This window comes from Scyliorhinus torazame, chromosome 14 (genome assembly GCF_047496885.1).
Source record: "Scyliorhinus torazame isolate Kashiwa2021f chromosome 14, sScyTor2.1, whole genome shotgun sequence".
Lineage (NCBI taxonomy): Eukaryota > Metazoa > Chordata > Chondrichthyes > Carcharhiniformes > Scyliorhinidae > Scyliorhinus > Scyliorhinus torazame.
Genome location: NC_092720.1, coordinates 221,835,530 through 221,906,780, shown reverse-complemented (window position 1 = coordinate 221,906,780; position 71,251 = coordinate 221,835,530). Strand labels below are relative to the sequence as shown.

General features: G+C 47.9%; 4 protein-coding genes across 4 annotated transcripts; 2 read left to right on the top strand and 2 right to left on the bottom strand.

Moving 5' to 3' along the window:
- Positions 1-12,375: 12,375 nt before the first annotated feature.
- LOC140390556 (heat shock 70 kDa protein 1A-like) lies at positions 12,376-20,981 on the bottom strand. The gene has a single exon (XM_072475731.1). It carries the CDS (start codon positions 14,604-14,606, stop codon positions 12,678-12,680), a length of 1,929 nt encoding a protein of 642 aa, XP_072331832.1. The 5' UTR covers positions 14,607-20,981; the 3' UTR covers positions 12,376-12,677.
- Positions 20,982-22,366: 1,385 nt separating this feature from the next.
- On the top strand, positions 22,367-43,320 carry LOC140390557 (zinc-binding protein A33-like). The gene is made up of 7 exons (XM_072475732.1): positions 22,367-22,730; positions 26,787-27,090; positions 30,901-30,996; positions 33,245-33,478; positions 34,852-34,874; positions 36,896-37,011; positions 39,355-43,320. The coding sequence occupies exons 1-7, from the start codon at positions 22,618-22,620 to the stop codon at positions 39,891-39,893; spliced, it is 1,425 nt and encodes a 474-aa protein (XP_072331833.1). The 5' UTR covers positions 22,367-22,617; the 3' UTR covers positions 39,894-43,320.
- An 8,170-nt stretch (positions 43,321-51,490) lies between these two features.
- On the top strand, positions 51,491-54,357 carry LOC140390553 (heat shock 70 kDa protein 1A-like). Its single transcript, XM_072475729.1, has one exon. The coding sequence runs from the start codon at positions 52,025-52,027 to the stop codon at positions 53,951-53,953; it is 1,929 nt and encodes a 642-aa protein (XP_072331830.1). The 5' UTR covers positions 51,491-52,024; the 3' UTR covers positions 53,954-54,357.
- A 1,525-nt stretch (positions 54,358-55,882) lies between these two features.
- On the bottom strand, positions 55,883-59,959 carry LOC140390554 (uncharacterized). Its single transcript, XM_072475730.1, has 2 exons — positions 56,541-59,959; positions 55,883-56,497 (listed from the first exon to the last, which is right to left on the bottom strand). The coding sequence occupies exon 1, from the start codon at positions 59,301-59,303 to the stop codon at positions 57,945-57,947; it is 1,359 nt and encodes a 452-aa protein (XP_072331831.1). The 5' UTR covers positions 59,304-59,959; the 3' UTR covers positions 55,883-56,497; positions 56,541-57,944.
- Between the last annotated feature and the right edge of the window lie 11,292 nt (positions 59,960-71,251).

Sequence of the window (71,251 nt, the reverse complement as noted above, 5' to 3'; positions counted from 1 at the left end):
GCTTTAGTGTCTGTCCGTAAGGTACCGAGTGTGACAGTCTCCACCCCCAAAAACTGAAAGAGCCATTGTCCACAACACACTTAAACTAAAATATCACACCGGAAAAGCAACAATCCTTCACTGTCTTTAAGTTCACAAAAGCCAATCCAAGAGATAGACTTTTATCCCCCTCGAGCCCCCAATTGTTATGGGAAAGGCATTTTCAGAACCCCAAAATGTATTTGTTGCTTTTCCGAGCACACGGCTTGTTCTCCAGGTGTGATATTACAATTATGGACACGTGGGTTTTTGAAAAATGAAATGAAAATGAAAAATGAAATGAAAATCGCTTATTGTCACGAGTAGACTTCAATGAAGTTACTGTGAAAAGCCCCTAGTCGCCACATTCCGGCGCCTGTTCGGGGAGGCTGGTATGGGCTGGTACGTTTTTTAAACACAAAACAATGTTTATTCCATGAACTCAACTTAACACTTTTTTAAAAACATTTGATCTCTTAACACCCCCTTACTTCAAAGATAACCCCGAAAATATTATAACACTAAATAATCCTTCAGTTATTCCTTTCAACATCCAAGAGACTTAACACCGTTAAACAGGAACACATCAGGTTAAAGGCTTCACTATTATGAGTTTAAATCAGCCAAATGATCCAGAGATAGTCTTTCATGGCAGAGATCACAGCAGATCCAGCTCACTGCAAACACAGACACTCCCAAGCTCTTTTCAAACTGAAACTAAAAACTCAGAACTAACTTCAAAATGGCCGAACTGAGCTCATCTCCACCCACTCTCTGACATCAATGCATTTCTTAAAGGTACATTGCTTAAACATCCATTTCTTAAAGGCACTCTCACATGACAGTGTACAAAAGAACTTTAAGATGTAACCTGATAAAAGTTACTGAACTAAAGCATGTATTTTTGCCTCAGGATTCCAATTAATTCCCCTTTAATATTTTTTTAATTCTTTCATGGGATATCAGCATATCCTTAATTGATCTCGAACTGAATGTCTCACTCAGTCATTTCAGAGAGAGGCAGTTAAGAGTCAACCCACAGTGGGTCTGGAGTCACATGTGGACCAGACTGGGAAAGGGAGACAGATTTCCTTCCTTAAAGGGCATTAGGAAACCAGATGGGTTTTTATGACAATTGACAATCGTTTCATGTTTATCATGTTAAGATACCGACAGGCCAGGCCACAACATTTGTTAGGAAACCAGACAAGAACCCCAAACAATTTTTTTTGAATTTATAAAAGTGTGAGGAAAGCATACTTCACCCCAGGAATGATGATTCCGATCAATAGGTATCTTTTCGTTAAAACAAACTAATTTAAACACAGAATTAACAACATTAACATCAAATAAATAGCTTTACAATAATCAGTTAAACCGTTCTTGAACAAAAGGAAAGCTTGAACATACAACCTATGGTCCCAGGTTCGATTCCGGCTTGGGTCACTGTCTGTGCGGAGTCTGCACATCCTCCCCGTGTGTGCGTGGGTTTCCTCCGGGTGATCCGGTTTCCTCCCACAATCCAAAGATGTGCAGGTTAGGTGGATTGGCCATGATAAATTGTCCTTAGTGTCCAAATTTGCCCTTAGTGTTGGGTGGGGTTACTGGGTTATGGGGATAGGGTGGAGGTGCTCTTTCCAAGAGTCGGTGCAGACTCGATGGGCCGAATGGCCTCCTTCTGTTTTGTAAATTCTATGAAAACCTATACCTTCTACTTCAATTAAACAACCGATGCAGTTCAAATGCCATTTATAAATAAAGTTAACAAAAACAGGTTTACCTGCTTGGCTGTGTAGAGACCTTTGAAGAGAGTTCCTTTCAATCGCAGATCCAATACATGTCTGCTCAACTTAAGCAGACATGTGATCAGCACGCTGCCTCACAGCGCTGAGGACCCGGGTTCGATCCCGGCCTGGGTCACTGTCCGTTTGGAGATTGCACATTTCTCCCCCTGTCTGTGGGTCTCACCCCCACAACCCAAAGATGTGCAGGGTAGGTAGATTGGCCACGCTAAATTGCCCATTAATTCGTAGAAAAAAACTTTAAATCCTATAACAGACTGTAAAGCTACAGACAGCCCCGGCTCCTCCCATGAATTACATCGTCCTTATCCCACTAAGCTCCATGACGTGCTTAGCTTGGTCTAAACACCATTCCCTCATAAATTATCTACACACCAGGGAATCTCCAGAAATCAAAACCATTATCCATTAAACCAAAATCCATTAACCCTTCATCTGTAACCAAGTAAATAGTTAAAATCAAGCATAACTAATTATTTCATGACTCCTTAATCACAGCTTTAGCAGACACAGTCTGGGTACCTGAACCTAGGTTCTTTAAAGTATTACGACAACTAATATATACCTTGACCCAAGCTTTTAAAATCATTACTGCGGCAATTATGAAATATATTATAAAATAATTTATACGTTTATCATTATCATTACATCATTAATTCCAGATTTTAAAAAAAATATTGAATTCAAATTTCACAATCTGTCATGGTGGGATTTGAACGCTCTACCAGGTAACAAGGATCCTCGGAACATTACCCTGGACCTCGAGATTAGTGGTCCAGTGACAATACCACTACGCCACCACCTCCCACAACTACCCAAGTGGAACTTCTGAATTTTATTAAATTTTGAAAAAAATTGACAGAGGGAAAGACAAGAGTCAGCAGTAGGATTAATGTTTAGGATGTTCCTGTTGCTACCCAGACTGTGTGTGGCGGGAGAAAGAGACATATCTTGGATTTTCCTTTACTCATTTATGGGATGTTGGTATCACTGACATGGCCAGAGTTTGTTGCCCACCCTGAATTGCCCTTTGAACTGCTGCAGTACACCTGGTGAAGGTAATTCCACAGTGCTGTTTCACCCCATTCAAAGTTACCAGTCCACAAGCTAACACAAATGCTCTCCCATCCGTTGGTCAGTTTCACTTTCTTTGATCAAACGTTAGAGTCATTACAGCACAGAAGGAAGCCATTCAGCCCATTGAGTCCATGCTGGGTCTCTGTGGAGCATTCAGACATAAGCAGAGGTTTATTTGTAAAGATTCAGCCGGCAGTGAGTTCCAGGTCAGAGAATCACAGAATTCCTATGGTACAGGAGGCCATGTGGCCCTTTGTTTCTACACCAGCTCTCTGACTGAGCAACTCACCTGGTTCTATTCTCCCACCTTCTGCCCGTAACCCTTGTCAAGAAACAGAGGTGGGTTTGAGTAATAGACATACAATCATAGACATAGAATTTACAGTGCAGAAGGAGGTCATATAGTCCATCGAGTCTGCACTGGCCCTTGGAAAGAGCACCCCACTTAGTCCTACATCTCTGCCCCATACCGTAAGCCAGCAACCCCACCCAACTCCTTTGGACACTGAGGCAATTTATCATGGCCGATCCACCTAACCTGCACGTCTTTGGACTGTGGGAGAAAACCGGAGCACCCGGAGGAAACCCACACAGACACGGAGAATGTGTAGGCTCCACACAGACAGTGACCCAAGCCAGGAATCGAACCTGGGACCCTGGAGCTGTGAAGTGACAGTGCTAACCACTGTGCTACCGTGCCGGCCTAATCACTGTTGGATATTAGAAATACGGTATAGATTTAAGTAAGTTTAATTTAGTTAGATTCATGCTGAAGAAAGGTGTTTGGATGAGTGGGGTTTTGGTTACTCTGTGTCTGTATTATGCTTTGAGAGTTTACAACATGAAAAGCAAACAGAGCTCAGAGAAGGACTGTGCTGTTGCTTAGCAACCAGGGGCCACCTGAAGTGACAAAGACCTTTTGAGGTTAGTTTTAACCAAGACAGTAGAAACTTAACAGCTAGAGAGGAAACAGCATTCATTGCTCTTCCAGACGCTGAAACAGAACATTGGAACAAGGGGAAGAAAGTAAATCCCAGAAATTAAAGAACAGATAGGTCTAGAAACCAGGGAACTTAATCTGCCACCAATCCTCGAGTGCTCATAGAGGCATGGAGTTTTACAACACAGGAAGAGGCCCATCAGCCCATCGCATCTGTGCTGGCCACCAAGCACCTATCCACTCCAATCCCATTTCCAGCACTCGCTCCGTAGTGTTCGCTACGGAGTTTCAAACGCTCATCTAAAAGCTTCTTAAATGTTGTGAGGGTTCCCGCCTCTCCCACCCTCTCAGGCAGCGAGTTCCAGATTCCCAACACCCTCTGGGTGAAAAAGCATTTCCTCAAATCCCTTCTAAAGCTCTTACCGTAAATCTATATCCCCTGGTTATTGACCCCTGTACTAAGGTTAAAGGTTACATCCTATCTACCCAATCTATGGCCCTCATACTTTGCACGCCTCAATGGGGTCTACCTCAGCCTTCATTAGAAATTCTTCCTCACAATTCCCCTGCTCCCCCCCACCCCACCCCCCCCCAAAAAAAAAGCTTCAATTCGTGCCTCACTAGCCCTTGGACCAACAACTAAACAGAACAGCCTTAGTCCACCTTATCTGAATTTTTCCAAATGTTCGGAATTCTACCGGTAGTATTCTATCCTGCACCAAGCCCTCCCCGCCATCCATCCCTGTTCACTAACCAGCATTGGCTTCGGCCCCTCAACACCGAGTGTTTAAACCCCCACTTGCAAGACACATTGGCGGCCATTTTGTTCCCAATTCTGCCCCCCCCACCGTTAAACCTCACTCTTTTCGAATTCCCGCCGGGCCCCTTGTTATTTGAGCTCCTCCTTCATAGCTTTGACGAAAGTGAAAGTTTGGGACAGGTGCAATATGAACGATATCATATTTGTCCCAGAAACCATAAAAGAGTGTTTGAAATAGCAGGAGGCGACCATTCAACCCTTCGCACCTGCTCTGCCATTGACCGAGATCACGGCTGATATTTTCCTGCACTGTCCCCTTACCCGTTGATGTTTTCAATCTGTAGAACTCTTCTCGATTTCAGTCTTGAACATATTCAATTCAATGACTGAGCCTCCAGAGCAGGAAATTCCAAAGACTCACTGTCCTCGGAGTGAAGAAATTTCTCCTCAACCCAGTCTTAAATGGCCATTCCCTTATTCCAAGTCTATGTCCCCGGGTTCTAGCCAGAGGAAATCATCCTTCCTGCATTTACTCTGGCGAGCCCAGTAAGGATATTGTATGTTTGAATGAGATGATTTCTCATTTTTACTCATCAAGACAATCCATCCGTCTCAGGAAATTATTTGCTGAATATTCGATGCACTCCCTCTATGGCAGGTATATTTCCTCAGGTAAGGAGTCAGACCAATACCGCACATGATACTCCAGGTGTGGTCTCAGCAAGGCTCTGCGAATTTAGTGAAACATCATTTCTCCTATGCTCAAATCATGTAATAAAGGCCAACATACTATTGGCCTTTTTAAACCAGTACAAATTTTGTTCCTCTTAAATGATTGTGATCTGTTAATACACATAGCACAGAGGTTAGCACTGTTGCTTCACAGCTCCAGGGACCCGTGTTCAATTCCCGGCTTGCGTCGCTGTCTGTGCGGAGTCTGCACGTTCTCCGCGTGTCTGCGTGGGTATCCTCCGGGTGCTCCCATTTCCTCCCACAAGTCCCGAAAGACGTGCTTGTCAGGTGAATTGGACATTCTGAATTCTCCCTTAAGTGCACCCGAGTGAGGCAACTGGGGTATTTTCACAGTAACTTCATTGCAGTGTTAATGTAAGCCGACTTGTGACAATAATAAAAACTATTATTATTACACAGACCCTCTACCCACTGTAGGTGGATCCCATGCATCACGACCTCAGGGGACAGGAGAGTGCTCTTCACATGTCCCAGTCAACACCATCCGATCAACAGCAAAAATAAGATTCGGCATCAGTAATCAGAGAACTGCTGTTTGTATTTTTTATTTATTAAATATTTTATTGAAAATTTTTGGTCAACCAACACAGTACATTGTGCATCCTTTACACAATATTATAACAACACAAATAACAATGACCTATTTTATAAACAAAAATGAATAAATAATAAATAACAAAAATGAAAACTAGCCCTAATTGGCAACTGCCTTGTCACAAGTAACACTCTCCAAAAATATAATTTAACAGTCCAATATATAATTATCTGTAGCAACGACCTATACATACTATACAGTATATATTAACAACCCTGAGAGTCCTTCTGGTTCCTCCCCCCCCCCCCCCCCCCACCCCTCCCGATCCTGGGCTGCTGCTGCTGCCTTCTTTTTCCCATTCCGTCTATCTTTCTGCGAGGTATTCGACGAACGGTTGCCACCGCCTGGTGAACCCTTGAGCCGACCCCCTTAGGACGAACTTAATCCGCTCTAGCTTTATAAACCCCGCCATGTCATTTATCCAGGTCTCCACCCCCGGGGGCTTGGCTTCTTTCCACATTAGCAATATCCTGCGCCGGGCTACTAAGGACGCAAAGGCCAAAACATCGGCCTCTCTCGCCTCCTGCACTCCCGGCTCTTGTGCAACCCCAAATATAGCCAACCCCCAGCTTGGTTCAACCCGGACTCCTACTACTTTTGAAAGCACCTTTGTCACCCCCATCCAAAACCCCTGTAGTGCCGGGCATGACCAAAACATATGGGTATGATTCGCTGGGCTTCTCGAGCACCTCGCACACCTATCCTCCACCCCAAAAAATTTACTGAGCCGTGCTCCAGTCATATGTGCCCTGTGTAATACCTTAAACTGAATCAGGCTTAGCCTGGCACACGAGGACGATGAGTTTACCCTGCTTAGGGCATCTGCCCACAGCCCCTCCTCGATCTCCTCCCCCAGCTCTTCTTCCCATTTCCCTTTTAGTTCATCTACCATAGTCTCCCCTTCGTCCCTCATTTCCCTATATATATCTGACACCTTACCATCCCCCACCCATGTCTTTGAGATCACTCTGTCCTGCACCTCTTGTGTCGGGAGCTGCGGGAATTCCCTCACCTGTTGCCTCGCAAAAGCCCTCAGTTGCATATACCTGAATGCATTCCCTTGGGGCAACCCATATTTCTCGGTCAGCGCTCCCAGACTCGCGAACTTCCCATCCACAAACAGATCTTTCAGTTGCGTTATTCCTGCTCTTTGCCACATTCCATATCCCCCATCCATTCCCCCCGGGGCAAACCTATGGTTGTTTCTTATCGGGGACCCCCCCAAGGCTCCAGTCTTTCCCCTATGCCGTCTCCACTGTCCCCAAATCTTCAGTGTAGCCACCACCACCGGGCTTTTGGTGTAGTTCCTCGGTGAGAACGGCAATGGGGCTGTCACCATAGCCTGTAGGCTAGTCCCCCTACAGGACGCCCTCTCTAATCTCTTCCACGCCGCTCCCTCCTCCTCTCCCATCCACTTACTCACCATTGAAATATTAGCGGCCCAATAATACTCACTTAGGCTCGGTAGTGCCAGCCCCCCGCTATCCCTGCTACGCTGTAAGAATCCCTTCCTCACTCTCGGGGTCTTCCCGGCCCACACAAAACCCATGATGCTCTTTTCAATCCTTTTAAAAAAAGCCTTCGTGATCACCACCGGGAGGCACTGAAACACAAAGAGGAATCTCGGGAGGACCACCATCTTAACCGCCTGCACCCTCCCTGCCATTGACAGGGATACCATATCCCATCTCTTGAAATCCTCCTCCATCTGTTCCACCAACCGCGTTAAATTTAACCTATGCAATGTGCCCCAATTCTTAGCTATCTGGATCCCCAGGTAATGAAAGTCCCTTGTTACCTTCCTCAACGGAAGGTCCTCTATTTCTCTACTCTGCTCCCCTGGATGCACCACAAACAACTCACTTTTCCCCATGTTCAATTTATACCCTGAAAAATCCCCAAACTCCCCAAGTATCCGCATTATTTCTGGCATCCCCTCCGCCGGGTCCGCCACGTATAGTAGCAAATCGTCCGCATACAAAGATACCCGGTGCTCTTCTCCTCCCCCAAGTACTCCCCTCCACTTCTTGGAACCCCTCAACGCTATCGCCAGGGGCTCAATCGCCAGTGCAAACAATAATGGGGACAGAGGGCATCCCTGCCTTGTCCCTCTATGGAGCCGAAAATATGCAGATCCCCGTCCATTCGTGACCACGCTCGCCACTGGGGCCCTATACAACAGCTGCACCCATCTAACATACCCCTCTCCAAAACCAAATCTCCTCAACACCTCCCACAAATAATCTCACTCCACTCTATCAAATGCTTTCTCGGCATCCATCGCCACTACTATCTCCGTTTCTCCCTCTGGTGGGGCCATCATCATTACCCCTAACAACCTCCGTATATTCGTGTTCAGCTGTCTCCCCTTCACAAACCCAGTTTGGTCCTCGTGGACCACCCCCGGGACACATTCCTCTATTCTCATTGCCATTACCTTGGCCAGGACCTTGGCATCTACATTTAGGAGGGAAATAGGTCTATAGGACCCGCATTGTAGCGGGTCCTTTTCCTTCTTTAAGAGAAGTGATATCGTTGCTTCAGACATAGTCGGGGGCAGTTGTCCCCTTTCCTTTGCCTCATTAAAGGTCCTCGTCAGTACCGGGGCGAGCAAGTCCACATATTTTCTATAGAATTCGACTGGGAATCCATCCGGTCCCGGGGCCTTTCCCGCCTGCATGCTCCTAATTCCTTTCACCACTTCTTCTACCTCGATCTGTGCTCCCAGTCCCACCCTTTCCTGCTCTTCCACCTTGGGAAATTCCAGCCGATCCAAGAAGCCCATCATTCTCTCCCTCCCATCCGGGGGTTGAGCTTCATATATTTTTTTATAAAATGTCTTGAACACTCCATTCACTCTCTCCGCTCCCCGCTCCATCTCTCCTTCCTCATCCCTCACTCCCCCTATTTCCCTCGCTGCTCCCCTTTTCCTCAATTGGTGTGCCAGCAACCTGCTCGCCTTCTCCCCATATTCGTACTGTACACCCTGTGCCTTCCTCCATTGTGCCTCTGCAGGGCCTGTAGTCAGCAAGTCAAATTCTACATGTAGCCTTTGCCTTTCCCTGTACAGTCCCTCCTCCGGTGCTTCCGCATATTGTCTGTCCGCCCTCAAAAGTTCTTGCAGCAACCGCTCCCGTTCCTTACTCTCCTGCTTCCCTTTATGTGCCCTTATTGATATCAGCTCCCCTCTAACCACCGCCTTCAACGCCTCCCAGACCACTCCCACCTGGACCTCCCCATTATCATTGAGTTCCAAGTACTTTTCAATGCACCCCCTCACCCTTAGACACACCCCCTCATCTGCCATTAGTCCCATGTCCATTCTCCAGGGTGGGCGCCCTCCTGTTTCCTCCCCTATCTCCAAGTCCACCCAGTGTGGAGCGTGATCCGATATGGCTATAGCCGTATACTCCGTTCCCCTCACCTTCGGGATCAATGCCCTACCCAGCACAAAAAAGTCTATTCGCGAGTAGACTTTATGGACATAGGAGAAAAACGAGAACTCCTTACTCCTAGGTCTGCTAAATCTCCACGGGTCTACACCTCCCATCTGCTCCATAAAATTTTTAAGTACCTTGGCTGCTGCCGGACTCCTTCCAGTCCTGGACTTCGACCTATCCAGCCCTGGTTCCAACACCGTATTAAAATCTCCCCCCATTATCAGCTTTCCCATCTCTAGGTCCGGAATGCGTCCTAGCATCCGCCTCATAAAATTGGCATCATCCCAGTTCGGGGCATATACGTTTACCAAAACCACCGTCTCCCCCTGTAGTTTGCCACTCACCATCACGTATCTGCCCCCGTTATCCGCCACTATAGTCTTTGCCTCGAACATTACCCGCTTCCCCACTAATATAGCCACCCCCCTGTTTTTCGCATCTAGCCCCGAATGGAACACCTGCCCCACCCATCCTTTGCGTAGCCTAACCTGGTCTATCAGTTTCAGGTGCGTTTCCTGTAACATAACCACACCTGCCTTAAGTTTCTTAAGGTGTGCGAGTACCCGTGCCCTCTTTATCGGCCCGTTCAGCCCTCTCACGTTCCACGTGATCAGCCGAGTTGGGGGGGCTTCCTACCCCCCCCCCCCCCTTGTCGATTAGCCATCACCTTTTTCCAGCTCCTCACCTGGTTCCCACGCAGCTGTATCTCCCCCAGGCGGTGCCCCCCCGCCCATCCTCTCCCATACCAGCTCCCCCCTCTCCCCAGCAGCAGCAACCCAGTAATTCCCCCCTCCCACCCCCCCCCGCTAGATCCCCCGCTAGCGTAATTACTCCCCCCATGTTGCTCCCAGAAGTCAGCAAACTCTGGCTGACCTCGGCTTCCCCCCGTGACCTCGGCTCGCACCGTGCGACGCCCCCTCCTTCCTGCTTCTCTATTCCCGCCATGATTATCATAGCGCGGGAACCAAGCCCGCGCTTCTCCCTTGGCCCCGCCCCCAATGGCCAACGCCCCATCTCCTCCACCTCCCCTCCTCCCCCCATCACCACCTGTGGGAGAGAGAAAAGTTACCACATCGCAGGATTAGTACATAAAACCCCTCTTTGCCCCCCACATTCGCCCCACCACTTTGTTCGAACGTTCTTTTTAATAACCCGCTCATTCCAGTTTTTCTTCCACAATAAAAGTCCACGCTTCATCCGCCGTCTCAAAGTAGTGGTGCCTCCCTCGATATGTGACCCACAGTCTTGCCGGTTGCAGCATTCCAAATTTTATCTTCTTTTTATGAAGCACCGCCTTGGCCCGATTAAAGCTCGCCCTCCTTCTCGCCACCTCCGCACTCCAGTCTTGATAAACGCGGATCACCGCGTTCTCCCATTTACTGCTCCGAGTTTTCTTCGCCCATCTAAGGACCATTTCTCTATCCTTAAAACGGAGGAATCTCACCACTATGGCTCTGGGAATTTCTCCTGCTCTCGGTCCTCGCGCCATCACTCGGTATGCTCCCTCCACCTCCAACGGACCCGCCGGGGCCTCCGCTCCCATTAACGAGTGCAGCATCGTGCTCACATATGCCCTGACGTCCGCTCCCTCCACACCTTCAGGAAGACCAAGAATCCTCAGGTTGTTCCTCCTTGCGTTGTTTTCCAGTGCCTCCAACCTTTCCACACATCGTTTCTGATGTGCCTCCTGCATCTCCGTCTTCACCACCAGGCCCTGTATATCGTCCTCATTCTCGGCTGCCTTTGCCTTCACGACCCGAAGCTCCCGCTCCTGGGTCTTTTGTTCCTCCTTTAGCCCTTCGATCGCCTGTAGTATCGGGGCCAACAGCTCTTTCTTCATTTCCTTTTTGATCTCTTCCACACAGCATTTCAAGAACTCTTGTTGTTCAGGGCCCCATGTTAAACTGCCACCTTCCGACGCCATCTTGGTTTTTGCTTGCCTTCCTTGCCGCTGTTCTAAAGGATCCACTGCAATCTGGCCACTCTCTCCTCCTTTTTCCATCCGTATCCAGGGGGGATTCCCTTCTGGTTTACCGCACAGTGTTTTTAGCCGTCAAAATTGCCGTTGGGGCTCCTATCAAGAGCCCAAAAGTCCGTTTCACAGGGAGCTGCCGAAACGTGCGACTCAGCTGGTCATCGCCGCACCCGGAAGACGAGAACTGCTGTTTGTAAATTGGACGCTGTCTTTGCCCACATAGCAGGTATTGTCACTGGAATAGTAATCCAGTGACCCACAGTAGTGCCCCAGCTGATGGTGAAATTTGAATTCAATAGAAGATCTGGAAATACAACTCGAATGATTACCATGAAACCATTGTCGGTTGTCGCAAAAACCCATCTGGTTCACTAATGTCCTTTCGGGAAGGAAATCTGCCGTCCTTACCCGATCTAGCCTCCATGTTACCCCAGATCCACAGCAATGTGGTTGGCTCTGAATGGTGCCTCTGAAATGACAGAGCAAACCACACAGTTCAAAGGCAATAAACGTTGGCCCAGCCAGCAATTACACATCCCATGAACAAATTAGAAAGCAATAAACCATCATAGAATCTACAGTGCAAAAAGAGGCTATTCGGCCCATCACGTCTGCACCGGCCCTTGGAAAGAGCACCCTACTTAAGCCCACACCTCCACCCTATCCCCGTAACACAGTAACCCCACCTATCCTTTTTGGACACTAAGGGCAATGGATCATGGCCAATCCACCTAACCCGCACATCTTTGGACTGTGGGAGGAAAGCCACGCAGACACGGGGAGAACGTGCAGACTCCGCACAGACAGTGACCCAAGCCGGGAATCGAACCTGGGACCCTGGAGCTGTGAAGCAACAGTGCTAACCACTGTGCTACCGTGCCGCCCTGGGAGGAACTTTTGTTGGCTGTTGCAACAGTAATAATGGTTGACAAATTAAGGTGGGCTGAATTGTTAATCTGTGCAACTAAACTCGAATGTACCACAAAGAAACAAAACAGAATGAGTATAAAAGAAATTAATTGAAAATTTCAGATTTAATTTCAGACAATTAAATAGTGGCACAAACAACATTCATTTATGGAAAATTGACAGAGAGTTAAAAATATGTCCAGGCAACGCATAGTAACTAACAACTATAACAAATATGCATAATATACATAAAAAACATTTCCTTTCTTTCCAACTTAATGGAACAAAGGCACAGAAAGATGTTAAGTAAGAACCTCACTTGTCCAACATTTTAGGAAAAATCAATGTCAATGTAACCATTTGTGCAATGTTAAATTCAAGGCATTAAACAAAGTTAATACCGGCCTTTCAATCCACCTCCTCCACAGTGGGTCCTGTGGAATAGGCATTCCCAGTCTGGGATCGGCAAGAGCTCCCAGTTGCTGATGCTCCTCCTTGGTATAGGTCGGCAATGATGGGATTGCAGAGTTTTTCCAGCTCTTTCAGCTGGAACGCAAACTCCTCCTTCTCTGCCATCTGATTGTTCTCCAGCCACTGGATTGCCTGCTTACACTGCTCAATGATATTCTTCTTCTCTGCCTCACTGATCTTATTCTTCACACTCACGTCCTCCACCCAGCTCTTCACGTTGAAGGCGTATGACTCCAGGGAGTTCTTGGCTGCGATTCTCTGTCGCTGGACTTCATCCTGGCTTTTGTACCTTTCTGCTTCCTGCACCATCCTCTCAATCTCCTCCTTGCTCAGCCGACCCTTGTCGTTGCTGATGGTGATTTTGTTGGTTTTGCCGGTGCTCTTGTCAACAGCAGAAACATTGAGGATGCCGTTGGCATCAATGTCAAAGGTGACCTCGATCTGTGGCACCCCACGGGGGGCAGGGGCAATGCCACTCAACTCAAATTTGCCCAGGAGGTTGTTGTCCTTGGTCATGGCTCTCTCTCCTTCGTACACCTGAATGAGGACCCCGGGCTGGTTCTCAGAGTAAGTGCTGAAGGTCTGGCTCTGCTTGGTGGGAATGGTGGTGTTACGCTTGATGAGTGCGGTCATCACCCCTCCTGCGGTCTCAAGACCCAGAGACAGGGCAGCGACATCCAGGAGAAGTAAATCCTGGACATTCTCCGACTGATCCCCCATCAGAACAGCCGCTTGGACAGCCGCTCCATAGGCCACGGCTTCATCAGGATTGATGCTCTTGTTCAGCGCTTTGCCGTTAAAGAAATCTTGCAGCAGTTTCTGGATCTTGGGGATGCGAGTGGAGCCCCCGACCAAGACCACATCGTGGATCTGTGATTTGTCCATCTTGGCGTCTCTCAGAGCTTTCTCCACTGGTTCCAGAGTGCCTCTGAACAGGTCAGAATTCAGCTCCTCAAACCGAGCCCTGGTGATGGACGTGTAAAAGTCTATGCCTTCAAACAGAGAGTCAATCTCAATACTGGCTTGGGTGCTTGAAGACAGGGTTCTCTTGGCTCTCTCGCAGGCTGTCCTCAGTCTCCTGACCGCCCTCTTGTTCTGACTGATGTCCTTCTTGTATTTACGCTTGAACTCCTCAATGAAGTGATTGACCATGCGGTTATCAAAGTCCTCTCCTCCCAAGTGGGTGTCGCCCGCTGTGGATTTCACTTCAAAGATCCCGCCATCAATGGAGAGAACAGACACGTCGAAGGTGCCACCTCCCAAGTCAAAGATGAGAACATTGTGTTCCCCTCTGCCCTTCTTGTCCAGGCCGTAGGCAATGGCAGCTGCTGTTGGCTCATTGATGACACGGAGGACATTGAGGCCAGCGATCACCCCGGCGTCCTTGGTTGCCTGGCGCTGGGAGTCATTGAAGTAAGCAGGCACAGTGACAACAGCGTTGGTGACGGTGTGTCCCAGGTAGCCCTCAGCCATCTCCTTCATCTTAGTCAGCACCATGGAGGAGATCTCCTCAGGGTTAAAGGTTTTCTCCTCCCCCTTGTACTCAACCTTCACCTTGGGCTTCCCCGCGTGATTTACCACCTGGAAGGGCCAGTGCTTCATGTCAGACTGGACCAGCGGGTCGTCGAACCTCCTCCCGATGAGCCTCTTGGCATCAAAGATGGTGTTGGGTGGGTTGAGAGCCACCTGGTTCTTAGCGGCGTCTCCGATGAGCCTCTCGGTGTCGTTGAAGGCCACGTAACTGGGGGTGGTGCGGTTGCCCTGGTCATTGGCGATGATCTCCACCTTGCCGTGCTGGAAGACCCCCACGCAGGAGTAGGTGGTGCCCAGGTCAATGCCAATGGCTGTTCCTTTAGCTGGTGGCATCTTGAGTCCTGATCCAAGCCGAGTGAATTCAGTCTCCTCTGCTGCTGCTGCGAGGTTTTCGTGAGGCAGTGATCCAGTTGCCAACTACTCTGTGTTCCCGGGCGGGAGGGTGATTGTGACTGGGAGCCGCTCAGCTCTTGTCCTTTATATCGGCTGAGAGCGGCCGAGTGGGCGGCGCCCGGAGGATGATTGACGGCGGCGCGGACCAATGAGGGCGGGGCGGTGATGTCATCGCCGAATGTTGGCCAATGAGAGCGCGGTGGGCGGGCGGGAGGCCGAGAGTTGGAGAGTTTTGTGGAAGGTTCGAGTCCCGGGAAGAAAGTTGTGGAAAGTTCCGGGAGTCGGGGACGGGAGACTGTGAGCAGCGGGAAGCGGCTGGAGGCGGCAAGGAGGAGCGGGACAAAGAGGATATTGTTGGTCAGCGTCGGCCAGGGAGATGCCAACCCTCCCGGACTGGCCGGGAGTCTCCCGGAATTGGCGCGAGATCTTGAGAGCAAATCCTGGAGAGAGGGAAGGAAACATGGAGCATTGAACAAGTTGATCTTTTTCATCTTTCAACACATTCTAAATTCATTTTTAAAAAAGAATGCCTATGTGCAGGATGAGGGCATTAGGCCCATCCGATCTGCACCTTCCCTTTGGAAAAGCACCTTATGTAGGACCCCGCCGTAACCCCACTAACCGGCACATCTTTGGACACTAAGGGGCAACTTAGCATGGCCAGTACACCCAGCCTGAACATCTTTCGACTGTGGGAGAAAAGCGGGGCACCCGGAGGAATCCCACAGACACGGGGAGAACGTGCAAACTCCGCACAGACATTCACTGACACTGGCTCCCGGTCCAGCAATGCCTCGATTTTACGATTCTCATCCATGTGACGTGTGTCGCCGAGCAAGGCCCCGGCCTGGAAAGTTTTCCTTCCGACCCACATGATGCTGAGGATGAGTCAGCTCATCCAAAACGCTCGCTGCCCACTCCTTTACTCGCACTAAGTCCCAATGTGTATGCGCCAATTGGATTAAACTCAACCCTTTAAGACGCAAAAGTCTAGAAAGACAAAATCTGTCTACATTATGTATAATTATACCTTCTCAAGGGCAATTGAGAATAATAATCTTTATTATTGTCACAAGTAGGCTTACATAAACACTGCAATGAAGTTACTGTGAAAATCCCCTTGTCGCCACATTCCAGCACCTGTTCGGGTACACTGAGAGACAATTCAGAATGTCCAATTCACCTACAGGCACGTCTTTCGGGACTTGTGGGAGGAAACACACACAGACAGGGGGAGAAAGTGCAGACTCCGCAGAAATAGTGATCCAAGCGGGAATCAAACATGGAACCCTGGCGCTGTGAAGCAACCACTATGCTACCATGCCGCGCTTTACAACCGGGCCTGGAAAATCTCTGCTTCCTGCCATCACAGTGCTGATTGATGCCACCCCTGGCTAGATCGAGAATATCCCTTGGTTAATCTCTTAGCAATTAAAGTAATGATTCCCTACTGTATTTCCCTCCGCTATACATATGTGTCACTCTCAATACATTTTTTTAAAGCATATCGTCTCACACGCACACTCACTTTTCCGTTGTGGCAAAGCGTGGTAGGATACCCGAGCTGATTATTAGCCCGTTGAACGGCCATGTTATGAGCACTGTATCGTGGCCAATATGTCCTGGCACTGGACTTCAACACAGAGTTTCTGGGCCAGTGGCAGGGACACTACCACCACACCACAAGACCTCTTCTCACTGCATGATATATACACATGATACAAATGAGGAACCTTGCAGTCAAATGCATCTTTTATTCGAGTGCAAATTATTCTATTTCCAGTTACATACTACCAGAATACCTGTAGGCAATTTAAGGTGTGAAATAATCATTGAAGGCAAGTCTTCAAATCCAAAATAATGTGATGTCAGCAACCACCAGAACTGAATTTTCTCATTCCACAGCCCGTATAGACTCCCACGTGAAAATGACCTCTACCTACTTAATCCCACTGATTTGGAACATAACAGAACCAATTATGGGCCAATAATGTGGAATACCCCTTCAGTTAAATTGATAAAGCATTGAAGGTAGGATTTTGCACGCATGCTGTGGTTATTCCCACCTTAAAATAATTCCAAAGTGTAGGCATTACTTTTCAACGCCTTTGGGGAATGAAAAAACTTGCATTAAAATGGCACCTTTCACAACCTCAGGATATGCACCACTGCTTTACAATCAATGTTATACATTTTACAATGTTATACAAGGGTGGCGTGGTGGCACAATAGTTATCACTGCTACCTCACAGTGCCAGGGACCTGGGTTCAATTCCGGCCTTGGGTACGTTTGTGGAGTGGACGCGTTTTCCCCATGTCTGCGTGGTTTTCCTCCGGGTGCTGCAGTTTCCTCCCACAGTCCAAAAATGCACAGGTTAGGTGGATTGGCCATGATCAATTGCCCCATGGTGTCCAAAGGTGTGCCGGCTGGGTGGGAGACTGGACCTAGGTAGGGTGCTCTTTGAGAGGGTTGGTGCAGACTTGATGGGCGAAATGGCCTCCTTCTGCACTGTAAGGTTCCTATTGATTTGGATTGTGGCTCTTGTGGTAATATCGGAAAGGCAACAGTGAGTTTGCACTTAAAGAACAATGAGATAATAATCAGATGACCTGTTAAAAGCAAATTACTGCAGATGCTGGAATCTGAAACCAAAAAGAAAATGCTGGAAAATCCCTCCCCACCTACATCCGGGATTCCTCTGATGCCCTGCGTCATATTGACAGCTTCCTGTCCGCGGGCCCTAACCACATTCTATTCACCATGGATGTGCAATCTCTCTACAACTCCATCCCACACCAGGATGGCCTGAGAGCTCTTCGCTTCTTTCTCAAAAAGAGGCCCGGACAATTTCCATCCATCACCACTCTCATCCGCCTGGCTGAACTCGTTCTATCTCTCAACAACTTCTCCTTTAACTCATCCCACTTTCTCCAAATCAAAGGTGTAGCAATGGGTACCCGCATGGGTCCTAGCTACGCTTGCCTTTTTATGGAGTATGTGGAACTTTCCTCTTCCAGGCCTACCCGGGTCCCCTCCCACAACTCCTTTACCGATGGATTGATGACTATTTTGATGCCGCTTCATGTTCTTGTCCGGACCTGGAAAATTCATCAACTTTGCTTCCAGTTTCCACCCCTCCCATGCAATCGCAGAAGGTGTAACACCTACCCCTTTACCTCTTCCATGCTTAACATCCCAGGCCCAAAACACTCATTCCAGGTTAAGCAGCGTTTCACTTGCATCTCTCCCAATGTGGTCTCCTCTATATCGGAGAGACCAAACGCAGACTGGGTGATCGCTTTGCTGAGCATCTCCAGTCAGTGCGCATTCAAGATCCTGACCTTCCCGTTGCTTGCCATTTTAACACAAGACCCTGCTCCCAGGCCCACATGTCTGTCCTTGGCCTACTGCAGTGTTCCAGTGAAGCTCAACGCAAACTGGAGGAACAACATCTCATCTTCCGGTTAGGCACGCTACAGCCTTCCAGTCTCAACATCGAATTCAACAACTTCAGATGATTAGCTCCACCCCACCTCCACCCATTTGTTTTCATCCCATTTCATTTTCACTGTCTTTTACCATTTCTTTCTTTCTTAATATTAAACCCCACCCCCTTTCCTTCCCCTTTCTCCACTTTGCTTCCCACTTCCCCTCCTCCCACATCTACATCTGTCACAGTTCACCCTCTGATGTCAGTTTCTCTGCTGTTTGGCCTTTCACATCTTTTGTCCTCTCTGGGGACTGCCATTAACACTCTTTCCCCTTGGTTTCTGTGGCCATTAGCTTCTGTGGCTATGACTCATCTTTCATTCTCACTCCACAGTATAAATATTTCCCACTTTCTCTGTCTGTTAGTTTTGACAGTCATTGGACTCGAAACATTAGCTCTTTTTTCTCCCTACAGATGGAGCCAGACCTGCTGAGATTTTCCATCAGATGACCTGTTTTTAGTCTCAAGTGTTCTTCTTCAATCTTGTGTCATTGGATCTTATATGTCAGCCATCATCTTATTGATTGGTGGAAGACTTAAGGGCTCCTAATTTGCATGTTCATATCTACTCCAGAGGGAGAAGGGGTCTTGATTTAACAGCACATCCAGGATGACTATCAGCCTGAATTGTCTGTCCAAACTTTCTGCCAACACTTACAATTTTATTTGTTTACCTGGATTGGATTGGATTTGTTTATTGTCACATGTACCGAGGTACAGTGAAAAGTATTTTTCTGCGAGCAGTTCAAACTGATCATTTAGTACATGAAAATAAAAGAAAATACGTATTAGGGCAACACAAGGTCCACAATGTAAATACATAGACACCAGCGTCGGGTGAAGCATACAGAGGTGCAGTATTAATCAGATCAGTCCGTAAGAGGGTCATTTAGGAATCTGGGTAACAGCGGGGAAGAAGCTGTTTTTGAATCTGTTCGTGCATGTTCTCAGACTTTTGTATCTCCTGCCCGATGGAAGTTGGAAGACGAATAAGCCTGCTTAAAAATTATAAACCAGTTCTTTAGAATAGCAATTATTTTTGTTGAAAGTAACCTTGTGAACAAGAAATCCTAATTATTGCATGTGTTTATTAAATTAAAAATGTGTTCCCAAAAGAGATCATTTTTCTCTACCAGTCAGAATCGCAGAATGGTTACGGAGGGAGGCCATTTTGTGCTTTCACTCTTAATGACTCTCTGCAGGAGAAATTTAACAAACACCACTGTCCTGCTCTTTTCTTGTAGCTTTGTAAACTTCCCATTATTGAACTTTTCATGTTGAGCATTCAGGATCATTATCACTCGCTGTATAAACGTTTATCCTCATGTTCCCTTTGGTGCTATTTTCATTCAGCTCCCTGACACTCATTAATCAGAAAGGTTTCTCCCTACCTTCTACATCACAACCCCTCATGATTTGAAAAACGCGAACAAGTCCCCTCAAACTTTATTTTCACTCTTTAGGAGTACAGCCCCAGCTTCTCCAATCTATCCAGGTAACCCAATATCTTTTATCCCAGGAACCATTCTCATGAATCTTTTCTGTGCCTCCTCGAAGGCTTTTACATTCATTTTATAGTACAGCATCCAGAATTGGACACAATTCTCCAGTTACAGCCTTACTAGCCTTTTACAAAGGCTCATCGTAACTTCCTTTCATTTGTACTGTGTCGTTATTTATAAACCCCAGGACCCAATTTGTTTTTAATCGCTTTCTCAACCTTCCCTGCCACCTTCAGTAATTTGTACATATATACCTCCACACACCGTACCGGCCTCCCCGAACAGGCGTCGGAATGTGGTGAATAGGGGCTTTTCACAGTAACTTCATTGAAGCCTACTTTTGACAATAAGCGATTATTATTATATCTCTGTTCCTGCACTGTCCTTTAGTTTATACTGCCTTCCTCTTACCAAAGTGTATCACTTTGTGCTCTGCTGTATTGTATTATATCTGCTTTCCTGAAGTCCATGTATACAACATCCACTGCTCTCCTCTCATCAATGATCTTTGTCACCTCCTCAAACTCAATCGTTAGTGAGGTACGACCTCCCCTTCACAAAACTACGCTGTCTCTCGCTCAGGTGTCCATTTGTTTCCAAATGGGTATAACCCTGTCCCTGAGAATTCTCTCCAATAATTTACCTATTACCGACGTGCGGCTCACCGGCCTATAGTTTCCAGGATTATTCCTACCTTTCTTAAGCAGCGGTACCACATTAGCTATTCTCCAGTCCTCTCACCTATAGCCAACGAGGGATACAAAGATGTCAGTCAAGGCCCCAGCAATTCCCTCAGTATTCTAGGGTAAATCCCATCTGGCCCAGGAGACATATCTACCTTAATATCTTAACTATCAGGAGACTTATCTATCTTGCTACTGTGCCGTCCATCTTATGGACTGACTTGATTAATACTAAACTCCTCTATGCTCCACGCGATGCCGGTGTCTAGATATTTACTTTGTGTATTTGGTGTTGCCCTATTATGTATTTTCTTTTCTTTTCATGTACCAAATGATCTGCTTGAGCTGCACAGCAAAATACTTTTCACTGTACCTCGGTACACGTGACAATAAACAAATCAAAACGGATCTGAAAATCCTCAACTTCCCTTTCCCGCATTAACCCCAAACCCCTTGATTCCCTTACTGATTAAAAGTCTGTCACCACATTGTGAGTCTGGAGTCACACGCAGGCCAAACTGGGTAAGGACGGTAGCTTTCCTTCCCAAAAGGGACATTAGGGAACTAGATGGGTGTTTACGATTGACAATGGTTTCATGGTCACCATTAAGATAAATTCCAGATTTTTGTTGAATTCGAATCTCAATCATTTGCCGTGGTGGGGATTCGAACCCGGGTCCACAGACCATTACCCTGGGTCTCTGGATAACATGTGCAGCAACAATGTCACTACGCGTTTTGCCTCGTCATCCCCTCTCAATCTTCTAAATTCAGTGAATAAGGCCTTGGCGATCCAATCTCTCCTCACATGACAATGCTGCCATCCCAGGAATCAGCCTGGCGAACCTTCCCTCATCCCCACTATGGTGGTCCAGGTGGCACCTCATCACGCGCATCCATTAAAGAGGCCGAACAAAGTTGCGAAAGGCAAATAATTCACCCCACGGGGGGGGGCCGGGGGGTGTCAGGCGAGAAAAGAGCTAACGTTTCGAGTCCAGATAACCCTTTGTCATAGTTACGGTGAAGGAAGAGGCCATTCAGCCCATCGTGTCTGTGCCAGCCAAAGAACAACCAGCCGCTCATTTTAGTTCCCACTTTCAGGCCCTAAGTCCTTCACAATAACAATGAAGCAACATGTTTTTCCCCACCCCCTCAGGCATAGCTGTAGGGTGCAATTTTTGCGCAGTTCAGAGGAATTTGCCAAGAGCTGTTTGTTTCCCCCAATTTATTGACTTTATCAAGGTAGACAGGTGATCAGATGCAAATAATTCCGAGTGGCTTCACAGGTGGGTCACAGGAGGGACTTCCGGTCTGCCAATCAGCCGACGGAGTTCTGCGATAGGGTGGTCCGCTTCACGTGACGGTTGACGCCCCTCCCCCACTTCCGCTTCGGCCGGCTGCTCCCGCACTTCGGCCGGCCCCTCCTTCCGGCCCCGCCTCCTCCCGGCTTCCTCCGCTCCCCCGCTCTGTGGTCGCCGATTGGCTGCACGACCACATGGCAGGACAAGGCATCCCAGTCGATGTCCTGATGGGCCAACCGGGGCCTTTTGCGCGCCGGCCGCCGAGCCTTGCGGCGCCTCTTGCGACGGCTGGCCAACGACGCGGTGAGCCCGATGGGGCAGTGGCCGCTGGGCCAGAACCTGTGGATGGCTGTTGAGGCCTTGATCAGAGAGCGCAGCGGGGCTTTCGAGGACGGCGGGGTGACAACCATGATGCGAGGGCTTGGCTTGTGAGATTGTGGCGATTGGCTTCTCTCCTCTGCGCCCTGGCTGTCCCATTGGCCCGACGTCATTCCCGGCCCTCGGGCTCTGATTGGCTGCACGTCGTCTGTGACGTCTAGTTGCCGTTTATGTGCCTATGATTGGCTGCTGCCGCGTATGTCCCGCCGTGTGGGCCCTGATTGGCCGACGCCCTTTCCCCGTCCTCCACTCGCCTGGCTTAGTTTCACGTGGGTCTGTGACGTTGGGTCTCCGTCCGTATCGCTGATTGGGGATGCCTTTTCTCCATCCTCCAATCGCCATGCTTGGGCCCCCGTCTGGATCACTGATTGGCCGACGCCTTTTCTCCAATCGTCTTGCTTGGTTGCACTTGTGCCCTCCCCTGCCACCCGTGACGTTGGGTCACTATCGCTGATTGGTCGACGACTTCCCTATCTTGCAATCGCCACGTTCGGTTGCGTATGGCCCCTCCCCCCTGCTGCCCGTGACGTTGGGCTCCCATCGCGATCGCTGGTTGGCCGCCGCTGTCGGTGACGTCGCTGCGGGCTGGGGCCAAGATGGCGGCGATGGTGGAGGGCCTCTCAAAGCTGGTGCTGGACCTGACCTGCCCTCTTTGTCTTGCCATCTTCACCGACCCGGTGGAGCTCCAGTGCGAACATTACTTCTGCAGGTGCTTAGCTGGCAGTCTCTGAGGGAGTGTCTGGGCCCGGGCGAGCGGCGGGCAGTGACAGCACGCAGAGGGGCCGTTTGGCCCATTGAATCCCTGTCACCTCACTGCAGGCCCCATCCCTTCGCCCTGTCCCCCTGCAATTCTTCGTCCTTTCAGCGCCTAACTAGTTCCATTTTTCTTTGAAAGCCACCACTGCACCTTCCTCTGCCCTCTCCCCTCAAGCCTTGCAGTCTCGATTGCAATCACTTGCTGGGTTGTTGGTCCTGGATGGATTGGGGGGTGGGCGGCGTCAGTGGTCTTAGATGCGGGGAGGGGGGGGGGGAGGAGAGGAGATGGGCGCCGGTGGCCTTGGATGGGTGGGAGGGGAGGGGTCACTGGAGGCTGGCGCCGGTGACCTTGGATAGATGGGGTACTGCTGGAGGGTGTGGCATCGATATTTATTGGGCCTGGGTGAGGTTTGTGGTCTGAAGCTATCGGCAGGGATTTGGTCCTGGATTAGCAACACGGCGGTGAGTTCGAATTCCACTTTGGAAAATTGTGAAACTGAGATCAACAAAGCTATTATGCAATTTGGGCTTGCGCCAGAGAGTGATCACAGCAGCTGCCAGGTTATTGCAAAATCAAAGATTGGCTTGCATTTATGCTGCTTTTCCACAACCTGAGTCTAGCCACTGTTGTACCGGGAGAAATGTAGCTGCGAATTTGCTCGCAGCAAGGTCTCACGTGCGATAATATTTGTTGATGGGTAAATAGACGCCCAGAAATGGGGAGAACTCTTCTTCAAAACCATAGGATCTTTTTTAGTCTATCTGGATGAGCTGGCAGGGCCTGTGTCAGTTTAATGTCTCATTTGGAACACTTCCTCAAAACTGTAGCCCTTCCATACTGTGAACTTCAGAGTTTATTTTGGTACAAATGAGCAAGTGGGGAACATGTTATATATCCAACGTTCAGATGATACTTTTGGTGGCATTGTAGACCGTGTAGATGACATTGGAAAATTATAAAGGGTTATTGATAGATGGGCAAAACTTTGGAAATGGATTTTTAAATAAGCACACATGAGGTTATCCATTTTGGACCAAAAAGAGGATATATGGTATGAAACTAAATTCAATGGATTACCCAAAGCGACCTGGGGATTCAGGTGCATTGATCTTTAAAATGCCTCGAACAAATGCAGAAATTAATCAAAAAGGCTAATGGAATGCTGGCCTTTATATCTAGAGGATTGGGCAATAAAGCCACAGGGGTTATGCTGCAGCTATACAAAACCCTGGTTAGACCCCACTTGGAGTCACTTGTGAACAGTTTTGGCACCACACCTGAGGAAGGATGTTTTGACCTTGGTGGGAGTGCAACATAGGTTTACAAAAATGATACCTGGACTACAGGGGTTAAGTTATGAGGAGAGATTACACGAATTAGACCTGTTTTTGCTAGAATTTAGAAGGAGGGTTGATCTGATCAAAGTCTTCCATGATATTAACAGGGAAAGACAGGGTAGATCGAGATGAACTGTTTCCACGAGTTGGAGATTCGAGCATAGTCTAAAAATTAGGGCCAAACCATTCAAGAGAGATGTTAGGAAGAACTTCTTCATTCAAGGGGTGGTAGAGGTTTGGAACTCTCTCCCACAAACAGCAGTTGATTCTCGATCAGTTCATTTTATAGCTGAGATAGATAAATGTTTTTGTTAAGCAAAGGTATTGAGGAATCAAAACCAGCCTGGGTGTAGTCATGTAGTGGTTACATTACTGAGCTGATAATGCAGAGAATGAGGGATGACTTGCCACCATGGCAGTTTTGAGGTTTTGCATTCGGCTTTAGAAAAGAAAACTGAAAATAAGAACCTTTTTAAAACAGTGGCCCAGTAACCGTGATCGCAACATTTTTGGATTGTAGAACTGGTCCTCCTAACAAATTTGAAAGCTATTAGTGAAGTTTAAGGTGCTGTTTTCATTTGCTCATTGATGTACAAAGTATATCTGTGGAAACTAACTTGGTGTTGAACATTAATTAAAAATTTGAAAATCGCTTATTGTCACAAGTAGGCTTCAAATGAAGTTACTGTGAAATGCCCCTAGTCGCCACATTCCAGCACCTGTTCGGGGAGGCTGATACTGGAATACCTTAATGAAGGTATTTGGAAGCCTAAATGTTAACAGTGGGAGAGGCGGCATTGATGATGCATAACCTCAGCATCCTAGTAGTATTAGGCAACTGTTGCAAGGCTACCTCATCAAGTCTGTGGTGTCTAAACTGCAGGCTGTGGTTTACATGTGGCCCCTAGCAGCTGGCTCATTACCCCTTGTACTTCTTCCCTGACCCTGTGGGAATTGTGCTTGCCTGGGAATTTGGAGTGGCCATTTCTTTATATGGTTCCCTTATTCAGTGTCAGTCAGGACTCAGTTGCTGTCACATTCAGCCGCACTCGCATCCCAAAAGTGCCGTCTTTTTGATCCGGTTTTGGATCGAGAACCCATCTGCCCTCTTGGGTTAACATACAGGCCGTAGAATGTTAATTAAGATCATAATATGTAGTAGCAGAATTAGGCCATTTGGCCCATCGAGTACATTCTGTCATTCAATGAAAGAAGATCTGATGTGATAATCCTCAACTCCACTTTCCCGCCTTATTCCCATAACCCTTGATTCCCTGACTGATTAACAATCTGTCTATCTCAGTCTTGCACGTGGTTTAAAAAAAAAAATTAGAGTACCCAATTAATTTTTATTCTTCCAATTCAAGGGCGATTTAGTGTGGCCAATCCACCTGCCCGGCACATCTTTGGGTTGTGGGGGTGAGATGCACACAGACACGGGGAGAATGTGCAAACTCCACACGGAGAGTGACCTAGGGCCGGGATCGATCCTCGCTGCCGTGAGGCAGCAGTGCCAACCACTGCGCCACCCTGCTGTCCTGCCTTGAACATACTTAACGACCCAGCCCCTACAGCTTTCTGCAGTAAAGAATTCCACACATTCGTTGCCCTCTCAGAGAAGAAATTCCTCCTTGTCGCTCTCTTAAATAGACAATCCCCTTACTCTTGGGATTATGCCCTCTAGTCCTAGACTCTCCCATGCGGTAGCACAGTGGTGAGCACTGTTGCTTCACAGCGCCAGGGTCTCGGGTTCGATTCCCGGCTTGGGTCACTGTCTGTGCGGAGTCTGCACGTTCTCCCCATATCTGCGTGGGTTTCCTCCGGGTGCTCCAGTTTCCTCCCACAAGTCCCGAATGACGTGCTTGTTAGGTGAATTGGACATCCTGAATTCTCCCTCTGTGTACCCGAACAGGCGGCGGATTGTGATGATGAGGGGATTTTCACAGTAACTTCATTGCAGCGTTTATGTAAGCCTACTTGTGACAATAATAAACATTATTAAAAGGGCAACAACCTCTCCACATTGACCCTGTCAAACCCCCTGAGAATCCGATATGTCTCAATAAGGTCGCCTCTCATTCTTCTAAACCCCAATGAGTACAGACCCAACCTACTCAACCTCTCATAAGAAAATCCCCCCATACCCGAGATCAACCTAGTGAACCTTCTCTGCACTGCCTCCAATGCCAGTATATCTTCGCTAACAGGACCAAAACTATTGACAGTATTCCAGGTGTGGTCTGTATAGTTTTAGCAAACCTTCCCTAATTCTACACTCCATTCCCTTTGGAATAAAGGCCAACACTCTATTGGGGAGCACATCTTGTTGTCCTGGGACAATATTTATTTCTCAGCATCACTAAAACATTGGCAATGCTGTTTGTGAGAGCTTGCTGTCTGCAAACTGGCCGTTTGGTGTCGCACATTTCCAGAATTGCGTCATTGTCTGTGAAGAGCTTTGGAAGTCCTGAATTTGTGAAAGATCCTGTATAAATGTGGGTCTGTCTTTTAACAAGGTTCCTTGGGATGTGCTTCACCAGCTCCACAAACGTGAAAGATTTTCAATTCTTGTCCCCATTGACCTAGCACTATAGACATCTTAGTTTTTTTCCCCAAATAAAATAGACCCTGACAACTGAATTATTGTTCATGTGATTATCTCTATTCACAGAGGCTGCATCACCAAACATTGGGAGCAGCAGGGTGAGTTAAGCTGCGCGATTTGCTCCGATGTCTCTCTGTCGAGTACCTTGAAGAGTAACCGCAAGCTGTCAAATGTGGTGGCGACGGTGTGCAAAGAGCACGCCCGGCTGGAGGAGAATGTACCCAGCCAGCACACCTGTCCAGAACACCAGCGGAAGATGGAGCGTTTCTGCGTCACTGACTGTGAGGTTATCTGCCTGGACTGCCGGGACTCGAGGAAACACTTGCATCACGATGTCCTCAATGTGCAGGAGGCTGCTGAAGAGTTCAAGGTACCAAGTATGACCTCTCCACCCCCCCTCCCAGTTAGCAACTTGTATCAAGTTCTCCCCTCCCTCACCCCAGGCACCCAAAGGTGCTGGCTCACATTGGTACACATTTGGTCCACACCAATGGTTGTTAACTAAAGTGGGTTAAAATAGCTTTATCTCTCTCTGCTGTGCCTTCCCTGCCCCCCCCCCCCCCCCCTGCCCGCGTCTGTCCGTAATGGGGTCAGGAGCCAACTGGCCCTGACAGATCTCAAACTACGTCACGAAGCAGGATTTGCTGTACGAATGCCACTTGATAGCTTTATCAGTGGCACCTTTTGTCCTTTTTCTTATGTTCGAGAGTAGACTGATGGGGCTATAAATAGCCAGTTGGATTTGTCCTGCCTTTCGTGTACTGTACATAACCTGTGCTATTTTCCACATTGCCAGGTAGATGCCAGTGTGGTAGCTGTACTGGAACAGCTTGGTGAGGGGCATGGCTAGTTCTAGAGCACAAGTCTTCGGTACGATTGAAGGGATTTATTTCTTATTGCCTTTGCAGTAGCTAGTGCCTTCAGCCCTTTCTTGACGTCAGCTGGAGCGAATTGGATTGGCTGAAGTCTGATGCTGGGGACCTCCACAGGAGGTTGAGTTCCATTTGGCATTTCTGTCCAAAGTTGGTTGCAAATGCTTCAGGCTTGTCTTTTGCACTGATGTGCTGGCCTCCTCCATTATTGAGGCTGGGTATATTAGTGCAGCTTCCTCCGCTGTTAAATGGTGGAATGGGGGATATTCTGGGCCACGAAGGTTGTTAAAGATTGTTGTCTCAAATTCTGCTGCTGTTGATGGTCCACGGTGCCTTGCGTATGCCCAGTCTGGATCTGTTCGAAATATATCCCATTTAGCACAGTGGTAGTGCCAGGCAACACGCTGCAAGATGTAACGGTGGGACTTTGTCTTCACAAGGACTGTGCAGTGGTCACTCTCATCTGTTCTGCCATGGACAGATGCACCTGCAACAGGTAGATTAATGACACCCTAGTCTCGTAGGTTTTCCCTCTTGTCGGTTCCCTCATCACACGCTGCGGACCCCCACCCCCCTCCCCCACCACCTCAGTCAAAGAACAATACAGCACAGGAACAGGCCCTTCCGCCCTCCAAGCCTGTACCGGTCATGATATCAACCTTTGCCAAAACCCTCAGCACTTCCTTGTGCCGTATTCCTCTATCCCCATCCTATCCATGTGTTTGTCAAGATGCCTTTTAAACGTCGTTAATGTATCTGCTTCCACAACCTCCCCTGGCAACGCGTTCCAGGCACTCACCACCCTCTGTGTAAAAAAACCTGCCTCGCACATCTCCTCTAAACTTTGCCCCACGGACCTTAAACCTCTGCCCCCTGGTGACTGAACCCTCCACCCTGGGAAAGAGTGCCTGCCCATCCACTCTATCCATGCCCCTCATAATCTTGTGGTTTTTTTTGAAAATATATTTATTAAAGTTTTTTTAACACCATTTTTCGCCCTTACAAACAATAACCCACCCCCCTCATAACAAAATATCAAGAAATCGCACAGAGCAAGATATATACATGGTAAAATGATATGTTACATAGCTTTGTACACTGGCTCTCCCCCACACGTGCCAGTTTCCCCAATCCTTCATGTTATCTCTTGCTCATCCATCCTCCCAGGACGTGCCCCCCCCAGGTTGCTGCTGCTGCTGACTGACCTTCCTCTAACGATCCGCGAAATAGTCTAGGAACGGTTGCCACCACCTGTAGAACCCCTGCGCAGACCCTCTCAAGGCAAACTTAATCCTCTCCAGCTTTATGAACCCAGCCATGTCGTTTATCCAGACCTCCACGCTGGGGGCTTAGCCTCCTTCCACATTAGCAAGATCCTTCGCCGGGCTACGAGGGACGCAAAGGCCAGAATGCCGGCCTCTTTCGCCTCCTGCACTCCCGGCTCGTCCGCTACTACAAATATTGCTAGCCCCCAGCTTGGCTTGACCCGGACTTTCACCACCTGAGATATTGCTCCCGCCACTCCTCTACAGAACTCCTCCAGTGCCAGGCATGACCAGAACATATGGACATGGTTCGCCAGGCTCCCTGAGCACCTTCCACATCTGTCCTCTACCCCAAAGAACCTACTCAACCTCGCCCCCGTCAAGTGCGCTCTGTGGACCACCTTAAATTGTATCAGGCTGAGCCTGGCACACGAGGAGGAGGAAATAACCCTACCTAGGGCATCAGCTGACCGACCTTCCTCAATCTCCTCCCCCAGCTCCTCCTCCCATTTTCCCTTCAGCTCCTCTACCAGCGCTATCCCCTCTTCCTTCATCTCCTGGTATATTGCCGACACCTTGCCCTCCCCGACCCATGCACCCGAGATCACCCTGTCTTGAATTTCTTGTGCCGGGAGCAACGGGAATTCCCTCACCTGTCGCCTCACAAACGCCCTTACCTGCATATATCTAAAAGCATTTCCCGGGGGTAACTCAAATTTCTCCTCCAGTGCCCCTAGGCTCGCAAACGTCCCGTCAATGAACAGGTCCCCCATTCTTCTAATCCCCGCCCAATGCCAGCTCTGAAACCCCCCGGCCATCCTCCCCGGGACAAACCGGTGGTTACCCCTGATCGGGGACCACACCGAGGCTCCCATTGCACCCCGGTGCCGTCTCCACTGACCCCAGATCCTTAGAGTTGCCGCCACCACCGGGCTCGTGGTATACTTTGACGGCGACTCGTAATCTTGTTGACCTCTATCAGGTCACCCCTCAACCTCCGTCTTTCTAATGAAAACAGTCCGAGTCTATTTAGCCTCTCCACATAGCTAACACCCTCCAGACCAGGCAACATCCTGGTAAACCCCCTCTGCACCCTCTCCAAAACCTCCACATCCTTCTGGTAGTGCGGCGACCAGAATTGTGCGCAATATTCCAAGTGCGGCCGTACCAAGGTTCTATACAACTGCAGCATGACTTGCCAGTTTTTATACTCGATGCCCCGTCCAATGAAGGCGAGCATTCCGTATGCTTTCTTGTCCACTTGTGTTGCCACCTTCAAATATCTGTGGACCTGCACACCCAGATCTCTCTGACTTTCTATATTCCTAATTTTGCCATTTACGGTATATGTCCCCTCTATGTTAGACCTACCAAAATGCATTACCTCACATTTGTCTGGATTAAACCCCATTTGCCATTTCTCTGCCCAAGTCTCCAACCTATCTCTGTCCTGCTGTATCCTCTGAAAATCCTCAACACTATCCGCCACTCCACCAACCTTGGTGTCATCCGCGAACTTATTAATCGGACCAGCTACATTTTCCTCCGGATCATTTATGTACACTACAAACAACAGAGGCCCCAGCACCGATCCCTGTGGGACACCACTAGTCACAACCTTCCATTCAGAAAAACACCCTTCTACTGCTACTCTCTGCCTTCTGTGACCGAGCCAGGTCTGTATCCATCTTACCACCACATCTCTGATCATTAGTGCTACTGCGCCACCCTTGGTGATGGACATTGAAGTCCCCCACCTAGAGCACAATTCTGCCCTTGTCACCTTCAGTGCTTCCTCCAAGTGATGTGCAACATGGGAGGAGTATTGATTCATCAGCTATGGGGGGACGGTACATGCTAATCAGTATCCTTGCCCACATTTCACATAGTGACGCAAGACTTCATGGGGTCCGGAGTAGATGTTGAGGACTCCCAGGGCAACCCCCCCCCCCCCCCCGACATTTTTAATAGCTCCTGCTGTAATACCACTATCTCCATTGTTCCTTCTTGCCCTCAGTAAACTGATTTAATCCTTTCGCTTAGGCACAACTTCAAAAGTCCGTGACCAAACTGCAGACCTTGATTGAAAAGCGCAACGTAGCAAAGAGCAAATACGAGGGCCTGTTGGAGGAGATCTTGGTAAGTGAGTTTGCTTTGTAGAGATCGTATCCAGCGTTTTCACTCTGCATCTCTGTAAGCGTTGTTTTAGAATCGTAGAACCTTACCGCGTAGGAGGTGTCCATTGTGTGACCCTCTGGTTATCCACCCTTGGGGCCAAGTTTCCCTTTATTGGCTCGATCTAAACCCTGTGTAACGTTTAGGCTTTAAAACATCATCTGAACAAACCGAAGCACAAGTTGAAACAACGGAGACCTGATGTATGAGAATTGCTGGGTGCGCAAAAAAACCCATCGAGCTCCACCGCGGAGTGCAGTAAGCAAGTTGATAGCAATCAATTTTTGGCAATTAGCCTATAGCAGACCTAGACACAAGGAGGAAATATCCGGAATGATGACGCTCTTTGAAAACCATCAGTCAAAGTAGCCTTTTCCTTCTCGAGGATGCAACACTTGTCCAATGTCTTGTCTCAAATTGCTCCTATGCTCCAAAACAATATTCTCAGTAAAGCAAAATCTATTCTTTCATTGAGATAGATCTGGGCAGCACGGTGGCGCAGTGGGTTAGCCCTGCTGCCTCACGGCGCCGAGGTCCCAGGTTCGATCCCGGCTCTGGATCACTGTCCGTGTGGAGTTTGCACATTCTCCCCGTGTCTGCGTGGGTTTCACCCCACAACCCAAAGATGTGCGAGGTGGGTGGATTGGCCACGCTAAATTGCCCCTTAATTGGGAAAAATGAATTGGGTATTCTAAATTTATTTTAAAAAATGATTGAGATAGATGCTTATGAAGAAAGATTGGCTTCCTCCATCCAAAAATAGCCCACGTTGACTTCGTGATAGCATCCCATCGCGTTCATAAATTAGTTCAGCTTTTTTTGCTTCCACTGTTCTTAGTGGCTATCTTTTTTTTGGAGTACCCTATTAATTTTTTCCAAACCTGGGACCTCAGCGCCGTGAGGCAACAGTGCTAACCCACTGTGCCACCGTGCTGCCCAAGTGGCCATTAATCTTAATCTTTCTTTATTATTATTGCTGTCACAAGTAGGTTTTCGTTAACATCGCAATGAAGTGACTGTGAAAATGAGTGTCATGAGGAAGGAGCATTTTAGCCACGTGAAATCCTGGTCTTTTCCAACCTGCATTTAGATAGTGTCCTCAATGTAGCAGAACGGCCCAAGATATTACACCGAGGTGTTGCCAGACAAATTTGCATTGAAAGGAGGAGGCAGGCCACCCAGTGTCTGGTCAAAGAAGTAGAGGCGAAATAAAGGCCAGAGGTTTGGGAGGCTAGAGTCGGAGGAATGCCGAGTTACTTGGCGGTGTTGGCCTGGAGGAGGTGACGGTGGAGGTATTAGGGCACGAGGATGGGAATTTTTCAGCGGTGGTTTTTTGGGGACTGGAAGCCAACTGATGGGCGAACGAGCACCCGGTTAAGATGTGGACATCGAGAGTTTTCAATGAGCTCCACACTTACGGAGGTTGGAAGATGGGAGTTCCGCCAGGAAAGAATTCAGTGTCAGCTAGTCTCTCGTTTTAACAAAATGGTGGGTTTCGGCCGCAGACGAGCAGAGCGGGCGAGAGATGGCTGATTATTACAGAGGTGTGCGTTTACATCCTTGGTAATTGAAGGGTAATATGCTTGGAAGCTCAGCTTGGGGGCCACATGGACAACAAGGTTGCAAACAGGCCCGTTCAGCCTCTTGACTGTTCCCGGGGAGCGGAATGGAGTCGGTAGCTAGGGAAAGGAGTTTGTGGATGGGACCGAGGACAATAGAAAATACAGTGCAGAAGGAGGCCATTCGGCCCATCGAGTCTGCACCGACCCACTTAAGCCCTCACTTCCACCCTATCCCCGTAACCCAATAACCCCCTCCTAATCTTTTTGGACACTAAGGGCAATTTATCATGGCCAATCTACCGAACCTGCACGTCTTTGGACTGTGGGAGGAAACCGGAGCACCCGGAGGAAACCCACGCAGACACTGGGAGAACGTGCATACTCCGCACAGACAGTGACCCAGCGGGGAATCGAACCTGAGACCCTGGCGCTGTGAAGCCACAGTGCTAACCACTGTGCTACCCAATAGGTTTGATCGTCCTATTGTAGGCAACTGATAAACCAGCTTTGGGGGAGTCGATCACAGCTAGAAGTACTTTAGAAATAAACTGCAGGTGATGTTTTTGGCTCCGAATTCTGTGCGTGTGCGGGCGTGGGTCTTTGTTTTTGAAGATGAAACTTGCTGACTGCGTTTATTTGCTTGGGCCTAGAATTCGACCCAGAATATAGTGGACAGCATCAAGAAAAGCTTTGAGGAACTGCACAGTTTCCTTTACAAGGAAGAGTCGGCTCTGCTCCAGCAGCTGAAGGAGGAGGTGAACCAACAGAGCTCGCAGTTACAGCGGCAGATTGACCAGATCCCCAGGGATTTGTCTTCGCTGGATGCCAGTATCAAGGCCATGGAGGAGGAGATAAGCCAGGAAGACTGCATTTCCTTTCTACTGGTAAATCAGTCGCCATTTTGTCACCCGCTCTGTGGGAGATTGTATCTCACTGGGTGTCATTGACCATTGCAAGCTGTCACCACAGCCGATGTGCAACGTGCTCTCAGAGTGGCCCCACGTTGTACTTAAGTGCTATTCCATCAGCGGCAGCCATTTCCTCTCCCGTCTCACACAAGGGGCCATTTTGTTTTCGGTGTGATGCTTGTGGGAAAATTTTAAACGAGAGGCGAGCAATGTAGAAGGGTCACTGTAGAATCCAGTCAAGGAATTCAGAGGGACCTCTTTACCTGTTTTATGTGCTGTGTATTCCAAATGATTCTTTGGCTGGATATTCAATTGTGAGGGGCATTGCAGTGGAATCCAGTCCGCTCGTCGGCGTGGTGAGCAGGAGAGTGGACACAGTGTCCGGTGCATCCTCCCCCACCCGCACCTCCAACACCGTGCGTTTCTTTGCTGTCCCCCAGGTCCTTCTACAGCTTGGCTGATGTTGCCAAACTCTGGGCCAACTAAGAGGTCAAACCTCCGACCTTCCTGCCATGATTGTATGCCCCTTACCTGACGAGATGCCACTGGTAGAAGCTTCTCTTGGCTTCATTAAACGCAACCCTGCCGCTTTTGAGGTTAAACCCATTAGGAAAAATTGGGAACTGGCTGTGTCATTTTTGTTTTTACCCAGGGGTCACTGGGGTCGGGTGGGGATTGGATCTGGGTACGGTGCAGACTCGATGGGCCGAATGGCCTTCTGTGCTGTTGGGATTCTATGAAAAGAGCAGACTTGGGGAATAACTTTTAAGATTATGGAGATGATTCCACTTCCGCGGCGATACCAGAACTAGGGGCCATAAATGTAAAGATAGACATTAATAAATAAATCCAGTAGGGAATGGTTAGAATATGGAAATTGTCACTGCCAGGGTGTCTACAACCTGCATATCTGTGATGAGTTTAAGGGGTTGGTAGACAAGTCGGTGGGGCAGGGGGAACTGGTAGGATGAAGTGAATGTTGGGAGTGGTGTCACATGGAGCATTAACACTGGCACGGTCCTGTTTTTGTGGTAAATACTGTGGGACCAGCCTGCAGGTGGGAGCTTGTAAAGTGCCGGAACGCACATCCGTTACGAATGCCGAGGCAGGAAGCAGGAGCACGAGTAAAGATTTCACCAGGGAAGCTGGGGAAATTTGGATTTTCTAAAAAAAAAAAAACTAGAATGGGTAATGGAAACGACTGGATTGTCTTGAACAAAAAAAAACAACAGCTTGTTTCAGCATCCATTAGGGAAGCAAATTCCTCCACATTGGACTTGACTTTAGCCTTGTGCAAAATAATTGGGTCCTGTGTATTAATATTCTAATCTACATTTTTGTTTTCGCAGAATCTGAAAGAAACACAGAAAAGGTATTGAATTCTCGCTCGTTATTACTGCCTGTTAAATCGTTGCAAAGCAGTGAGGTTCTCGATTTTTATTAGTGTTCGGTTAGATAGTTTTACTGCTTTGCTCTTTGGCTGTTTGTGCAGATACTTCGTAAAAGCTACCGGGGGGTGGGGGGGACAGGATTGTGCAATGAAGGGGAATCCATAATCGGTGGGGCCGTTTTAAGCTGTTACAGGTCACACACATAAGCAGATCAATGTTTGGGTAAAGAGCTTTTACCTCCGTTTGCAGGCTTCTCGGATATGCAATAAATCCTTACGGTCTCTGAATTTTAGAAAAGGTGGGGGAAATTGGAAAATGATCCTGGGCTTTGCCACCTTCCTGTCGCTTGCCATTTTAACTCCGCATATTGCTGTCAAGCCCACGTGTCCATATTCGGCCTGCTGCAGTGTTCCAGTGAACCCGGCGCAGCACCTCATCTTCCGATTCAGCACGTTACAGCACTTGACATTGAGTTGTGCAACTTAAGACGGCGAACTTTCTCCTCCATTTTGACCCCTTTTTTAATCCAATCTGCCCAACCATCTCAGCCTTGTTCTTAAGTCTTGCTTTCCTATAGTATCCACCCTTGCTCTGCTATTAACACGTTCTTCTACCTTACCTTTATGCCGCTATCAGCACCTACTCTAGTCTTTAACACTCCCTTTGTCTTGTGTCCACTGCATCCTTGTTAAAGCACTCCTGAATTCTCCCCTTTTCCCTGCCTTATTTTGCTGCAGCCCCTCTTAAACTGTATTCAATTTCTCCCTTTGGCTCAAAAGAAGTCATATGGGCTCGAAACGTTTGCTCTGTTTTATGCAGTTTGGTTCACCTTATCTAAGAAAGGGTATACTTGGCGTATGAGGGGAGATTGTGTCGACTGGACCCATTTTCACTGGAGGTTCGAAGAATGAGAGGGATCTCTGAAACGTATAAAATTCTGTCGGTGGTGGCGGGGGGTGGGGTCGCAGACTGGATGCAGGGATGGTCTTTCCTGTGGCTGGGGGGGGGGGCAGACTGGATGCAGGGATGGTCTTTCCTTTGGCTGGGGGGGTCTAGAACAAGAGGGTCACAGTCTCCGGATATACGGGGTGGAGAGATGAGGCGAAATCTATTCACTCAGAGTGGTGAGCCTGTGGAATTCGCGAACACAGAAGGCCGCTGAGGCAAAGTCGCAGTGGCTAGCACTGTGGCGTCACAGCACCAGGGTCCCGGGTTCGATTCACAGCTTGGGTCACTGTCTGTGAGGAGTCTGCACGTTCTCCCCGTGTCTGCGTGGGTTTCCGCCAGGTGCTCCGGTTTCCTCCCACAGTCCAAAGACGTGCAGGTTAGGTGGATTGGCCGCGCTAAATTGCCCTTAGTGTCCAAAAGTGTTAGGTTGGGTTATGGGGAAGTAAGGGCTTAAGTGGGTCGGGGCAGATTCGATGGGCCGAATTACCTTCTCCTGCACTGTATGTTCTAATGTACTCCGGCAGGAAATAGATTTCTACCTCTAAAGGTGTCGCGTGGGGAGAGCGCGCGCGGGGAATATGGTGTTGAGATAAAGGATCAGCCATGAGATTGAATGACAGAACAGGCTCGAAGGGCCGAATGACCTCCTCCTACTCCTGGTGTCTATGCTTTGCGGTCATTGAGGATCAATGAATTGTAATCCAAAAATATTTCTCCCTACCCGGCTCTATGGATCCTTTCCTGATTATTTTACACCTGCCTCTGCTTATTGGCCCACTTGCCGGGGGGAATCATGTTTCTTTACGCAGTCGATCCACCTCTCTCGACATCTTGAAATCCTCCATTCCCTGTCCCAAGGAGTACAGTCCCCTAACATTCCCGACCTCTCCTCATAACCCCAGTCCTTCATCCCTGTTCACTTCATGGTTGAGCCAACCCGACCAGCTCAACGTACTTTCTGCCGAGTTGGTGGAGTTTTGGGTCATCGCAACTGTCGAACCGGAAAAGAAGTGACTCTTAACTTTTTCCGTTCTTTCACTTTTTTTAACTGCAGGGCGAAGATTTGCGTGCCTCCCCTGGAGAACATATCCGTGAAGGTAAAGCCAGAGAATTACCTGGGTCCACTGCAGTACTGGACTTGGAAAAATATGTTCAAGATCTTAGACCCAGGTAACTCAACGAGATAGATTTTGTCTTGACTGTACGGGAGGTCACCTTTGGGCGGGAAGTGCAGCTTTGGGGGCGGTGGGGGAACATGGTCTTGATAAAAACCCTCTTGATTTTAATTATCTCGAAATTAACATCCGAAAATATTGGCGAGTGATCTTGCCCTGATGGCTGTGCGGCGACCTCTGAGTCATAGCATTTACAGTTCAGAACGAAGCCATTCGGCCCATTGAGTCTGCACCAGCCCTTGGAAAGAGCACCCTACTTAAGCCCACGCCTCCACCCTATCCCAGTAACCCTACCTAACCTTTCTGGACACGTATGGGGCAATTGATCTTGGCCAATCCACCTAACCACATCTTTGGACTTGTGGGAAGAAACCGGAGCACCTGGAGGAAACCCACGCACGACACTGGGAGAACGTGCAGACTCCGCGCAGACAGTCACCCAAGCCCAGAATCGAACCTGTGACCCTGGAGCTGTGAAGCAACTGCGCTGACCACTGTGCTACCGTGCCGGAGCACCCGGAGGAAACCCAGGCAAACGCGGGGAGAATGTACAAACTCCCATGTTTCCCCTAGCGGAGCTGCTCCGAGCCAGAGGCTGGGTGCATGGCCTTAAAATTAGAGCTAGGTCGTCGAGGAGGTGCTGTCAGGAAGCACTTCATCACACAAAGGATGAAGGGAAAACAAAATTCTATCTCCGCTAAAGCCGTTGAGGTGGTTGCAACTGAAGATTTCCAAAACTCCGACTGATGGATTTTTATTAAGCAAGGCCAGACTATTCGTTGTGGAACCAAGACGGGATAGACAACGTTACGGTGATCAGACACGATCCAATTGATTGGCAGAACTGGCTCGAGGAGCTGAACGGCCTCCTCCTGACCCAGTGCAAGTTTAGTGAGACTGGCCTGTGAATTTGTATGTCCTGCCCCCCCCAGTTTGGCGAATCTCCTGAAGGGTGGGTGAGGTTAGGTTTGTGGAACTGCACTCCAGCAAGAGCGGCTTCCTGTCCACTGTGGGCAGCACCTTTGTTCAATTCAAGTCTGCTACGGTCTGAGGTTGAACTACAGCTGTGCCCTTGTGTGGCCTTTCGGAGGGGCTATGGTTAATCCGCGGTACTGTTTAGAAGAGGCTAGTGTCCTGGGCTATGTTTCTCTTTCAATCAATATAGAAAAGAGAAATCTGGTGATTGTTACGTTGCTGTTTGCTGGAGCTTGAATGGGTACATGTTCATGACGACACTGCTTCGTGACATGGAATGGCTATAGCGCAGAACGCGGCCGAGCGAGCAGTTCACAGACTGCCGCTCCGTGGCCCGACAAACCTTTTTTGTCTTCAAGGGATGATCCAGTTGCCTATTGAGAGCCAGAATTAAATTTGCCTCTACTCGGGTCTCAGATAGTGCAATCCAGTCCCTAATCACGCAGTGCATTTTTTTTTTTTTAAGTTCTCTTCATGGCACCTTACAATAATAATCCTTTATTATTGTCACAAGCAGGCTTACATTAACGCTGCAATGAAGTTACTGTGAAAAGCCCCTAGTCGCCACACTCTGGCGCCTGTTCAGATACACAGAGGGAGAATTCAGAATGTCCAATTCACCGAACAAGCACGTCTTTCGGGCTATTTTGTGAATGACAGTGACATGGAGAAAGTATTTAATTGGCTAAAAAGCAGCTTGCATTTATCCCAAGTTTGTGAAAGGTGCTGCATAAATCTCTCTTCTTTTTCGATATATAAACATAGACCTGGAAATATATCGGCCATTCCTTCACTGTCACTGGAGCCAAATCGCGAAACTTCCTCCCGACCAGCACTATAGGCGTGTCTACATATCTGGGACTGCAGCAGGCGCGGGGGGGGGGGGTCAAGAAGGCAGCTCACCACCACCTTGTCAAGGGGCAATTGGGAATGGACAAATGCTGGTTTAGTTTGTGACCCCCACATCCCGTGAATGAATAAAAGGTCCATACTGTTAATAATCTTTAGTGTCACAAGTAGGCTTACATTAACACCGCAATGAAGTTAGTGAAAATCCCTAGTCTCCACACTCCGGCGCCTGTTCGGGTACACCGAGGGAGAATTCAGAATGTGCAATTCACCTAACAAGCACGTCTTTCAGGACATGTGGGAGGAAACCGGAGCACCCGGAGGAAACGCACGCAGACACGGGGAGAACTCCACAAGCCGAGAATCAGATCCGGGTCCCTGGCGCTGCGAAGCAACAGTGCTAACCACTGTGCTGCTTGAAGCTTACAGCAGAAATCAACTGATTTTGTTCAATGATTTTTGTTCGTGTTTGTCTAACTTTAACTGTTCTAATGTTGAATAATCTCTTTAACAGGCCTTTCAAACCTGACCTTCAACCCCGCCACCGCGTGTTCTCACCTCTCCCTCTGTGGTCCGACCAGAGTGAGGTACAGCGAGAAGGTCAAGGTGGTCCCCGACAGCCCGGAGAGGTTCAACGTGGCCGCCTTCATCCTGGGCTCGGACGGCTTCACGTCGGGGAAGCACTACTGGCAAGTGGACGTGGGGGATGGCAAAGATTGGAGCCTGGGCGTCGCCAAGGAGTCCATCAACCGCAAGGGTGACCTGCGGCAGTCCCCCAAGCACGGCTACTGGACCATATACCGGGAGAAGGACAGCTTTGGGGCTTTTCTTTTCCATCCCAAAACAATCGAGGTGAGGGGCAGTCCCACCCGGATCGGCGTCTACCTGGACTACGACGGCGGAAGAGTCTCCTTCTATGACGCGGATCTCTTTTCTCACCTCTTCACTTTCCATGCCACCTTCTCCGAGAAGGTCTATCCTTTCTTTTACCCGGGCTTGAAGGTGACCAAGAGCAATAACGGGATGCTGAGGATACAGCACCTGTACCTGTGAATCCATTGGGCCAGTTGCATGTCGGGGACCAGTTCAACCTGCAGCTTCTTAGGTGGGTTATTCAGTGGGTTATTTCTCTCTCTCTCTCTCTCTCTCTCTTTCCCCACATCCCCCCCCCCCCCCCAACCTGGCACCACATCTCGCCATCCCATAAAAATTCTCTCCTGAAGGTGCTGATTCTCCCTGGGAGGTGGACCCACAAGCGGCCGGCGAACTGGCCCAATTGCGGGTCCTTTCTTTGTGTGTCATTCCAGAGTGGTTATTGGCCGGGCTGTTCGACCAGGTTGTAGCGAAGCACTGGCACAAACCCGCCGGGCATTAGAAGGCCTCCTCCGTTCGGCAAAACCGGCGAGCAATGAGGGGTAAGAAGCACAGTTCATATTTATCTTGACTGCGTCGAACTTTACAATACAGGAACTCGAACCTCCTGGTTTGTGCTGGTGCTAATGCTGAACGCAAGCCTGCTCCTGTACTAGGCGGTCTCGCCCCATCAGTGTAACCTTCCCGTCAGTTATCCCTGATGTCCTTAAATAACTTTCCCTCTGAAATGCTCATTTGCCGTTCAGGTTAATCACTGGTAGCTGTGGTGCACACAGAGTGGGGGGAAACACATCCACTGAGTTTGTATTTTGTTCATGGAGATATCGCACAAATTAACAGCGTTTGAACTCTGTTCTGGGTGCGAACTTGCACAGAGAAAAGGATTTATGAACCGCGCCCAAGTGTTTATGGCAGGTGTGCCCGCAGCAACTCCAATTCGCTGCTGTACAAGATAGCCAGTGTAAACATGGCAGCACCACTCCTGAACGCTACAAGACAAGCCCTTTGAATCGCTTTCCCAATTGTCTTGTTAACCCGCTCAATACAAACTAACCTGCACCCGTTTCGCGAGGCGAAGGCTTTAAGTACACGCGAGATGATTGAACATAAACAAAACGTTATTTACTTTGCTTTGTTTGCATTCCGAGCACACGGACCAGCTGCAAAGTAGCGGCGGAAAACAGCCCCCAAAATAAATGGAGCCCTCGAGCTGGGTGTCACCTGGCAGCTTCGCAAATCGATCGTGTAAACGGTTCCAGTTGAATGCTGTTTGCTCATTCTTTTTCCAAATTTAGAGTACCCAATTCATTTTTTTCCAATTAAGGGGCAAGTTAGCGTGGCCAATCCACCTACCCTGCGCATCTTTGAGTTGTGGGGGTGAAACCCACGCAAACACTGGGAGAATGTGCAAACTCCACACACACTGCCCCAGGGCCGGGATCGAACCTGGGATCTCAGCGCCGTGAGGTAACAGTGCTAACCACTGCGCCACCGTGCTGCCCACTGTTTGCTCAGTATAACCGACTGCTCGACCCAAATGATAGAATATGGCAACTGCATCAGATGTCCTTGGACGTTGCTTCACAGTTCCAGGGTCCCAGGTTCAATTCCCGGCTGTGGGTCACTGCTCGTTCTCCCCGTGTCTGCGTGGGTTTCCTCCCGGTACTCTGGTTTCCTCCCACAAGTCCCGAAAGACGTGCTTGTTAGGCGAATTGGACATTCTGAATTCTCCCTCTGTGACCCGAACAGGCGCCAGAATGTGGCGACGAGGGGATTTTCACAGTAACTTCATTACAGTGTTAATGTAAGCTCACTTGTGACAATAATAAAGAGTATTATGTGCTATCAGGATACCAGGCGGACATCCAAATTGCACCCTGTGAGGTTTGTAGCGTGCTGCCTGGTCCCGAGACGGGGCTCCACTTGCAATTACCCGGTTTGTTTGAAACGGGTAAACCTGCAGCATTTTGAATTCGGTTGTCGGTACGGTTACTGAATTAGTTGTGCTAATCCTAAATCGGGTTCCCGCGCTCTCTTGGTTTCAGCAGTGTGAATCCAAACCCACTCTGCGTACCTATGAAAAGCTTGAGTATCCCTAAATTGCTGGTCCATCGTAGTTACATGGCGAGTGAAATTGACACACCGTCTTCGGAGGGCAGCAGCGGCATTATTTGCCAACCCTGGGTAATCATGTGGATGGAGCAGTGGATTTTGACTCCTGTCATTTTTAACCACAATGCCCTGGGCCTTTAACCCAGCCTGGGATTATTGGATGTTCCTTCTCTCCCAGCTGCAACAATTCCAGGCCAAATTAAAAACAGAAACAGAAAATACGAGAAAAGCTCAGCACGGATGGCAGCATCTGTGGAGAGAGAAACAGTTCACGTTTCGAGCCTGTGTGTGTGACTCTTCCAAGCTAAAGAGAGAAAGAAAAGTGATGGATTATAGACTGGATAAGAGGGGGAGGCGGTGGAAGGTCTGTGATAAGTGAGAGCGAGGAGAGATTGGAAAACGGTATTCCGGACACAAGCCAGGGTGTAAATGGTAGTGTTAAAGACTAAAATGGATGCAGATAGTGGCTTAAAGGCAAGATACCTTTTTTTGTGTGTTGTGCATTTCAGATGACCACACACTGCATTTGGAGGGGGGGAGAGAAAATTCTCCTCGCACACCACTCAGTAATATTTCCCAATTATCTCAATGCTGTGTCCTCTTGTTACTGATCCTCCTACCTGTCGATACATTTTCACCCTAAATACTCCATCCGAACCTCCAGTAATTCTGACCATCTCGGTTATATCTTCCCTCATCCTTCCATGAACCGAGTGGAGTTTTAGAACACAGAACATACTGTGCAGGAGGAGGCCATTCGACCCATCGAGTCTGCACCAACCCACTTAAGCCCTCACTTCCACCCTATCCCCCTAACCTAATACCCCCTCCTAGCCTTTTTTGGTCACTAAGGGCAATTATCATGGCCAATCCACCTAACCTGCACGTCTTTGGACTGTGGGAGGAAACCGGAGCTCCCGGAGGAAACCAACGCAGACACTGGGAGGACGTGCAGACTCCGCACAGACAGTGACCCACAGTGGGGAATCGAACCTGGGACCCTGGCGCTGTGAAGCAACAGTGCTAATCACTTGTGCTGCTCCTTTTGAGACACTGTATTGAATGTCATGCAAAATATACTTTAACGTTCAGGTGATAAAGGAGATGCAGATTGTCCCGATTGTTTTATTACTTAGCCAGTAACAGAATTATGACACAAATTGAATGATATGCTAGCTCTCTAACCTGTGCGTAAACTCATTTAGATAATTTTCCTAGATTTCCCACTTTAAATTTGTAAACGTGTTTCAATGGAATGGATTGGTGATCACAGCACGCCAAAAGTTTCTATGTCCATGTGTGACAGAGTTAATTAACGCAGTCAGTCAGCCAACTTGGAAGCAATTGATTGTGTGGCTTCTAACGTTTTTTTTAAATGAAGGCTATTTAATTTTGAGGGGAAAGTATCTTTTTATTAAAAAGCAAATTACGGCGGATGCTGGAATCTGAAACGAAAGAGAAAATGCTGGAAAATCTCAGCAAGTTTGGCAGCATCTGTAGGGAGAGAAAAGAGCGAACGTTTCGAGTCCGATGACAGCTTTGACGAAAAGTCATCGGACTCGGAACGTTCGCTCTTTTCTCTCTCGACAGATGCTGCCAGACCTGCTGAGATTTTCCAGCATTTTCTCTTTCGTATCTTTTCAAAATCTTGTTTAAGATGCTGTTTCTTCCGCATTGAATGAATGATTTTGTGTCCTAATATTAAAACAGCCCTAAACTGGTTGGTTCCAGTATCAGGGTTGTCGCTGAGGTTATTTTAGCGATGTTGCTAAGACTGAGTGAGGTCAGGGAGGGGATCGCATTGAAGGCAGCATACTGCAATCTTGTGCAATATCTGTGGGTTGCCACGGAGGATGGGGTGGAGTGCATACCTGTAAGGAGTGTGCCTAGCTGCCTTTCTGAGCTGGCACTCTCCAAACTGTTAAAGGATGTTGTTTCAACTTTATGGAAGTCCCCAGTGTAACCCAGCTGACGCCACATCAGGAGTTATATGTTGGTCCGTAAGGAATTCGGGTGAAACAAGAGAATGTGGATCTTGCTTCTACATGGGACTAAATATTGTTTTTAATAAATTGAGTACCCAATTATTTTTTTTCCAATGAAGGGGCAATTTAACGTGGCCAATCCACCTACCCTGCACATCTTTTGGGCTGTGAGGGTCAGACCCACGCGGACGGGGGGGAGAATGTGCAAACTCCACACGGACAGTGACCCGGGGCCGGGATCGAACCGGGGTCCTCGGTACCGTGAGGCAGCAGTGCTAACCACTGCACCACCACGCCGCCCCTACATGGGACTAAATAGCATGGATGCATGTAAGGGAAAGGTAGAGAACATGCCTTTCTCTCGGGGGTTGGTTATGTTGATCGAGTGAAATGTAGTAAGGTGGAAGAGGTTCATAGGACCACTAGCATTTCCCTGGACCAGGTGAGCCCAAGAGCCTGTTTGTGTGCTGTAAGACGTTTTAGTTAACTGTTACTGTGTGCAGCCAAAAGAATAGGCAGGCCATATTTGGACATGGTACAGAAGTTTCCCAATCCTCTTAACCTGGATCCTAGTGAGCGCATTCCATGCCCTTTTAGTCATTGTGCTCCCCAGTTTGAGGAGAATTATTTTGTCTCGAGGGTTGACAGCCTTTGGAACTCATTCCCCCCCAGAGACTGCGGCAGAGGCAGTGCCTTTGACTATTTTCAGGCAGAGGTAGATAATTCTTGACCAACAAGAGGGTCAAAGGTTATCGGGGGGGGGAAGGTGGAATATGGAGTTGAGACCATGGTCAGATCGGCAGTGGCCTTATTGAACGGTGGCGCAGGTTTGCGGGCCCGAGTGGGGCCTGATTTCTTTTTTTCATAAATTCGGCACTTTTTCTCTTGACCGTTGTTGCTCTTTTTACTTTTTGAACCCTCTTGAAATGAAATGAATGAAAATCGCTTATTGTCACAAGTAGGCTTCAAATGAAGTTACTGTGAAAAGCCCCTAGTCGCCACATTCCGGCGCCTGTTCGGGGAGGCTGTTACGGGAATTGAACCCGCGCTGCTGGCCTGCCTTGGTCTGCTTTCAAAGCCAGCGATTTAGCCCTGTGCTAAACAGCCCTAGCGTCTCCGTTCGTTCAGTACCCGGTTGTTGTCCCCATTGTTCTCAAGTGCTTTATGTCGTACTTTCTGATCCCAAGCTATCTGAACTGGGTTCCCTCCCTGTCAGGTTCTGACCTCTCTTCTGCCCCCCCCCCCCCGCCATGCTTGGCCTTATCCAAAGCTCCTATCCATTATCCTAGCTAGCATTCACCTGCCATCAGCATGCTCGCTGATCTGCATCCTGCATCCCCCCCCACCCCCACCCCACCATCCCCCTCAGTCCAGCACTGCAGCCATTTTAAATGTTTTACAATCTGCCATTATGCCTCCCCTATCTCAGTAACCTGCCTCCCGCATTATAACCCTCAGATTCTATTGCTGGCCACTTGTAAGCTGCTAATTCCCATTCCATCGCAATTGGTGACCATTCCTTCAGCCAACTAGACTCTCCGCTCTGGAGTGTCCTCCCTAAACCCTTGAGCGTCTCTGTCTCTCTCTCTCTCTCCTATGGCTGGCTGTAAATGTTGGTTGATGGTCACTCCTGGGACAGCTTACTGGATTAAAGTTGCCAGTGAACACAATTTGATTCTGCACCGAATCAACAGCAGGCCTGACTGTCCTGCGGCCGAGTGCATTTCAAAGTCACAGGTGAGCGGCAATAAAGCACGGACGACCTTCCATTTACCTTCCTCGATTTGACAAAAGTTGAGACCAATCGTATGAGGTCGTCAGCAACCAAGGATCAATCAGGCCTTGGACCTTTCGTTATCGAATGAAGCTTCATCGGGTGTTTGTTAAATGTTCTGGTCGGTGTTGCCAAGCATGCTCAGTGTAAAAAAAGAAATACTTAGATTTTTATAGCAACTATCACAAACGCAGAACATCCCCAAAGGGCTTTGCAATGTCATACTTTGAAGAATAGCCATTATTGTACTGCACCATAGTGAACGCAGCAGATAATTTGTGCACAGCATGTTTCCAAAACAGCTACGCGTGCATCCTGTTAGGTAATGGTTTTCTTTTGCTGCTGTTGATCGAGGGAAGGATTATTGACAGGGTGCCAGGACTAACTCACCTGCTCTTCAGAAAAGTGTCACGGGAACTTCTCCATCGGGAGAGGATGGGGACAGTCAGAGCCTTGGTTCTAATGTCTCATCTGAACACCTAATGTAAAGTGCAGCTGGTTACCAGACCTGGGAGGTTATGCTGCAACTATAAGATGTTAGTGAGGCCACACCTGGAGTATTGTGTTCAGTTTTGGTTTCCTTACCTGAGAAAGGACGTACTGGCACTGGAGGGTGTGCAGAGGAGATTCACTAGGTTAATCCCAGAGCTGATGGGGTTGGATTAAGAGGAGACTGGGACTGTACTCGTTGGAATTTAGAAGGATGAGGGGGGATCTTATAGAAACATATAAAATTATGAAGGGAATATATAGGATAGATGCGGGCAGGTTGTTTCCACTGGCGGGTGAAAGCAGAACTAGGGGGCATAGCCTCACAATAAGGGGAAGTAGATTTAGGACTGAGCTTAGAAAGAACTTCTTCACCCAAAGGGTTGTGAATCTAGGAATTCCCTGCCCAGTGAAGCAGTTGAGGCTCCTTCATTAAATATTTTTAAGATAGTTTTTTGAAGAATTAAGGGTTGTGGTGTTCGGGCCGGAAAATGGAGCTGAGTCCACAAAAGATCAGCCATGATCTCATTGAATGGCGGAGCAGGCTCGAGCGGCCAGGTGGCCTACTCCTGCACCTAGTTCTTATGAATTCCTGTAGGCAAGCTTATTAAAATGGACACTGACCTTTTTACTCGCTTGGGGCAACGGGTGGTGGATGGAGAACCCTCTCAAACACCTGTCTTGCTCCACAGACTCGGGAAACGTACAACTTGGGTCTTTTCACTTTGTCAGTGTGGAGACAAAAGCTTAATGGTTGCAAAAGATATTAATCCAGCCCCATGTCATCACTGTTAGCTGGGGAGCTGATGTTTGAGCCAGAATAACAGAAAGTTCTATCGTAGAATCCCTACAATGCAGAAGGAGGCCATTTGGCCCATTGAGTTTGCACCGACCCTCTGAAAGAGCACCCTAACCAAGCTCGCACCCTATCCCTGTAACCACACCTAACCTGCACCTCCTTGGACACGAAAGGGCAATTTAGCAAGGCCAATCCACTAACCCGGAACATCTTTGGACGGTGGGAGGAACCCGGAGCACCCGGTGGAAACCCACGCAGATACGGGGAGACTCCACACAGTCACCCGAGGTCAGAATTGATCCCAGATTCCTGATGCTGTGAGGCAGGAGGTCTAACCACTGTGCCAGCCAAAGGTGGGTTTCATGTTGCACTCTGAATTTACATTTCCTCTTTACCGTTTGTAACGGAGAACTTCTGTGTCGTGGTAAAGTTAACCATTGCATGGCGGATGCAAAATCCACATTGTTCCAGCACTGGCGAAGCCTTTGATTACTCCAGGTTAAGACGGTATGTCTGTTGTCACTGTCTCAGTGGCAGAGCTCTCTCCAGTGAGTTGTTAAGTCATGAACGAAAGTCTCTCTCCAGAGTTTAGAAGTCGCAAGCTTACCCGGGGCAGCACTGAGGAAGTGCTGCACAGTCCAATTGTTCATCTGTCAGGCGAGACATTGAGCTGACTGTCCACCCGCCTTCTCAACTCATCAGAAAAGATCCCACAACAGTCATTTCAAAACCAGGAGGGGGGGGTTCCTCCCTAAAAACTGGCAAAGAGATATCCCACAATGACCATCACTTAAAAAAAAAAAAGGATAATGAGTCACTTTTGCATCACTTGGTGTGTACAAAATGGCTGCCCTTTCCCAAATTACAGCAATGATTGGTACTTCACTGGTTGTAAAACATGTTTGGACATCCTGAGATTACGAATGGTACGACATCAGTGGTGGGCAACCTAGGCGAGTGAGTGGCCCTCTAATTCGGTGGGCCGCAAGATTAAAATCAGGCTAGTTCTCTAACCATGACCCTGTGTATAAGGTTGAATACATGTCGCATATTTGAACATACAGTGCAGATGGAGGCCATTCGGCCCATCGGGTCTGCACCGACCCGCTTAAGCCCTCACTTCCACCCTATCCCCGTAACCCAATAACCCCTCCTAACCTTTTTGGTCACTAAGGGCAATTTAGCATGGCTTTGGACTGTGGGAGGAAACTGGAGCACCCGGAGGAAACCCACGCAGAAACGGGGAGAACGTGCAGATTCCGCACAGACAGTGACCCAGCCGGGAATCGAACCTGGAACCCTGGCGCTGTGAAGCCACAAGTGCTAACCACTTGCGCTACCGTGCTGCCCACAAGTTGGAGAAAATGCTTAATCATTTATACATTAATGGAACTCTCGTCAACTTCAAACAAAAAAAATATTTACACTTTGGATGCAGAGGGAGCGTACGGCTCCCACAGTCAATGTGAGCGATCAGCCTCCCTTCACTTGCTCTTGTTTTACGTGCGAACCTCTTCATATCGGTCGGAGAGAACCTGGATGGTCCGGAATCGGCGGAATGGTGCCCTTTACGTGGGAAAGGGTCAACCAACAAAATGTCTCATGGGCCGCACATGGCTCCCGGACTGCCCACCCCTGCACTACATTCCAGTTCTTTTCACCAAAGACCTCACTTTCATTACACTTTTTAAAAGGTTAGGGTGGTTATAGCACACATGAGAAATCCTATGCTTTCCCTGATTTCTAACCTTAGCCTAGAATCATAGAATTTACAGGAGGCCATTTAGCCCATCGAGTCTGCGCTGGTTCTTGAAACGAGCACCCCCACTTAAACCCACACTTCCACCCGATCCCAGTAACCCCGCCTTTTCTTTGGGACGAAGGGCAATTTAGCGTGGCCAATCCACCCAACCTGCACATATTTGGACTGTGGGAGGAAACTGGAGCGCCCGGAGGAAACCCACGCAGACACGGAGAACGTGCAAACTCCGCACAGGCAGTGATCCAAGCCGGGAATCGAACCTGGCACCCTGGAGCTGTGAAGCAACTGTGCTGCCCGTTTTGACTCAATTGATCCATTTTTTTTCAAGTAATTTGGAGGTGAAGTTGACAGTGATCAGGTTGACAGGGTCTGTTGAGTGGGCCAGATATACTGAAAGACTAATTACTGTTCTGTATTGGGGCGTCAGTGCTTGGCATCAGTAGCAGGAGAGCAGAACGGCCTTCAGTGTTCGACTGTACCTTGTGGGTTATGTTGTCTGCATTTCACATTTTGGTTTGGATTGGATACGATTTATTGTCACGTGTACAGAGGTACAGTGAAAAGCATTGTTCTGCGCACAGTCCAGTCAGATCGTTCCATACATTAAAAAAACAGGAGAAACATAAATACATAATGTAAATACATACACAGGCATTGAGTGGTGTCACTCATACTGACGCTCACCCTGAGCTACATCAGCAAATTAACACTGGGCCAAATATAACCTGTGCTGGGTGCTGAGTAAACATGTTAACTTCCATTTGTGGACTGGCCTTACCTGATTATGTATGCAACTTTGATTGACCGCAAGTCGTCTTCCTGTTCAAACAATTACAATGTGTAAATGGGAAGCGAATCATTTCTACTTGAATAAAACCTCCATTTGATTTCAAAGTTTTCATTCCTATGTGTAATTATTTATATGAATGGATAAATATGCAGAGATAACATTTCTAGCTGAGTGAGATGCACGTGTGTTGGCTGGACAACTGGTTCGAGATGAACTGGTTCGTGATGCAGAGCGAGGCCAGCAGCGTGGGTTCAATTCCTGTACCGGCTGAGGTTATTCATGATGACCCTGCCTTCTCAACCTTGTCCCTCTCCTGAGATGTGGTGATCCTCAGGTTAAATCGCCACCAGTCAGCTCCCCCCCTCAAGGGGGAAGAAGCCTCTGGTCATCTGGGACTATAGTGGCTTTACCTTTACCATAACACAGTTACCATACATATAACATCTGCGATCCAGGGTAGCATAACTGGGGAACTCATTCCACACCCCCACCTCCCCTTGCTCCAAACCGGGCAGTCCCCAGGTAAGAAATGCACAGCAATTGCTCAGGAAGTTTAACTTCTGTTGGACAATTGCCCTGGAATGGAAACCATCTGGAAAACACAACATAAATCACAAACTTTGGGTCGTTCTGATTGACTCAGTGATATTTACCCAGAGGAAAACAAGTGAGAATAATTAAAAGCACTTCTAACATCCAGGTAGCTATAGTACTGGCACCTGAAACCCATGTGGGAGCCCTTCACTAACACTTCCCCCCCCATCTCCCCACAAATCGACTCCAATCACCCATGAAACACGCCTACTCCCCACAATATTGGCTGGCTTCCCTGTCCATACCTTAACTAACCATCCTCAAGATGCCCTCTCCCTGGCAAACTTACTTACCTTCTCCCTGGCTTTGCAAAGTGGATGCACTTTTTAAATGTAATCACTTTTACATCAGCTACTGCAGTGCAAAATTGTGTGTGTGTGGGGGAGGGGGGGGGGGGGGGGGGAGGGTGAGACCTTCCTTATCTCTGACCTTTCCTGCTCTCTGAACCCGGCCTCAAGATTCCACTGCTCTGCCCGGCCTCGGGCAGGTAAGGCGTGTCTTCGATTCCAGGTAAATTGGTAGCTGCGCAGTGGCAGTGTGACTGCCATTCCTAATGCACAAAACGCAATTTGCTTAATGCATTGGGTGGGAGGTATTGTCTTCCTGCGCATCCCTAATGGTGCTTGAGAAGGTATATCGATAACGTAGAATCCATTGGACTGCAGAAGGAGGTCATCCGTCCGGGCCATCGAGTCTGCACCGGCCATCGGAAAGAGCACTCTGTACAGGCCTGCTCCTCCCCCCCCCCACCCCCGCCTTATCTGCGTGACCCCATGCATTGATCATGGCCAATCCACCTAACCTGCACATCTTTGGACTGTGGGAGGAAACGGGAGCACCCGGAGGAAACCCACGCACACACGGGGAGAAGGTGCAAACTCCACACAGGACCTCAGTCCCCCTGACGCTGTGTGTGTGTGTGCAGAGAAAAACATTTTGTCTTTCCACACTTTTGTGCCTTAAATGGCAGAGTTTAATCCAATTGGGGCAGACACATTGGGACTTGGTGGGAGTAAAGAAGTGGGCAGCGAGCGTTTCGAATTAGCTGAACCATTCTCAGCACCGTGAGGGTCGGAAGGAAAACATCCCAGGCCGGGGCCTTGCTCGGCGACACACGTCACATGGATGAGAATCGTAAAATCGAGGCATTGCCGGACCGGGAGCCAGTGTCAGTGGATGTCTGTGCGGAGTTTGCACGTTCTCCCCGTGTCTGTGGGATTCCTCCGGGTGCTCCGATTTTCTCCCACAGTCGAAAGATGTTCAGGCTGGGTGTACTGGCCATGCTAAGTTGCCCCTTAGTATCCAAAGATGTGCCGGTTAGTGGGGTTATGGGGTTACGGCGGGGTCCTACATAAGGTGCTTTTCCAAAGGGAAGGTGCAGATCGGATGGGCCTAATGGCCTCATCCTGCACATAGGCATTCTTTTTTTTAAATGAATTTAGAATGTGTTGAAAGATGAAAAAGATCAACTTGTTCAATGCTCCATGTTTCCTTCCCCCTCTCCAGGATTTGCTCTCAAGATCTCTCGCCAATTCCGGGAGACTCCCGGCCAGTCCGGGAGGGTTGGCATCTCCCTGGCCGACGCTGACCAACAATATCCTCTTTGTCCCGCTCCTCCTTGCCGCCTCCAGCCGCTTCCCGCTGCTCACAGTCTCCCGTCCCCGACTCCCGGAACTTTCCACAACTTTCTTCCCGGGACTCGAACCTTCCACAAAACTCTCCAACTCTCGGCCTCCCGCCCGCCCACCGCGCTCTCATTGGCCAACATTCGGCGATGACATCACCGCCCCGCCCTCATTGGTCCGCGCCGCCGTCAATCATCCTCCGGGCGCCGCCCACTCGGCCGCTCTCAGCCGATATAAAGGACAAGAGCTGAGCGGCTCCCAGTCACAATCACCCTCCCGCCCGGGAACACAGAGTAGTTGGCAACTGGATCACTGCCTCACGAAAACCTCGCAGCAGCAGCAGAGGAGACTGAATTCACTCGGCTTGGATCAGGACTCAAGATGCCACCAGCTAAAGGAACAGCCATTGGCATTGACCTGGGCACCACCTACTCCTGCGTGGGGGTCTTCCAGCACGGCAAGGTGGAGATCATCGCCAATGACCAGGGCAACCGCACCACCCCCAGCTACGTGGCCTTCAACGACACCGAGAGGCTCATCGGAGACGCCGCTAAGAACCAGGTGGCTCTCAACCCACCCAACACCATCTTTGATGCCAAGAGGCTCATCGGGAGGAGGTTCGACGACCCGCTGGTCCAGTCTGACATGAAGCACTGGCCCTTCCAGGTGGTGAATCACGCGGGGAAGCCCAAGGTGAAGGTTGAGTACAAAGGGGAGGAGAAAACCTTTAACCCTGAGGAGATCTCCTCCATGGTGCTGACTAAGATGAAGGAGACGGCTGAGGCCTACCTGGGACACACCGTCACCAACGCTGTCGTCACTGTGCCTGCTTACTTCAATGACTCCCAGCGCCAGGCAACCAAGGACGCCGGGGTGATCGCTGGCCTCAATGTCCTCCGTGTCATCAATGAGCCAACAGCAGCTGCCATTGCCTACGGCCTGGACAAGAAGGGCAGAGGGGAACACAGTGTTCTCATCTTTGACTTGGGAGGTGGCACCTTCGACGTGTCTGTTCTCTCCATTGACGACGGGATCTTTGAAGTGAAATCCACAGCGGGTGACACCCACTTGGGAGGAGAGGACTTTGATAACCGCATGGTCAATCACTTCATTGAGGAGTTCAAGCGTAAATACAAGAAGGACATCAGTCAGAACAAGAGGGCGGTCAGGAGACTGAGGACAGCCTGCGAGAGAGCCAAGAGAACCCTGTCTTCAAGCACCCAAGCCAGTATTGAGATTGACTCTCTGTTTGAAGGCATAGACTTTTACACGTCCATCACCAGGGCTCGGTTTGAGGAGCTGAATTCTGACCTGTTCAGAGGCACTCTGGAACCAGTGGAGAAAGCTCTGAGAGACGCCAAGATGGACAAATCACAGATCCACGATGTGGTCTTAGTCGGGGGCTCCACTCGCATCCCCAAGATCCAGAAACTGCTGCAAGATTTCTTTAACGGCAAAGCGCTGAACAAGAGCATCAATCCTGATGAAGCCGTGCCCTATGGAGCGGCTGTCCAAGCGGCTGTTCTGATGGGGGATCAGTCGGAGAATGTCCAGGATTTACTTCTCCTGGATGTCGCTGCCCTGTCTCTGGGTCTCGAGACCGCAGGAGGGGTGATGACCGCACTCATCAAGCGTAACACCACCATTCCCACCAAGCAGAGCCAGACCTTCAGCACTTACTCTGAGAACCAGCCCGGGGTCCTCATTCAGGTGTACGAAGGAGAGAGAGCCATGACCAAGGACAACAACCTCCTGGGCAAATTTGAGTTGAGTGGCATTGCCCCTGCCCCCCGTGGGGTGCCACAGATCGAGGTCACCTTTGACATTGATGCCAACGGCATCCTCAATGTTTCTGCTGTTGACAAGAGCACCGGCAAAACCAACAAAATCACCATCAGCAACGACAAGGGTCGGCTGAGCAAGGAGGAGATTGAGAGGATGGTGCAGGAAGCAGAAAGGTACAAAAGCCAGGATGAAGTCCAGCGACAGAGAATCGCAGCCAAGAACTCCCTGGAGTCATACGCCTTCAACGTGAAGAGCTGGGTGGAGGACGTGAGTGTGAAGAATAAGATCAGTGAGGCAGAGAAGAAGAATATCATTGAGCAGTGTAAGCAGACAATCCAGTGGCTGGAGAACAATCAGATGGCAGAGAAGGAGGAGTTTGCGTTCCAGCTGAAAGAGCTGGAAAAACTCTGCAATCCCATCATTGCCGACCTATACCAAGGAGGAGCATCAGCAGCTGGGAGCTCTTGCCGATCCCAGACTGGGAATGCCTATTCCACAGGACCCACTGTGGAGGAGGTGGACTGAAAGGCCGGAGAGAACAAGGATGTACGTTGGGAATCCGACACCTCAGATTTTTGGATTGTACTGGATTTGGCGCTGAGACGTGTTGTATTCCTGACTGACAGCTGTGGCATTTTCTGCACTCGATGCCTCCAGGTCTACAGTAACTGTACTATAACTGTGATGGTGACAGCGCTGCTCTGGACACTGTGCTGACCCTGTGGCACACCCACTGTTGCTAATTGGATTAAGTTTGCGTGAATTTCCTGAATCCTGTTGAAAGAATCAGGCTGTTTATCCCCATGTATGTGTTTCACATCTAACTCTCTATGCTCCATGTACAACCTATAGAATACTTTTATACATTGTTGCTCACATCAAACCTGTTCAGAGCTGTTTACGTCTAATAAAAAGTTTCTTCACTTCCACGTTTTCGGTGCTTTCTGCTTTATATTTCACTCTGAAACGCAGCATCCTAGTCAGCAATTAGGAGGTCAAATGTCATGTTGGCCTTTCTTGCACGGGGAGTGGATACAAGAATACTGTGGGTTTTGGTCTCTGTGTTTGAGAAAAGGATGTGTTACAATGGAGGCGGTACAGTGAATGGTCACTGGACTTCTCTGAGCGGATTGACCTCGAAAATGGGGCCTATATTCTGTGGTGTTTGTGGTGATATACATCACTAAATACACAAAGGGTTGATGTACATACACTACGCCTAGCTGGACACTAGAGGGAGCATCAGAGACATGACACACAGACATTCAACCAATAGGTCAGTAAGATAGGACACGACCAATGGGCAGTCACGATACACACAGAGGTGACACTACCACATTACACCAACCCATATAAAAGGACACAGCACCCATGCTCAGTCTCTTTCCAGTGGAGACACTCCGTGAGTACAGACACAGGGTTGATTGAACATCACACCCACCACGTGGATTGTAGCAGACTGGTTCGTCAGTCTGAGTAGCTATAGCAGGATTAACAGTAGAGTCGAATCCAAGTAGGAGAATTGTTAATAGTTTAGTAAACGTGTGAAAGCTACCTCCAAGTCTGAACCTCCCTTTGTCAGAGTGTACATCAAGGAAGCAGCTTGTGCTACTTCAAGAGCGTAACAAAACAGTGTTCAGATGAAGGGGAGTTCAAAATCAGACACATACTAAATTCTGGTATGACCTGGTAGGGTGTACGCTGAGAGGTGGATTCCTCAGGATAAGGGGTCGGCCATTTTGGTGATGCTGAGAAATTTCATCACTCAAAAGGATTGTGAATGTTTAGAATTCTCTCCCTCAAAAGGGTTGTTCCACCGTTGAATACTCTTAAGGCTGAGATCGACAGATTGTTGATCTTTTGAAGAATTGAGATATATGGGGCGCAGGCTGGAAAATGGAGTTGAGGCCCAAGATCAGATATGATCGTCTTGAATGCAGGTTCAACGGTCGTGCGGTCTCCTACCACTCCTACGTTTTATGTTTGTAGGTTATAATTAACAATTTTGAAGGGAGGGGAGGGGGGGGTGGAGGGAGAGAGCACCGGGTCTCGCTCTATGCAGATGACCTGCTCTTGTATATTTCAGACCCGTTGGAGGGGATGGGGAAAGTAATGCGAATCTTGGGGGAATTTGGCAATTTTTCGGGGTATAAATTGAACATGGGGAAAAGCGAGATGTTCGCGATCCAGGCAAGAGGGCAGGAGAAGCGACTGGGAGAGCTGCCGCTTAGAATGGTAGGGAAGAGCTTTCGATATCTGGGAATCCAGGTGGCCCGAGAATGGGAGGCACTGCACAAGTTAAACCTCTCCCGGTTGGTAGAACAAATGGAAGGGGACTTTAAGAGATGGGACATGCTCCCACTATCACTGGCGGGGAGGATACAGACCATGAAAATGACGGTCCTCCCCAGATTTCTGTATGTCTTTCAGTGCCTCCCAACCTGTCGAACCACGCCAAGTTTGGGGGAAGCTTAGTTGATGAATCAAGTCCTGGCGCAATACGACAAGTTGTAAGATTTGTAATATTTGTAGACTGTGTTAAGTTGTTCGATTCCTTGTATTATTCGACTGTGTATAGTTGAAGGAATTTATATCATCTCTGCTATTCGGTTATCAGTAGCACTTTGCGAATACTGGAACTCAGCAGAAATTTGCAGTATAAACTCCTCAGGTGCCAAAAAGAATTGTTTTATTTGTAGTCGCTTGATTACAATTTGAAAGTCATTTAAAAGGCAATTCGTAGACAATTCGAAGCTTTCAGAGAATTACAGACATTATCTTTCTTTGCTTAGGCAGACAGCTCAAAAGTAACTTTTTAAAGGTCAAAGTCTGGCAATGAAACATGAAGAGAGAGAGAAAGCTAATCTTCAGCTAAACTCAAACTCAAAGTCAAAAGTGGACTAACATCACTGACACAGACTGTTAAACTGACAACCCCCAAAAGACATAAACTAAAATGGAGACTAGAATCAAAGGCAAAAACTGACTAAACTAACAGAAAGACAACACAGCACAACACACCCCCAAAGACAATACACCACAGACAACACACTAAAAACTAAACCTAACCTACAAAGACAATACTCACAAAGACAACAAAACCCAACCTAACCTAAAATGGCCGGGAGAAACTTTTTAGTTATACACTTTCATATCTGTCTTAAGTCGTCTAATTACACCCCAATATAATCCTAATTGGTTTGGGTTAGACTCAAACACATTTGATTTGATGGCAAGCCGTCCATCTTCAATGTGCAACATCAGCTTTTCTGGCCCAGCTGTTATCTGCATTGTGAACAATGTTGCTGTGTATTCAGTCCCTGTCCTTGACAATTAGCACAAGCAGTGTCAAATTATCTTGCTGTTTTAATGTCACACTGTCTTTGAAAATATGCATTTGCCAGAACAACGGACTTCAGTAAAAGTGAATTATGCTGTATAAATGGGTATTAAAAACTGGGGCTCAACATTTATGCTTAAACAGCTATCTTTTACCTATACGAGTTGTATTTGAAATACTTGGCTTCTACAGTCGGCCCTTTGATAAATCGAAAAATTGAGATATATCAGAAAAGATTAAAATACATCATTAATGCGATAGGATAGGTAAAAGCGCAAAGAATCATTGCAGTTTTAAACAATAAAATGGAATTAACATTGCAACAGGCATTTCAAAATAATTATTATAATTAATAAATTAATCAAATTTGATCACATTGGTAATTAATAATAACTTCTTGTAAAATGATTATACAATAAAAGTTGAACATATGATCTAGTAATAAATGGTAAAATTATTATCAAAATTGATGTCAAGTCTTTGACATCTTCTGGATAATACACAAAAGCTTGTTGAAAGGGTTAATTTTCTTGCAGAGACAAAAAGAGGCGTATAGCTTGGAATGATGCCATTCGCATCTTGAAACTTTTTTTTTTGTCACTCAAATGGACTGGGAGTAAAAGTTGGATTGCTGCCAAATTCCCGTTATCAAATTTCTTTGAACGATATGTTCTTTTGGCTTTTAATCAAAGATTGTTGTTTTTTTTTTAAAAACCAGCTTCCACATTGTTTGAAGTTTTAATTTCCAGGCTAATTCCAAACATTTATTTTAAAATATCAAATACAATAACTTATTAAATATATAACTGAACCAATCTTGTGCGGTATCTTGATTTTCTGTAGATGAATTTGTCGATTCTGTTAAAGGAAACACAGCTAACAAGATATGTTAATTTCTTTAAATTAATAAAGCAACATTCAGAATAATGACAGTTTTCTTAAGTTGACAGTTCTTGGCAACTTTTTAGCGATACATTGAGGGTTCTTTAGCTGCTTTGATGGCAGCCGTTCTCTTCTGAGTAAGTTCCCTTTTTCGTTTGGAAATTTTCTGTCCCAAGTAAACATCTTTCTGGGCAATTTGTGCTTTGTGAAAGCTAGCTTTGTGACTGTTAGTACTGAGGTGGTTCAAGACCATCCGTAAATCTTTGTCATGATCATCTTTATTGATAGAGGTTATCAGAACATCATCTTCATATTGGATAATGGTGGAAGGCCGAACAGGCAGTTGCCTGAGATGATTCTGTAAAGCCATGTGGTAAACAGTTGGGCTATTATGATACTGTTGTTGATTAACTGTAAAAGCAAACCATGGTTGTAGTTGCTTAGCCAGTGTTGCTGACCAGAAGCCAAACTGGGTGTGTCTTGTTGGTACGTGTTACATGGTTGACCACGAGGTGGAAATGTATTGTAGTGAACATTGTCTACTTCATTATCATCTCTCGAATCCATCCGTTGTTTTTGATAGCATTTTGCCATCCAGTGTCCTACTCTACCACAGGAAAGACATTGTGGTATTTTCTTACGTGATTTTAATGGAGCAAGGGTACATGTTTGTTCTAGCGCTGGTGGTGAAATTGTAGTTACTGCTGATATTCCTGCAGGTGCTGCAACAGCCGCGGCTGGAGCAGCAGGTAACGTGGGCTGGATTTGAGCAATAGGCTGCATTTGAGCAGCTGCAGTGTTAAAAGTTGCCTGATTGTGCAAACCACGATCTATCTGAATGCATCGGTCAACTATGTCTCGGTATGTGCCAGCTGTGGCCCAAGCTGGTAAAACCAAATTCAAGGCAGCAGAAACTCCAGGTTTAACACAGGCTATAAAAGCCGTTTTTAATGGACTTAAAGTGCTTGCATCCCATGTGTCATTTTCCTGGTCGAGTGTCATCCCTGAATATTCCATCCAAGTATGTAAAAATCTTTCCTCAAAATCCTGAATATCTTCATCGTTTTTTTGAAAGCAAGCTGTGATCTTAGACCAATTGGTCCTCGGGGGGCGAAATTGTAACAGCCAATTCTTGATTGTTAGCCAACCAGCTTCTAAATTTTGCAAATCGTCTCCAAGGGTAACTTCTACTTCATTTCTAAGGGTTGAACTTATACGAGTACCTAGCATGATAATCAGAATTTGTACTCCATCAAATGGGTGGAGACTGTAAATGGCTTGTAATCTGTGAATTTCATCCCATGTGGTCTTACCACCCTTTTTAGGGTGTGGAAGACCCTTGGACCATTCGTCAATTTTAGAAGGATCAATTTGTTCATGAACCCATTGGTGGTCAAATATGTTTCTAGTGATAGTTTCACCATCTTCCTCTATTTTTTTGCTTCCAACTCTAACCCGTTTGTGTTTTAAAGGGGCTAGTCGAATTGCTTTAGTATTTTGTATTGTAGGAACACTATCTTCGTCTGATTCATCCGACAGAGAAAATGATTTATGTTTAACAATTGATCTTGGCTGTGCAATTGCCGATTGTGCCACTAGGTGAGTGGCTTGGACTGCTTTCTGAGTTTGTTCAATCTTTTGTACAGAAAGCATGTTTGTCAAAGAATTGCAATGTTCAGTCACGCTGGTTATATTTCTTTCTAAAACACATCTTTCTTTCACTAACTTGCAATTTTCAAGTTCAATTCGCTCAGTTTTTAATTGCAATTGTCGGTATTTTGACTCCACTTCAAAGACTTGATTTTGGAATTCTGTTATTTGAAAAGATAACTGCTGGAGTTCAGAGGTTTTGTTTCGTAAATCTGTTTTAATTTAATCAGAATGCTCAAGTTTGGATTTTGCATCTTGCAATTCTTCAACAACTGCAATTAGTTGCTTTTTAGTGGACCTATACTCATCATCGCTTCGCTCAGTAGTTAATTGCAACTGTTGGTATTTTGACTCCACTTTAAAAACTTGGATTTGAAATTGCTGGAGTTCAGAGGTTTTGTTTTGCAAATCTGTTCTAATTTCATCATAATGCTCAAGTTTGGATTTTACAACTTGCAAATCTGTTTTAATTTCATCATAATGCTCAAGTTTGGATTTTGCAACTTGCAAATCTATTTTAATTTCATCATAATGCTCAAGTTTGGACTTTGCATCTTGCAATTCTGTTTTAATTTCATCATAATGCTCAAGTTTGGATTTTGCAACTTGCAAACCTGTTTTAATTTCATTAGAATGCTCAAGTTTGGATTTTGCATCTTGCAAATCTGTTTCAAGTTTGGATTTTGCATCTTGCAATTCTGTTTTAATTTCATCATAATGCTCAAGTTTGGATTTTGCATCTTGCAATTCTGTTTCAAGTTTGGATTTTGCATCTTGCAAATCTGTTTTAATTTCATCATAATGCTCAAGTTTGGATTTTGCAACTTGCAGATCTGTTTTAATTTCATCATAATGCTCAAGTTTGGATTTTGCAACTTGCAAATCTGTTTTAATTTCATCAGAATGCTCAAGTTTGGATTTTGCAACTTGCAAATCTGTTTTAATTTCATCAGAATGCTCAAGTTTGGATTTTGCATCTTGCAAATCTGTTTCAAGTTTGGATTTTGCATCTTGCAATTCTTCAACAACTGCAATTAGTTGCCTTTTAGTAGATCTATACTCATCATCACTTCGTTCAGTATTTAATTGCAGCTGTTGGTATTTTGACTCCATTTTAAAAACTTGATTTTGGAATTCTGACTCCACTTTAAAAACTTGATTTTGAAATTCTGCGATTTGAGCATTTAACTGCTGGAGTTCAGAGGTTTTATTTTGCAAATCTGTTCTAATTTCATCATAATGCTCAAGTTTGGATTTTGCATCTTGCAAATCTTCAAGAACTGCACTTAGTTGGTCTTTAGTGGACTGAAGCTGATGATCACTTTTATTTTTAACAATAATCTCTTGCTGACTGTGTATCTGTCCAGTAATTACCAGGGACCATTTTACACGTTCTGCACCGTGTAATCGTGTGCATTTTCCCCATGCTCTCTTGATATTATTGAAGGACCACTGTCCTCTGGGGATATCATACTTTGATTCAATTTTTTTTGAGGTTTCACATAGGTTAAAATGTCTACGAGTGAAAGATCTACAATCCCCCAACATATCTTCAACAGAAACATCTGGTATTCCAGCACCCCCCTTGGATGTAGTGGGGAGTAATTTTCTGTCTGCTAAAGGCTCTGAATCTACACTTTGAATTGGATCAGCCATAACTTTTCTTGATCGCTGACTGCCATTTTATTTTAGTTACTGCAGTGACTAATCTTCCAGTCACGCCTGATAGTCTGACCGACTGGCACTTGATTTATTTAACAGTCTATAAAAAATGTTCTTTTCAAGGGTCGAAGTACTGATTGATGCGGCTTTAAGACTTTTAATGGGTGAAAAAGATATTTCTTACCCCAGTCTAGCCGTGGGTTCCGGCTGTCTTCTGGGCCTCCTCCGATTATCTCCGAAGCTTCCCGAAGGTTCCTGACCTCCTCCGATTATCTTCGAAGCTTTCCGTCGTCACCTGGGCCTCCGAAGGTCGTCCTCAGTACTCCCCCCCGACTGCCTGACTACGCCAAAATGAAGGAATCTTTAATCAGAAGATTCTAGGTTCGACTCCTGGCTGGCTCGCCAATTAAAGTAATCTTTAATTTAAGGGAATCTTAACCTGTCGACCTACGCCAAGTTTGGGGGAAGTTTAGTTGATGAATCAAGTCCTGGCGCAATACGACAAGTTGTAAGATTTGTAATATTTGTAGACTGTGTTAAGTTGTTCGATTCCTTGTATTATTCGACTGTGTATAGTTGAAGGAATTTATATCATCTCTGCTATTCGGTTATCAGTAGCACTTTGCGAATACTGGAACTCAGCAGAAATTTGCAGTATAAACTCCTCAGGTGCCAAAAAGAATTGTTTTATTTGTAGTCGCTTGATTACAATTTGAAAGTCATTTAAAAGGCAATTCGTAGACAATTCGAAGCTTTCAGAGAATTACAGACATTATCTTTCTTTGCTTAGGCAGACAGCTCGAAAGTAACTTTTTAAAGGTCAAAGTCTGGCAATGAAACATGAAAAGAGAGAGAAAGCTAATCTTCAGCTAAACTCAAACTCAAAGTCAAAAGTGGACTAACATCACTGACACAGACTGTTAGGCTGACAGAACCCCCAAAAGACATCTCTAAAATGGAGACTATAAAGGACAAAACTGACTAAACTAAACACTAAAACCAAACCTAACCTAAAATGGCCGGGAGAAACTTTTCAGTTATACACTTTCATATCTGTCTTAAGTCATCTAATTACACCCCAATATAATCCTAATTGGTTTGGGTTAGACTCAAACACATTTGATTTGATGGCAAGCCGTCCATCTTCAATGTGCAACATCAGCTTTTCTGACCGAGCTGTTATCTGCATTGTGAACAATGGTGCCTTCATGTTGCTGTGTATTCAATCCCTTGACCTTGACAATTAGCACAAGACAGTGTCAAATTATCTTGCAACTGTGCTTTTTTTTAAATGTCACACTGTCTTTGAAAATATGCATTTGCCAGAACAACGGACTTCGGTATAAGTGAATTATGCTGTACAAATGGGTATTAAAACTGGGGCTCAACATTTATGCTTAAACAGCTATCTTTTACCTATACTAGTTGTATTCGAAATACCTGGCTTCTACAGATGGGACATGCTCCCACTATCACTGGCGGGGAGGATACAGACCATGAAAATGACGGTCCTCCCCAGATTTCTGTATGTCTTTCAGTGCCTCCCCATCTTCATCCCTAAGGACTTTTTCAAGCGGGTGAATAAGATTATTGTGGGCTTTGTGTGGGCGGGTAAAACCCCGCGAGTGAAGAAAGTGTTGCTGGAGCGCAGTCGGGGGGAGGGTGGGTTGGCACTGCCGAACTTTTGTAATTACCACTGGGCGGCTAATATAGCCATGATTAGGAAGTGGAAAGTGGGGGAGGGGGAGGCATGGGAGCGGATGGAGGCGGCGTCATGTAAAGACACCAGTCTGGGAGCACTGATAACGGCACCTCTGCCGTTCTCGCCGGCCCGATTCTCCACAAGTCCGGTGGTGGTGGCAGCTCTGAGAATCTGGGGGCAATGGAGGAGATATAAGAGAGTGGCGGGAGCATCGATTTGGACCCCGATTTATAATAACCATAGGTTTGTACCGGGTTGGCTGGATGGCGGGTTCCGGAGTTGGCAGAGGGCAGGAATTAGAAGGATGGGGGATCTATTTAGAGACGGGAGCTTCCCCAGCTTGAAAGCCTTGGAGGATAAATTTAAATTGCCAGCAGGGAATGGTTTTAGGTATTTGCAGGTGCGAGACTTCCTGAGAAAACAGGTGCCGGCCTTTCCGCTGCTGCCGCCACGGGGGATACAGGATAGAGTAGTCTCCAGTACCTGGGTGGGAGAGGGGAAGGTATCGGATATTTACCAGGAGCTTTCGGAGGCGGAGGAAACTCCGGTGGAGGAGCTTAAGGGCAAGTGGGAGGACGAGCTAGGAGGAGAGATAGAAACGGGTCTATGGGCGGATGCCCTAAGCAGGGTTAATACATCCTCATCATGTGCCAGGCTTAGCCTGATACAATTTAAGGTAGTCCACCGGGCACACATGATAGCGGCTAGGGCGAGTAAGTTTTTCGGGGTTGAGGATAGGTGTGCGAGGTGCACGGGAAGCCCAGCAAATCATGTCCACATGTTTTGGGCATGCCCGAAGCTTAGAGGGTTTTGGCAGGGTTTTGCTAAGGCAATGTCACAGAACAGAACACAGACCATACAGTACAGAAAGAGGCCATTCGGCCCATCGAGTCTGCACCGACCCACTTAAGCCCTCACTTTCACCCTATCCCCGTAACTCAATAACCCCTCCTAACCTTTTTGGACACTAAGGGCAATGGATCATGGCCAATCCACCTCACCTGCACGTCTTTGGACTGTGGGAGGAAACCGGAGCACCCGGAGGAAACCCACGCACACACGGGGAGAACGTGCAGACTCCGCACAGACAGTGACCCAGCGGGGAATCGGACCTGGGACCCTGGAGTTGTGAAGCCACAGTGCTAACCACTGTGCTACTGTACTGCCCAATGTCCACGGTGCTAAAAACACGGGTGGTGCCGAGTCCGGAGGTAGCGATCTTTGGAGTGTCGGAAGATCCGGGAGTGCAGGGGGCGAAAGAGGCTGACGTCTTGGCCTTTGCCTCCCTGGTAGCCCGGAGACGGATCTTGTTAATGTGGAGGGACTCGAAGCCCCCGAGTGTAGAGACCTGGGTTAGCGACATGGCTGGCTTTCTCAGTCTCGAGAAAATAAAGTTCGCCTTAAGAGGGTCAACGGTGGGGTTCATGCGGAGGGGGCAGCCGTTCGTCGACTTTCTCGGGAAAATTAAAATGTCAGCAGATGCAGTACTCCGGGGGGGCGGGCGGATTGTTGTTGTATGGTTGGGGTACGTGAAGATTGGGATGGGGGGTAATGTTTATTTTACCATGTTGATGTCATTGTTTATGTTATTGTTATAAAAATTTTCAAATACCGCAATAAAATATTTTTTTTTAATAATTAACAATTTTGTTATATATTTCCAAAAACCTCTTCCCACATTTGATTAATGTAATTAAAATGTGCTCTTTTTCAAATCCAGTGTAATTAAGAAGAAAGATTTGCATTCGATGTGACCCTTGTTATGACATGAGTACCTCCCACAATGCAGTGCGGCCAAATGAAATACTGTTTCTGAAGTTCCATCAACTAAGTTAAATAAAATCAAAACAACTTCAAAATTACACCGGAAAGATTTTGTTTCACATAAATCGCATGCCGGGTAGCACGGTGGCGCAGTGGTTAGCACTGCTGCCTCACGGTGCCGAGGTCCCAGGTTCGATCCCGGCTCTGGGTCACTCTCCGTGTGGAGTTTGCACATTCTCCCCGTGTTTACGTGGGTTTCGAACCCAGGACCACAGTGCCGTGAGGCAGCAGTGCTAACCACTGCGCCCGCCGTGCCGTCCCTTTCTCCTCCTCCTTAACCCCTTCTCACATATATTTTTGTCTCAATGCAAAAGCACTCTTTCCCCTACTCTCCGCACCTGGTCAGTGATCTCTTGTTCTAATGATTTGCTGAACTTGTGTTGCAATCTCTTCCAGCTACAATATCAAACAGATTTGACCTCTCGGATCTGGAGAAGATCCAAACACTCATTCTTTCCCTGCGGATGCTGCCAGACCTGTCGAGTTTTTCCAACATTCTCTGATCATTTTGGATTCCAGCACCCGCAGTATTTTGCCCGTTTTCAGCTCTTACATAGATCATAGAATTTACAGTGCAGAAAGAGGCCATTCAGCCCATCGAGTCTGCACCAGCTCCTGGAAAGAGCACCCTACCCAAGGTTAACACCTCCACCCTATCCCCATAACCCAGTAACCCCACCCAACACTAAGGGCACTTTTGGACACTAAGGGGCAATTTAGCATGGCCAATCCACCTAACCCGCACATCTTTGGACTGTGGGAGGAAACCGGAGCACCCGGAGGAAACCCACGCACACACGGGAAGGATGTGCAGACTCCACACAGACAGTGACCCAAGCCGGAATCGAACCTGGGACCCTGGAGCTGTGAAGCAATTGTGCTATCCACAATGCTACCGTGCTGCCCCAAACCATGAAGCAGCAGTGCTAACCACTGCGCCTACATGCTGTGTCTATGCCTGCACTCCGGGAGAACTCACGAATTGCGCCCCCAATTGTACCCACGACACCCCAAAATCCACGTGACCACCCAGTCTACATCTTCCCCGTTTAAAATGGGATAAGTAACACTGAGGTGTAACAATGTCGGAAAACAGTCGCAAAGTAGAAACTACAACAAACAACACTTTAAACAGGGCTAACAAGAGCAGCACGGTGGCGCAGTGGTTAGCATTGCTGCGTCACGGCGCCGAGGTCCCAGGTTCGATCCTGGCTCTGGGTCACTGTCCGTGTGGAGTTTGCACATTCTCCCCGTGTTTGTGTGGGTTTCACCCCCACAACTCAAAGATGTGCAGGGTAGGTGGATTGGCCACATTAAATTGCCCCTTAATTGGAAAAAATGAATTGGGCACTCTAAATTTATTTTGAAAAAACAGGGCTAACAATGCCTAACTGTTTACAAGGTGCAAAATACTGACTGTGCTACTGCAGCTGGTGCATTGCCTATCACGTCTCCTTTTCCCCTCCTTTTAAAAAGTGTCCATTTGTGGACTAGCTCCTCACATAGTTTTTGAACTGTGGATTTGGATGGTTCAGGCACTCTGAGCATGTGATTGTACCAGTTGGCGGTGCTCGAGATGTCCACACGTTTGATTCTTCAGTGTGAATGGAATAAGGTGTCCTTGTGTACCCGAAGGCTGCAGGGCCTTGCTGCATTGGCCTCCGGATGGGGCCTCTGTTTCCATTGGTATGGATGGCCTGGATTACAGGCTGGATAGCTGGAGTATGACGGTTGTGGTTCAGATACCTGGAGTAGGTGACGCCGGATTCGTATATACTGGGCAACGCCCAAGGAAACCACTTGGCCGTTGGCCATGGGACATGGCCGTGTCCCACCACCAATTTGTCGTGGCCACGTGCAGTCCGGATGCTGACCCTTTGGTCAGGTTCTGGAGGACAAAGTGTGCGAGCATTTTGGCGTAACCCTCTTTCCCTTTCATCGCCGCTTCAGAAGGACAGCACTCATGACCTTTAATTGTATGATCGTGATTCTATCGAAAACTAGACTAAAGACGCCATCACGTTCAGGCCAGGAGATCATCGACGATGATTTATCAGGGTTAGCCTGCATGGAGATGCTCAGCGCGCCATTGGAAAACCTCGCTGCTAGTGGAGATCCCATAAGGCACATGGAGGAAACGGTATCTGCTTACTGGAGACACGTTGTGAGTTGAGGATCCTTCACCCACTGGGATTTGCCAGAAGCTGCACTTTGCATTGGAGATACTGAAAACCTTGGCATAGGGCATGTCAGTGATAACCTGTTCCATTGTCTTCATGGGAAGATGAGATTTGAGCTGTATTCAGGTGGACTGGATCAATACAGATCCTAACAGTGCCATCTTCCTTTTGCACCAGCCTCCATTGCCGAAACCCATTCTGTGATCACAGCTATTGGAGTTTTTGACACCCAGTGTTGACATGGAATCCAGCTCCCCGATTACTTGCTGCTTTATCATTGGAGGAATTCTTCATGGCGCACAGGCCATGGGTGGGATCAAATCAGCCAGTCTTATGTGATATATTACGGGTAGATTCCCAATGGTGTCGCAGATGAAGAGGTCTTTATATTCCATCGCTTCTGGGCCTCATGCTGCAGGATGTGTAAATCTGGGCCAAGGTGGATTAACCCCAGTGTGATACTGTCCCAGAGGCCCAAAAGTGGCTTCAGGTTTTGGTCAACGGAATGAAACTGAAAACTGCCGTGTGAGCAGCGGAGGGTGACTACACCTTCTGTACCGCCATCACCAACAGTCTGTCCTGGTCCACTCACGTTGATGCAACAGTCAAGAAAGCCCAACAATGTCTCTATTTCCTATGGAAGCTAAAGAAATTCGGCATGTCTGCATCGACCCTCACAAACTTCCACAGATGTGCCATAGAGAGCATCCTATCTGGCTGCATTACAGCCTGGGATGGCAACTGCTCAGTCCAACATCGCAAGAAACTGCAGAGTGTGGTGAACTCAGCCCAACACATCACACAAGCTTGCCCCCCTCACATTGATTCTGTCTACACCTCCCGCTGCCTCAGGAAGGCAGGCAGCATTATCAGAGGCCCCTCCCACCCAGGCATTGCCTTCTTCCAGACCCTTCCATCAGGCAGAAGGTACAGAAGTCTGAAGACCCGCACATCCAGACATAGGAACAGCTTCTTCCCCACAGCTACTAGACTCCTCAACCACTCCCCCTCGGACTGATCTGTTCCCTGTACGAACACTATTCACGACACCTTATGCTGCTCTTGCTCATGTATTTGCTTTGTTTGGCCCCTTGTTCCGCACTGTAACCAATCACTGTTTGTCGATGTACCATTAGTCAATGTTCTCTGTCGATTATTCTTTTTGTCTACTGTGTACGTTCTGTGTACGTTCCCTCGACCGCAGAAAAATACTTTTCATTGTACTTCGGTACATGTGTCAATAAATCAAATCAATGAGGTCCACCTGAGTACTGGGATCTGGTGCAGCACATTGGTCAATTTCCACAGAATCGTTACAGCGCAGAAGGAGGTCATTCTGCCCATCGAATCTGCACTGACCCTCTGACAGAGCATCCTTCCTAGGCCCCTATCCCCATAGCCCCACCTAACCTTTGGACACGAAGGGACAATTTATCAAAGCCAATCCACCCAACCTTTTTTTAAATAAATTTAAAGTACCCAATTCATTATTTTTCCAATTAAGGGGCAATTTAGCGCGGCCAAACCACTTACCCTGCACATCTTTGGTTTGTGGGGGTGAGACTCAGGCAGATACGGGGAGAACGTGCAAACTCCCCACGGACAGGGTGCCGGGATTGAACCCTGGTCCTCAGAACCCGGGTGCTAACCACCGTGCCGCCCTGCAATCCACCTAACCTGCACATCTTTGGACTGCGGGAGGAAACCCGCAGACAAGGGGAGAACGTGCAAACTAAACACAGTCACTCAAGGCTTGATGTGGGGATGCCGGCGTTGGGCTGGGGTGGGCACAGTAAGAGGCCTGACACCAGGTTGCAGTCCAACAGGTTTGTTTCGAATCACTAGCCTTCGGAATGCAGCACCTTCATCAGAGTTTCCTAGCCACCGTGCGGCCCTGTATTGAAGTAGTATATCTACATGGTGGCAAGAGTTCGCAGAATGACACAGGAATTTTGCTGAATCGATCCACTTGTATTTGACATACGGACATACGCTGCAGCTTTAAAAATCCTAGCAAAGGAGTGCACGTTGGGCGGCGCGGTAGCACAGTGGTTAGCACTGCTGCTTCACAGCTCCATGGTCCCAGATTCGATTCCAGGCTTGGGTCACTGTCTGTGCGGAGTCTCCACGTCCTCCCTGTGTGTGCGTGGGTTTCCTCCGGGCGCTCCGGCTTCCTCCCACAGTCCAAAGAGGTGCAGTTTAGATGGATCAGCCGTGATAAATTGCCCCTTAGTGTCCAAAATGGTTAGGTGGGGTTACTGGGTTACGGGGATAGGGTGGAGTTGTGGATTTAAGTAGGGTGCTCTTTCCAAAGGGCCGGTGCAGCCCTGATGGGCCGAATGGCCTCCTTCAGCACTGTAAATTCTATGATTCTCACATTTACCGATGAGTTGGTGAGGGATCACATTGTCCGTGGGATCCATTGTGATGTTGCGCACAAACGCGAGGCAGGTTTAACCTTGGGATTCTGCAATCTGTCTGCTGAATGAGCAGTCAGAGAGAAGCAACTAAGTGTTCAGATGGGAATCCGAGGTTTTCACGGTACGGGGCGTGCCCTTTTCCAACGGCAGTGCCCGTTGCTCACAGAACTAGCATTCAGAACGTCATGTCTGACATTCGGTAAAAGCTGCAACAAGTGTGGCAGATGGAACCATCTCACGAAATGCTCAGATCCAGGGCCACAGCAGCCTGCCCATGCTGCCAACCACACCACCGTCCCTGAATTGGAGTGTAATCAGAATGACCAAGGCGCAGAGCCTCCAGAAACACTCTCCTGTGAGAGTGTCGACACCATTCCAGAGAAGGGCGAGATTGTCACCCAAACTCAAACTGACGATCGATACGGGAGCGAAGTGTAGCGTTCTGCCCGTGCAATTGTTGTGGCAAATGGACGGCAACGGTGGCACAGCGATTAGCACTGCTGTCTCACAGCGCCAGGGACCCGGATTCAATTCTGGCCTCGGGTGACTGTCTCTGTGCAGAGTTTGCACATCCTCCCCGTGTCTGCCTGGGTTTCCTCCGGGTGCTCCGGCTTCCTCCCAAAGATGTTAGGTTAGGTGGATTGGCCATGCTGAAATGACCCTCAGTATCCAAAGATGTGCAGGTTGATTGGGGTTACAGGGATAGGGTGGGGAGTGGGCCTGTGTAGGGTGCTCTTTCGGAGGGTCGGGGCAAGCTCGATGGGCCGAATGACCTCCTTCTCCACTGGAGGGATTCCATGATAACTGGCAATCAGATACTAATAAGAGATGTTTTTCAACACTCACTGAACAGCTCGTCCATGCTATCTCTGCCCACATTCCCAGAAACCCCTGCACCCCAATATGTGACTCCTTTCCTACACGCTGGGTCAGCATTTATTGCCCATCCGTAATTGCCCTTGAACTGAGTGCCTCGTTTGGCCATTTCAGGGGGTAGTTAAGAGTCGACCACATTGCTGAGGGTCTGGAATCACATGTAGGCCAGACCGGGTAAGGATGGCAGATTTCCTTCCGCTAAAGTCCCCGAAAGGACATTAGTGAACCAGATGAGGTTTTATTTTAACGACAATGGACGATCACACATCAGAATTATACAGAGCTGAGCCAGGACATGATTCAACCGTGCAACCAGTTGGTTAACCCTCTACGCTATGTACAACTGAGCTAGACAGATCAGGACGAGAGCAGCAGGCACCTGGGATCACCACCACCGAGAGGTTCCCCTCCAAGTCATTCCCCATCCTGGCTTGGCATCTCTGTTCTGAGATGTCTCCTTCGACCTCGGAGTCTCGGCGTGGAAATTGGTTAGCCGACAGACTGTAGACTTTGGTATCTGCTCAGCACTTCGCTCTTCAGCGTGGTTCCAACCTCTCTCTCTCTCTCTTTCGAAAGTCTAATTCATGAAAATCTCTCTATCTCAGCCTCAAAGATATTCAGCAATGGAGTAGCCGTGACCCAAATTCCAAGATTCACAGCCCTTTGAGTGGAGTAATTTCCCCTCTATCATTGCTAAGTCATCACTCTTTGTCTCTTAGGGCAGCACGGCGGTGCAGTGGTTAGCACTGCGGCCTCACGGCGCCGAGGTCCCAGGTTCGATTCTGGGTCACTGTCCGTGTGGAGTTTGCACATTCTCCACGTGTCTGCGTGGGTTTCGCCCCCACAACCCAAAAGATGGACAGTGTAGGTGGATTGGCCACGCTAAATTGCACCTTAATTGGAAAAAAATGAATTGGGTGCTCTAAATTAAAAAAAACCCTCTTTGTCTCTTTATTTTCCTTTCTGGGACTATTTCCTCCGTAGAATGCTGTACGTTCTCTTCCACGTCTTTCTGTTTTCCTCCGATGCTTTCGTTCTGATCCCTCGATCCGGAGACATTCTTGCGTTAAGAGTGAATGCCCCTCTGATGTCATAACTTCATAAGATATAGGAGTAGAATTGAATTAGGCCATTCGGCCCATCGAGTCTGCTCCGCCATTCGATCATGGCTGCTATGTTCCTCATCTGCTACCTACAATGTTACAGACCAAGGGCTGGATTGCGAAATCACCCAGAACATCTCATCCAGAGAACACGTCCTAGTTGTGAGAGTCGGCAATTTAGCCT

Excerpts from the sequence above, each read along its gene's own strand:
- LOC140390556 (XM_072475731.1), bottom strand. The coding sequence starts at position 14,606 with ATGCCACCAGCTAAAGGAACAGCCATTGGCATTGACCTGGGCACCACC.
- LOC140390557 (XM_072475732.1), top strand. The coding sequence starts at position 22,618 with ATGGCGGCGATGGTGGAGGGCCTCTCAAAGCTGGTGCTGGACCTGACC. Across the intron at positions 27,091-30,900 it reads AGGCTGCTGAAGAGTTCAAG|GCACAACTTCAAAAGTCCGT; the intron begins GTACCAAGTATG and ends CCTTTCGCTTAG. Across the intron at positions 30,997-33,244 it reads GCCTGTTGGAGGAGATCTTG|AATTCGACCCAGAATATAGT; the intron begins GTAAGTGAGTTT and ends GCTTGGGCCTAG.
- LOC140390553 (XM_072475729.1), top strand. The coding sequence starts at position 52,025 with ATGCCACCAGCTAAAGGAACAGCCATTGGCATTGACCTGGGCACCACC.
- LOC140390554 (XM_072475730.1), bottom strand. The coding sequence starts at position 59,303 with ATGCTTTCTGTACAAAAGATTGAACAAACTCAGAAAGCAGTCCAAGCC.